General features: G+C 43.3%; 1 protein-coding gene across 2 annotated transcripts; it reads left to right on the top strand.

Moving 5' to 3' along the window:
• Positions 1-10,691: 10,691 nt before the first annotated feature.
• fam20ca (FAM20C golgi associated secretory pathway kinase a) lies at positions 10,692-59,732 on the top strand. 2 transcript variants are annotated; one of them, XR_003979200.1, is made up of 10 exons: positions 10,692-12,158; positions 13,060-13,253; positions 17,189-17,267; positions 51,996-52,088; positions 54,951-55,066; positions 55,875-56,055; positions 56,317-56,426; positions 56,660-56,843; positions 57,011-57,070; positions 57,363-57,442. XR_003979200.1 is itself a non-coding variant. In XM_030375422.1 (10 exons), the coding sequence occupies exons 1-10, from the start codon at positions 11,581-11,583 to the stop codon at positions 57,619-57,621; spliced, it is 1,752 nt and encodes a 583-aa protein (XP_030231282.1). In that variant the 5' UTR covers positions 10,694-11,580; the 3' UTR covers positions 57,622-59,732. The 2 variants fall into 2 exon arrangements, 1 of the variants encoding a protein (XP_030231282.1); XM_030375422.1 differs by having other exon boundaries at positions 10,694-12,158; positions 56,660-56,741; positions 57,363-59,732.
• Positions 59,733-60,999: the final 1,267 nt, after the last annotated feature.

A 60,999-nucleotide genomic window follows, 5' to 3' on the forward strand; every position in this document is an offset into this window, starting at 1 on the left:
CTTTCTCCTGCATGGCTTGGTTCAGTCTACTTCAGATTGATGTGGACGTGGAAGAACTGGAGATGTTGGAGAACCCGACGCAGTCGTTTGAGATTCATAATATTGTCTGGAGGCTCACACAGCTTTTGGCTGTGATAATATATACGTATTACATGATATAGCTATCTATGTATAATATGATGCTATTTAGATATAGAGCTCCAGGACTCCCGCCGGAGCACCCAGAGTGTTCTAGAACATTTACAGATCATGGCCAAAGGCTGTGTGAGCCTAGCCATTGCGATACATCCACTGTATGTATCGAAAGGGTGACCCGCCTCTCTCCTCCTCATTTGCATTAAAGCTACAGACACCAAAACGGTGCGTTTGGGGTAAGCTCAATGTGCGACGTCTTCAAATAATGTGTTAGTGGCCCACTAATATCTATATATCTATATATTAAGCATCCATAAAGTAGCATGCCATGGGACCTTTAAAGTTAACCTTACTTATATGTATCCTTATTATCTAAGTGAACTGAGAAATAGACTGATGTCATTAACTACAGAGGGATGTCTGTCTGAGTGTTTGGAGCATGCCCCTCCCCCCCTGCTGATGCGTGTCTTTCTCTACCAATTTTCCATCAGTTTGGCTGAGACGCCTCCAATATTTTCCACCATAGTAAACCGAGTTTGGAGAGGTTTTTCCAGAGCAATTCACGGTCTTTGTAATGTTCTCGGCTCTTCTCCAGCAGCTGCCTCAAGACAAAAAACATGTCTGTCGTGGATCTGGTCTTCCGGAAATCACAGTGTGTTTCCAGAAGCACAGATTCTGAGATTTGCTCAAACAATCTGTCGAGCCTGATCTTGGCCAGGACTTTCCCTGCAAAGGAGAGGAGAGATATTCCGCGTAGGGCTGTACGATATGGACTATAATGTATTTCACGGTCTGATTCGAGGCATAGACGGTAACGGTATTATATCACTGTATGTTAATTTTATCTTCTAATGCTTCTGAAGGGGTACAATACTGGTTAGGCAGAAAAACTGCATAGAAAAAATGCTAAATCTTTTCTCAAGTCACTTACATCTCTGAAAAACACAAATATTTAATAGTCTGGATTTATTTCTTCACTTGCTCACGGACCTTGCTGTATAATTTTGGCATCTCAATTTGGCTGAAATGTGTGCGGGCAGGAAACGCGTACCTTGGATCGAGTGTTTTCACCATCTCTCTTTGCATCCACCAAGTGTCCTCAATAGTCCGTAGGGGTCGCTAGGTTGCTGTATTTGCAGTAGTAAAGGTGGCTTTAAGGGTGGAAGATCCATGGCAGGACAGGACAGCTTTGTGGTCCTAATGCTTGGTTTTTAGGAGTGACTGTATCTCAGCTGAGTTACAGTCAAACTGGTCCTGGTGACGTTTCCTTAACAAACCGAGCGCCTCTGAGGCTGCGCTTTGAATAGCCTGGCGCAGAGCTGGTGAGTCGGCTGATTCCTCCGGTATCTTATCGAGATTTCAGCAAGGAGCCTTCGAAGGTTGTCTTTGGTGGTGGGGCTGTTCGGATGAGCTTCTTGTTTGGAGCTGGCCACAGGGTTGAATGCTCAAGGGTAGTTTGGATGTGACCATGAGGTGGTCAGTCCAGTCCTCAGCTCCACGCATGACACGGGTGGTGAGGACATCTTTTCTGTCCTTTTGACGGGCATTGACGTAGTCAAGGAGATGCCAATGTTTTGAGCGGGGTGCCGCCAAGTGGTCTTAAGCCAGTTCTTCTTCATTGAAGATGGTGTAGGTAATGTCCAGCTGGTTCTCTGCACAGAGGGAGAGGAGTGTGAACCTGTTGTGATTCATTTTCCACACTCCATGTTGGCCAATGACTTTACACCATACCAGGTGCTCCGTGCCCACGCTAGCAGTGGAATCTTCCATGAGTATGAGCCTGTCCGTCCCGGGGGCTTTCTGTAAGATGGCATCAAGAGCTCTGTAGGAATCCTCTTTGATGTCATGCTCGCCATAAAGAATTGGTGCATATGCACTGATGAGGGTGGCAAAGTGTTCCTTTGCCAGGTGAATGCACCATGTCATCAGTCTTTCATTGATGCCGATGGGGGATTCCAGAATGCGCTGTAGCAGTTTAGACATCACAGCAAAGCCCCCTTCCATAAGAAGGTGTACCTAGCACCAACCTCTGACAAGGACTATGTCCTCTCCATTTAGTCTGGTCTCGCTGAGAGCTGCTATGTCAACGTTATATCTTGCGAGCTCCAGGGCCACCAGTAGTGTCCTGCGGTGGGGCCTGTCAGGAGTTTCGGCCAGGTCCTGCAGTGTGCGACCGTTCCACGAAGCAAACATAGCTTATTTTCACTTCGATTTTTCGACCGCAAGGGGGTATGCTCCGACGGTTGCAGCTTACCGTCCGGAGTATGGGGAGCAGACAATTTTTGGACCACCTTTTCTAGGTCCTTTCCCATCTCAGGGGTGAGCAGCCTTGGGCTGCTCAGTCGCAATGGAAGACACACACATACACAAATTACACAGACATACGCAAAGTACATATTATCGCGCGCACGCACACACACACGTCACACACACACAAACTCAAAAACAAACAAACAAAAAAAGTACACTAACTCAAAAGCCCACACATGCACACAAAAATCGAATACACACACACATACAACAATACTCATATGATACACACCCACACACAGACCCACACACGGTCACACATGGTCTCTAACACACACACACACACACACACACACACACACACACACACACACACACACACACACACACACACACACACACACACACACTAGTACAACCACCACCAGCCTGGACCTGGCCTACTTCCAATGCCCTGAGCCGTACTCTAAACTAGAAGCAGTTGATTACCCCGCGGTGCCATGCCGCTCTCCAGACCACAGTGACCCAGGGGCAGGGCAACATAGAGGGGCCGGTCCCGTCTCGCGGCTTATGTCCCTGGCTAGAGATTAGGGTTGTGTGGGCCACCGAGAAAACAGACAGCTAGGGACAGGGAGTCATCATGAGTAAGGACATGGAGGAAGGGTGGAAGGGTGCCATGGCTGATAGTAAGGGCGCTGGACTGGTATAGTCTTGCAGAACTATACAACGTTGATAAACTGTGTTAGGGACCGGCTATTTAACAGGAAGAAATCTTGATACAACATGCAGGTTCGACCAATCCCGGACCGTATGCCAGGAAATGCATACGGATATGCTTTGATATAAAAGGTGAATAATTGCTTAGCGGTCTACTGAAGCACAGACTGTGTGAAAAGGCTGACAGCCCATGGGAATCTTGTCTTGAGTTCCTTCAAGAAGATTCATGGCTTATCTTGCTGCATGTATCAGACTTTCTGGACTTGTCACATTGTGACAATGTGCTACTGGACAGAAGAGGCTAGCTTGCTAGTAAAGAGACTGGCCACAGTGAGGAACAGGGGCAGAAAAAGCCTCTGACAGTAAAAATATGGCATGATTACTCATGAATGACACACATGGGTTATTTAAAGGTTGTCCTATATGGAACGGTGCCTTTTAATGTGTACATCATTTTTCATTGTTTTCTTATTTTCTGTTTTTTAAATTCTGTTCAAGGTGAGATTCAGTGGGTCACAGCTCAACTGATCTGAGCTGTGGAGTGATTTATAAGGTATACTGTTGATTATTTGCTGATTCAGCAGGGACAGCTATATATGAATACTAGTCTGTGTGTGTGTGTGTGTGTGTGTGTGTGTGTGTGTGTGTGTGTGTGTGTGTGTGTGTGTGTGTGTGAGATGGTCAATCAATGGGCCAGTGGTGCATGGGGGGAAAGTGCAGAGCCGATCGCTGGCTCTGACATCACAAACCACAAATGCTCATTGGCAGTTGCCCAGTGACCCAGAGGTCATCAGGAAGCACATCGATCAGCCCACACTCCTGTGCCTAATTGGGCACTATTGGAAATCCCCAAGGAGCTGGACTCTGACTACGGTCACAGTAAAAAGACAAGGAAAGAGAGGATGCAAGAGGACGAATACAAGACATGGTTGAGATAAAAAATGTAGTCTGACGAATTAGTTAATCAGCACTTGCTGAGCAGGAGCAAAAACAGCTCTGGATTGGCTGTTGCTGTTATACATATAATTTATAATTATATATGTTTGCCTGTCATTGCCCACACTGGTTACTTTGTTCCCTGAGGGTTGGTTACCTCACTGGTCAGAATAGGGGGAAGGTTATAGATCATAGGTCAAAGTCATTAAAGAGGTCATACACCCTCAGCATGTTCCATACACACATGCAGTTTTCACCACCTAGCCCTCCTAGCATTCCTATAGCCTTATCCTTCCTTGGTGGGGCTATCTAATGATAGCAATTCAAGAGTGGACATGCCAAGCTAAACTCAACATATACCATAAAAAAAGAGCCACTGCTGGGTAAGAGGAGCTGTGCATGTCACTGCTCCACAACTGTGCTCCACAGCACAGTTGTTTATTCTGCAGACTGATAGGTTAGCAGAATGTATATGTGTGTCTACGTGCATGCCTGTAGGTGTGTGTGTGTGCATCCATGTCTGCTGCGCCCACTTGCCTACAACTAAACATGTGGCCGTGGCTGTGTTTATGCGTTCATGTTTGTGTGGGTGTGTTTTGACCGGGTTCTGTGATCACATGCCATTTCCACAAACCTTCCAACCACTGCTAGTCCCTCTGCTCCGTCACCACCACCACCGCCGCCCCCTGTCCTGCCCTTCCCTGACGCAACCGCCTGCTGGGTCTAAGCAGGGGACAGTGCTGGCTGCACTTGCTTACCCTGCCCCAGGAAGTGGGACCAGCAGGAAGGAGAGGGTGGGAGAGGACGTGGACCAGACACAACAGCATCACCGCCATGGTTTCTGTCTGGAGGTGTAACAAGAACTCAATGCCAGCAACGAGAAGAGGAGGAAGAGTGTGGAAAAACAACAGCATCAACGGCGGAACAGGCATAGACATGAGGGAGAGGGAGGAAGTCGTCTGCCCAAATGACTACATGTAAACAGAAGAATAGGAAGATGAAGAAATAAGAGAATGACAGAAATACGAAAATGATTTATGTTCTTAGTAATAGGGTTAGGGTTAGTTAAATGGTAACTATATAGCAAACCCTGACTCTAGAGTCTAGACTATTTCAACAGAGTGAACCTGGGAAATCATATATCTGATTTGAATGAGAAATACATAAACACACACACACACACACACACACACACACACACACACACACACACACACACACACACACAAAGACACACACACACACACACACACACACACACACACACACACACACACACACACACACACACACACACACACACACACAGACCCTTGAATATAATCCTTGGACCAGGCAGAACATCTAAACGGGATCTGAACCATGCCACAAAAAAATCCCTCAAAGGGTATCCAACAGAAACCCACTTTCACGAATTCATAGGGCTCACACACACCGAGACACTCACGCACAAACACACACCCTGCACACAAACACCGACCTATCTCAACCATCCCTTGCACCCTTGTCATGACTGTAAGATTTGAAGGGAACAAATCCTGCTGTGTCAAAACGATCACAGTCGCTAAGACCCCCTTCCCCGTCGACTGACAATACCCTTTGATAAATCAAGACCCCAGCCCCCCTCCCCCTGCCCTCTTCCATCTTTCCCCCATGCCGACATGTTTGCGTCGTGGTGGCTGGCTTTAGAGGGGATGGAGGGCAGCAGCTTGGTTATGTTCTGGCCAGGATTGTTAGGAGCACTATTGAAGGAGCACCTGCTCCCTGGCAGGTGTCAGGTGGAGAATCAGGAGCTCTGGAGTACAGAGACTGAAGATGAATACGGAGAGGAGAAGAAGGAGAAGAAGAAATAGAAAAAGAATGGAACAGAAGAAGAAGAAAAACACCTCATTCCTGACAGAGGTCTCCAACGCGTTAGACCTTTTAATGATCTTTTGGAGTTATGAGCGTTAAGGTTGTTGTTGTTATTGTTCAACTACAGCCCCTTCGGGTAAAGTGTAGTATTGCATATTTATTACACAAGTCTAATTACGAATGAAATAGGATTTATTAACGTTAAAAACAGGAAAGGTACCACAGTATTGCACATTATCTGAATGCATTTTATCCTTACCTCCTCTTTGATACCGTGGCCAGGCGGAGGGGTAGATGGGTGGTGGGAGGATGAAGGAAGGACCTTGGGGTATGTCAGCTGAAACGGAAGTGTCAGGGGTATTAACATCTGATAAATCAGCCCTTATGACAGACTCGAGGCCAATAGGTGATGTATCGCCACCATTTTGTTTAGCATGTGTCTCTTTGAGGAGGGCAACGCATGTCCCCTCTCTCTCTCTCTCTCTCTCTCTCTCTCTCTCTCTCTCTCTCTCTCTCTCTCTCTCTCTCTCTCTCTCTCTCTCTCTCTCTCTCTGAGAAATGTGAATAAAGAATTACACACACACACATACCTCATTCTGGAATCCCAAGGACAATATGTCCCTGTCATTTTCTGTGCGGCAGGGGGGGGGGGTTGTGTTGTATGTGTATGAAAAGATTGTGGTAGTCGCCTCACAATTACTCTCTACCTTCTTGGCAAGAGAGTTCAAATGCAAATGTTTATTTTTCTGACATAACAGAACCATGATCAACCGACAGATTATGGGACTTTCATATTGGACATGAATAGCATTGTTAATACATTTCAGGTGGAAGGGTTGTTACTCACGGACGCATAGAGGTAGATTGCCTCCAGTCTACTTGTAGTCATCCTGATTGACCTACTTAGCTGCTTCTAAAATTGCAATGTATATGAATTCCCTGTTGGTTCTATTGAATCAAAGCATCTGCTAAATTAGGAAATTGTATTCACATTCTGCAATGAATGTGCTACATTGTAACACGATGCTGTTCGGTGAGTAATCAAAGCTTCAAGAAGATGACAAATAGAAAATATAGAAATTTATTTCGAAAATGGAAAATATAAGATTTGTAATTTGTTAGAAATGTTGTTTACTTGACTAAAGTGAAGCATGTGCCAGATTTGTCGACCATGATGGTGAGAGAATGTCCCTACGACGTCCATTCTCAGCTTTAGGGGCTGGATGTGACATGTTTCAACACCCTGGACCTCGGCCCTCAAATCTGGTGCTCTGCTCTGAGTTGCTTTCTGACTAACACACACCTACGTTACACACTATGGTGGAGTGTTGAGTACTATTGTCTACGGAACAGCTAATAGGTTTTCCGGTTATAGATTCAAAAGGTTTTCTCAATGTCTGACAAGTATCTGTGTAGTGGCAGTTTGAATTTATACATACATATATTATTATTTGGTTTGGCTGCGTCTGCTCCAGTCAGTGAACCAGTCAACCCTCAGGTCAAACATCCAGACACTCTGCCAGACACATGCTCCTCTGTGGGTTCCAGCGGGTTGGGCTAGGCCAGAACCTTTGCTGTGGATTGATTTTCATAACCACTGTTCTGGCTGCTGAGATTTTCTGATCCCATCTCTCTCTCAAACCCTTTTAAATTTACTCTTCTTCACGTGGATACACTTCATACTGATCCATGTTTATTATTTCCTATCTTTTTTTGTTATCTGCCTTTGGTACAGGTTTAGTTATTTTCTCTTTGTAAAACATGAAGATTAGATTAGATTCAACTTTATTGTCATTGCACAGAAAGAAGCTATTTACAACGAATGATAGTTATTGTCCAACAGAATGCAAAGTGAAGCCTCAGTTATGGTTGGACGTCGACGCAACCCAAGGGGGTTTACGGACCCATTACATCCTTGCGGACCCTACTTGCGTCCACCGCAAAGGTTGGACGTGTGTCTCTTGAAAAATTGTAATCTTGCATCGAGGCAACGGAGCAGCAAGGTCTTTGATTGTTCCGCTAATTACATCATTTCCGGCAATCCGCTTCGTCTGTAAATAATCGAAGGCAAAAAGTGATGCCTCACTTTCTACTGCCTACAAGGTTTTTATATTCAATGTTTGAAAGAGAACTGATTGATTGGAATGACCACTAAGGTTGTCGATGCATAAACTATTAGTCTTAGGTTTACGGCTAGAATGTGCTGAAGCTCTGAACAAGCATAAAATAGCTGCCAGGACTTTAAGCTGTCTGAAGCTCGCTCTCTCTGTTTTATTTTCAACAAAAGTGAAATGAAATTGAAAACACAATATAATGAATCGTATGCAAATGCAACAATCATCCTCCAAGGTATATATGTAAACACAAATTGGATATGAAATACCTTACATTGTTGCCTACTTGAAATTGATTGTGATTTGACACAATAGCATAATTGCACACTCAGGGTATCGGACTCTTTACCCCATACGCTGTACGCTGTACGCTACAATTTCCATACAATTTGCGTTCAATTGTAGAAGCTATTTTCTCCTGAAGCAGGCTACATTGTCAAAGGCCAGAAAAACATTTGTTTTGCTTCCAGAAAACAACAGAAATGCCTAAACCTTTCAGATTCGGGCAGCCAGTGAGGAAAATTGCCTAATCAGACCTCATTGCTCTCAGAACTTCTGTCTCTCTCCTCATTTGTATTGCAGGCAGATAAGGAGTGTAAAACGTATTGTTCCATCTTGGCAGAATCTGAGCTCCGAGAAACTGTTACTATGACAAACGTAATTTGTTAAGACAACTGTGCCTTTTAAAACTTTAAAGTATGGTTGATTTTGTGTTTCCATACAAACTTTCTAATTTAGAGAGCGATGAATTGGTATGTTTGTTTTGTTAGCGATGAGACGCTGTTCTATTTAGATGCACAAATCTGGCAGTGTGAACGTCAAGTCAAAGCCTCTGGGAGAAGGGACCCGCAGCCAATGGGAGCTGCATCTTGGCCCACTTGGAAACACAGACTCACACACATACATACTCACATGCATGCTTACACACACACACATACTCACACGCATGCATGCATGCATGTTATTATATACACACACACACATGCATACATACACACCCAGACAAACACACACATACATACACATAGATGCGCGCTCACACACACACACACACACACACACACACACACACACACACACACACACACACACACACACACACACACACACACACACACACACACACACACAAACAAACACAAAAGCATGCATACACACACTCAAACACACATGTAAACATATACTAGGGCTGAACGATTAATCAAATTCAAACCGACATCACATGTAATAGAAAGTCATTTTCAAGTCGAAAAGTCTGCGATCAAAAAGAAAAAAAAAATTGGTGAATTGTTAATGTTACTGACTGGAGTTCAGTAAGATGCGTATTTCTTTTTCTTTTTAAATTCAATAGTTAAATATAGATGTTATAATATCAATTCATCCATTAATTTATCTCAACACATAGGCCTGGCCTAAAGGAAAGAGCATTTTATACGTTGACTACTTCCAATGTTGTGTTGGTCATACTAAAGAATGATTTATTGCTTGTTTAGTGAATAATACAGAACATAAGGAACTATAAAAAAAACAAAAAATGCCTGCTCAGCCCTACATATACATGCAAACACAGAGATACACACACACACGCACACATACATTCAAACAGATGTATACACACACACACACAAGCGCACACACCGAGACACACGCACGCATACATTCTCACGGATGAACACAATGCACACACACACACGCACGCACACACACACACACACACACACACACACACACACACACACACACACACACACACACACACACACACACACACACACTAAACAGATCCATACATAAATGGACGGGACACACTTATTAAATGAACAGCACATAGATTTGGGATATATCGTTGCATTATACACCGAACACACTAAAAGCACATGGAATTCATGTCATGAAATAAGTGAAGACATTTCATCTATATGTGCATGGTGCCCCCCACTCGCTACACTGCAAGTTGTCTCCTTCTGACACATGGACTAAAGATATCTGATGCATGAGGGAAATATTTGTATATTTGTATATTGGAACCGTTTAAGGCCAGTTCTTTGCCTTGAGAGCAATCAAAACCAGAATTTGCTTAATCATGAATGATGGGATGTTTCATGGATTTCATGTATTATTTTCAGATTTGACAGTTGTAATTGATTGGGGTTGGCCTGGCCTTGTTTGCTGTAAATTAAAGTTTGACATGCTTCATCACCAAACCGAGAGTAAATGGCCTCTGACAAGGCCCATACATAGTTATATAGTGTTGTTTTTACTGCAACACATCAGCCAATAATTAAATGCTATTATGGTTTTAATTAATTACATTTGGCAAGTCAAATGTGAACAACAGCTCAAATACATGCAATAAATCAAAAAACATTTTACTTTAACATAGGCCTCCATTGGAGGTGCCATAGAAGGTGCCAGGTGATTTAGACTTTTCCTGTCAGGTAGTCGTTTCAGCGTTGATTAAATGACCAGTAAATTGTAAGTGCCTACATTGAATCAAGGTCTAGGTCGATTAAGCACTTTAATTTTGGCAATATTCCGGGAAGTGCACCTTGCCTACTATCGCACCTGCGCTGCCCACCAGCATGCCTCGTCACAGCACCCTCTGCCTGTGCACCGGTTAGTTGCAGGCGTGTTAGGGGTGAATCATTTCAAAGCTGCTCTCTCGCTGGTGCTCGCCTTTTTCTCATATCACTTCTGCGACTTGTCTGCTCTGTGTAGCCTACACGCAGCCAATCTCTGTCGGATGACGCCGGAACAAGGCTGGGCTCACGAGGGGTTTGATCAAAATATTGAACACGCCCACCCCTGGAAATAGCACTTCGAGGGAAAGTGAAGTATTTGGGAAAGCAAGGCGATCGCGGGACGACTGATACCGGGAATCCGTGCACCTGTCAATCAGTCTCTTGTGATTTTTCGTGTACCTCGGCCGAATGAAGGTGGTGGACAGGGACGACATCCAGGAATATTGTGTGTTTCTTTGTTATTAAACTACGAAGTCGCATACTTTTTGGGGGGATATGATTGACAAAACAAATCTTTGAAAGACTGTGGTTAGCACACTGGGTTAAAATGTGTGCGCTTTTTGTATCGAGATTCTTATCTTGCCCATGATTCGTCACATCGTGTCTCAAGTTATGGCAGTTTTTTTTAAACAGATTATCAAGGATAACCACATTTTTTAGATATTATTCGCCGCATGCTCCATGGCTATTGGGTTTATATTCAATAGCGCATTGAATGAAGAGCGTACCATCTCGCCTGCGAAGGGACCACTGATCGCAATGTGTCGTGTTATTGTCTACCTCGTCGCAAGAGATGAGGATTCCGTGCGAATATAACTGTTTCGTTGTGTTTTGTGCGGACGGAGTGGCCGACATACCATGGATTACGTGTGGAAGGATAACAGACAATAATAATAAATCGAGCAACGTCGTTGCCTATTGCCTAGCGTAACAGTATTAAGAAATCGATAGCGTTGATGTAAAGCGTGTGTCTCTGTGTTCTTGTGTGTGAACAGGCTCGGTTGAAGAGGGAACAATACCTATGCATTGTTGTGTGTAAAAAGCACAAAACAATGATCAAAATGATATTGTTTCGTAAATTCCGGGTGTTTATACTGATGGTCTTTCTGGTGGCGTGCACCATGCACATCATGATAGACCTGCTGCCCAAGCTGGAGAAGCGTGCGGTTGGAGCTGGGAGCGCTGACGGCGGCTGCCAATGCCCACACAGCGGCAACCCAAGCGAGGACACGCAGAACTGGGCAAAGCAGCGCGCCCGGTCGATGGCCGAGGCGGGCTGGCCTAACAAGCACACGCTGAGGATCCTGCAAGACTTCAGCAGCGAGCCCAACTCCAACCTCTCCTCACGCTCCCTCGAGAAGGCGACGGCGGCCGCGGAGAGAGCGGAACATGCTCATCAGCGGAAGAAACCTTTGAACATACGAGGCGACACCGCGGGAGACCGCAAGTCTCTCATTGGCAGCGGGAGCCGGACGATAGTCCCTGTGACCGTTGTGTCGTCTCGTCTCCTTGCGCTGTTCGAGCACCCTTTGTATCGGATTGACCTTCCACCACTCACGGAGGATGACACCCTGTTCAACGTCAACAAGGACATACGGTTCTACCCCCGAGCCGCCGGGAACCAAGGGTGGTAAGCCACACCACCCCACATAATATAAGGACCTAAAGTTAAATGTGATAGATGCACAAGCGCCATTGTGCGGTATTTATATAGACTACAGATACCACCCGGACGCTATTTGTTTTGTATCACTCCCTGCACTAGACAATCGAAAAATCGAATGTTGTTATTATTATTGTTATTATTATTATAACATTATTATAATAATATTAATTATTATATAATAGGCGCTTGGAGTATTAGTACTATCAGAAGATAGTGAAAGTGGTAGTATTTGTTGGTTAATGATGACAATGATGATAATTCTATTTTTAAGTTTTTCTTAGGAACAAACTCCATCTCCTTCCTAATAGCCAATCACAGGAATGGCGTTCAGTTTAGTCCAACGCTATCTATCCCACTGGAATCACTCTCTTAATATCTGTCATTCATCTTTATCTCATCCCTTTTTTTCTTTATCAGCCGCTACTGTGATATAGGATTCCCTTAGGCCTTCTCTCTGTCAATTCAGGTCAATGTCTCTTGTCAATGTTGTCGACGGTTCATGTATAATGAGGTACATCCATATTTTAATGAATGAAGTATCCTCATCCGTTTGTTACTTTGTTCTTCTGCTTCCTGAGGAAGTTTATTGTGTACTCGTGTTGTCTTTTAATCCACGTTCTAATTGGATTTCCGTATATTTCCCTAATGTTATAGTCACAATAGTTCTTGTTAGGCTGTTCGACAATGAACTGACTATTTAATGCAACAGTCCTATCGAGTGAACATATGGTTCTGACTTCACGGACCCAGACAGAATCAGCCGAGCCACTGAAACAGCAGAAGGTACCAACCGACATGACGAGACACACCCAGTAACCGACCCTAGAACTGACCACGACCACCTTTACCCCCGCCCCCCTGCCAGGCACAACGACGGCAACGAGGAGGGTGTGGCGGAGGAGGATGAGTACCGGCCGACGGGGGAGGGGGCTGCCGAGTCCTACCCCAACTGGCTGCGCTTTCACATCGGGATCAACCGCTACCAGCTGTTCCCCAGGCACAGCCTTGCGCTGGACGCCCTGCTCAGAGACCTGGCCAGTCTCAAGATCACCAGCGTGGGTGAGTCAAGTCAGCCAGTCAGTCACATAAGCCGGTCTAGTCAGTCAGTCACTCAGACTGTGTGATGATGGTGTTTTTTATGAGAACATATGTTGTGGATTGTGTGTGTGTGTGTGTGTGTGTGTGTGTGTGTGTGTGTGTGTGTGTGTGTGTGTGTGTGTGTGTGTGCACGTGTGAGTGCATGCATGCATAAGTGTGTGTTCATGTGTGTGTTTGTGTGTTTCTTCAATGAGATGAAAGGAATTGGCCTGTGTATGATACCTTAGCGGTGTGTTTGTGGATGGCTAACCATTCGGAATTGAATCAACCTTGACAGGATTGTCTGCCTTGTTAGACTGTAAGTCTTGATTTTGTTTCGTCATTTTTGTTGGAGTAGCACAGCTTCTCTTTTATGTTCACAACCCTGTGTAGTTACATTTGTTTTGGTCACCAGAAGGTATTTCTTGATATTGGGACTGGATGGTATGAATACACATCCAAAGGAATTTGAAATGAATGCGCCTTGTTCTAAAATCGACCGTGTTCTGAAATATAAGAGTACTGACTTTGTCTCCACACAAATTAACCATCTTTAACATATGTATCATGTTCCATTACAGGAGAAATCAGGACCTTGATAACAAATTGACGTTATCACCATGGACTGTGTACTCCATACACATTATAGTGTGTGTATGTAGAGGTGCTTGTGTGTTTTCGTTCAAATTGTACATCCAGCATTTCCCATTAGCTTTGCATTTACTTAAGAAATGTAAGTTAATTTGTAACCAGAGTTGTGTGAGTTTTTTTGCATTGGAGTGTGTGTGTGGGTAATGAGTGTGCATGTGTGTGTGTTTGCGTGCATGTGTGTGTGTGTGTGTGTGTGTGTGTGTGTGTGTGTGTGTGTCTGCTGGTGTGAGTTCCTCGTATATGCTCCACCACATCACCACATCCGCCCGCTTACTGCTGCCTCATCGCTAATTCGCCGCCGTGTTCCCGATCTGAAGGAGGGTTAGCAGGTCCCATCCATTAGCCCTTCCTTTCCAAGCTAGTACCCCCTTCATCACCACTCCCTGGCTACTCACGCCTGTAGCTCCGCCAGTCCCCAGGTGTGGTGGATAGGCTGCTCAGGACCTGTCTAGCAATGTGCCGTCTATCAATCAGCCATCCGTCTTTGTGCAGGGAGAGCCTTTTAAGCGCTGTCAACCTGCACAGGCAAATTGAAACCCAGGTGGAATCCGTAAGGGGGAATGGATGTTGTACAAAATGTGGTACGAATCGTATTTTTTTTACCGCCGTCATCAATCTCACCATTTATTACTTATTCGCTATATATCCATCCAAATGTCTGTCTGTCTGTCTGTCTGTCTGTCTGTCTGTCTGTCTGTCTGTCTGTCTGTCTGTCTGTCACGTTAATTATTGACCTTGAACACTCCGGAAAACGCTCTGAGATGTTATCTTTTAATGCAAGTATAAAAATATGCATTCAGCAGAACAAAACAAGAGCCTTATCTAAACAATGCTGCATCATTCTTCCTGAGCAACTCAATCCATCCTATCTATCTATCCATCCATCCATGCATCCATACCCCACCCATACATATATCTATCTCTCTGTCTTTCTTTATTTTTATGTTTTATGTCCATCAGTTTTCTTCCTCTGTGTCTGTCTGTCTGCATGCATTTTTGTGTTGCTCTAGATCTGTCTGTCAGTCTGTTTATTTTTCTCTGCTCTGGTTTCTCTGTCTGTTCAGTTTTCAAGCTTGGTGTTTGCTGAGACTCATAAATAATGAATCATAAGTCATACGTATGGTAGAGCAAAGCAGTACAGGTGAAGGGAGGGGTGTAGGAGGAGCGTAAGTAGGGAGGGGTGTCCATCCATAAGGAGAGCTGGGTGGTGACGCTGAAGATGACGAAGAAAAAGCCTGGAGCTTTTTCAAACCCAATGAAGTCGAAAAATGTAAAATTACATTCATTCAATCATTTATCGAGGTATGTTAGTCTTTTGCCCCATGTGAAATCGTAGACAGGCAAACAGACAGACAATTTGATTGAATTGATGACTGCTGATTCGAAATGATGATGCCAGCCAACTGAGAGGTTTTGAATGCCTCGTACTAATCTGTTGTTACTAACCCGAACCATTTGTGCATGTTATTAGAGAGATAGATAAATACATAGATGCATTGATGGACAGAAATAGCAGGATATTGTAACAAAACTAATGTCCATACGAGCAAAACAAGTGGCTTTATCTGCTCCTAGGTTTAAGATACTTTTTCTTGTGCCATTTTTTGTGTATTGATACTTTTTTTGGTCATCTTGTTTGTATTGATGACAATCTATTAAGTCCAGAAACAAAATGGAGTATTCTGCATGAAGTTTTGAGAAGCTTACCAAAAGCTTACATTCAGGAGCACCCCCCCCCTCCCCCTTCACACACACACACACACACACACACACACACACACACACGCACACACACACACACACACACACACACACACACACGTTACTCACAAACACGCCTGTACACACACACACACACACACACACACACACACGCCTGTACACACACACGCACACACACACACACACGCGCACACACACACACACACACACACACACACACACAAAGGCTTTCATTACCATAAGTGCATCTCTCTCATAACCAACTGTGTGTATCAAATGGAATCTTGATCCGTGTAATTATGTACATAGAAGCTTTGAGACAAGCAAAAACAGGCAGACAAGCGGCCTGCTTGCCAGTTGGCTAGAAAATCTAGCCAATCAGCCAGCCTAGCCTCCAGTCAGTCAGTCAATTAGAAAGTCAGTTAGCCAAACAGTATGTCAGTCAGTTAGTTTGGTCCAGCCGGTCAGTCAGTCAAACAGTAGGCCAGTCAGACTCAGTCAGCCAAACAGTCAGTCAGCCAAACAGTCATCTTTTGAGCCAGTCAGTAAGTGAGTAAGTGTGCTACAGGGGAGGCTTATGTTGATATTTGGGTTAGGCAGCAGAGCAGTGCTGTGTAATCTGTCCAAGTTAATGCGCTGTAATAAAGGGGAAAATCCCCTGAAAGCCTGTCCATGATGACAGGAACACTAGGCATTGAGACAGGGACCGCCGGCCCTATTGTCTGAGTGGTAGGCAAGCTGGACCGCTAGGCTTGTCGCCACAGAGATAATAATAATAATTCATTGAATTTATTTAGCGCTTTTCTAGACACTCAAAGACGCCTACAGTGAAGGTGGGGGGGAGATGAGTGATGGAATCACATGAGCCCTGTAGATATGATGAACCAGGCGGCAGAATCAGAGGCCCTCCTGGGGGGGAAGGGGAGTTCAATACAGACTACAGCGTGTGTGGGGGGGGGGGGGGGGGGGGGGGGGGGCATTGGTCATCTTGTGCCATGTGACATGGATGTGGTTCCTGTAAGTTCTTAGTCAGTTTGATCTACATTGAGACCCAAACAGACAAACAAACATGATGATTATTCAAGCTCTGAGCAGATGCTACAGTTTCACATCTCCGGTGAACATTATTTAATCATGATGAATGATTTGGTACAACCGGAAGGTTAACTCAAAATCAAAAAAAAGTCATTATTGTTAGTATTTTATCCGAACAAAAGGACCCTCCCTGTTTCCAACCCTCTCTCAGTACAGGTATGCCAGGAGGCGCTTTTTCTGACCCATTTCCCTCTGATTACACCAAATGGTGGTCAAATTGGTCTGCATTTTAGATCACGCTACCAATCTGTCTGTGTAAAACAATGGTCATATTGCCAAAGAAAGGATTTGAGCTGGCGTGCAAGTGTGTGGGCTTGTGATTTGTGTGCGTGTGTGTGTGTGTGTGTGTGTGTGTGTGTGTGTTTGTTTGGCTATTGGGCTTTGTGTGCTCTTGCCTTAATTTACGTTTGTCATTTTCCTGTGTTTTTTATCTTATGAATTTTCGTCAGCCATGAAGTCGGGAGGCACTCAGCTGAAGTTGATAATGACCTTTCAGAACTACGGACAAGCCCTGTTCAAGCCCATGAAGTAAGTCGAACCACCATCTGATATTTTGACCATTCATTGTTTTGACACCTAGCTCTACGCCTCGGTACAACTCTCCCGATTACTACATGATGTATCGTGGGGGTTATCTCAGCCATGGTTGAGAAGGAATTGGGGGAAATTAACTTTGGCTTTGACTCCCTGAAGAACATGAATCGCGACATGGAGGAGAAAGGGATTGTTGCCCGCGATTGTCCCCCGCGGTGGTCCCTCGGCAGCGGGCAGCGAGGCTCCGGCGGGAGACAATCGCGGGCAACAATCACTTTCTCCTCCATGTCACGGTTCAGTCCATTTCAGATTGATGAGGAAGTGGAAGAACCAGAGTTGTCAGAGAACCCGACGCAGTCGTTTGAGATTCATAATATCATCTTTTGGTCGTGTTAATATGTATTATATGATATTAGGGCTGTAACGATACACAAACTCACGATTCGGTTTGTATCACGATTTTTGACCCACGGTTCGATACATCCCACAATTTTTTTAAAATTTAAAAAGCATTTTATTTAAAAAACACTTATATACCAATTAACTTAATGTAACATTTAATAACAAATAATTTGGAACACTGAACAGATTTGAACAGAAAGAATACTATTAAAGTATAGCTAAATGAATAAAGAAATAACGTGTGGGAGGATGCTTTTTTCAACTGTTTGGTTGGTTTAGTCAAATATCCTTATAAGCACTACTTATTAGGCTATGTAGCTTAAATAATGACATAATCAGGCCGTATAGAATGCAACATGTTTAATAGCCTAACTTTCAATAGATGGAGAAAAACCTGAAGGTCATGAACGTCGCAATAACGAGGCGTTACGAGTAGCATATGTGTGTGCGCCAGAATGGCAATGTGCGTATGCGTGTGTGAGTGACGTCAGCGAGTGAGTGGACGAGCGAGGAGAGCGAGCGGTAGCGCGTGTGTCTAGTGAAGAAGCGAACGAGTCCGGTAGAATAAAGTACCCATCCTGTCAATGATCGGTGGCCGCTTCATTCCGACCTATAAGCAGACAAACTGCCAGTCAAATCACACAAAACACTAGAGACAGGATCACACAGGCCCCCTCTGGATAAATGTCGTTCATATCGCATATGAGCACTTCGACGGCTGTGGAGAAATGCGATCCTCCGTAGCCACGGAGGATTGCAGTCGCATACTTACGGCATCGATAGGAGGGGGCGCTGTCAGCAGACTATTATCTAGACAAATTATTAGCAAATTTCAATCGGACAATTTGACCGCAGAGTTAGAAAGGGCGTATCGCGCTTATGCCTTCTCACACCGCGAGACAGGATCGTGGCTTTGAGTATCGCGATTTTCGGTTTGATACGCGTATCGTTACAGCCCTATATGATGTAGATATCGATGTATAAGATATAGAGCTCCAGGACTCCCGCCGGAGCACCTGGAGTGTTCTAGAATATTTACAGATTACGGAGGCTGCGCCTGTGTGCACCTCTCCATTGCGATACGTCCACTGTAAAGAGAGCGCATGGTACCGTGGCCGCAAGCTGCTCAGGGCCACACCCCCACCCTCCCCCGTGACCCGCCTCTCTCCTCCTCGTTTTCATTAAAGCTATAGACACCGAAACAGCGTGTTTGGGGAAAGTTCAATGTGCGACTGGCAGTGGTAGTGGCTGTAATTCTGCACCACGGCTGATTTCGGGAACGTCTTCAAATACTGTTATAGGGCCCACTAATATCTGTATTAGAGATTCCATAAAGTAGCATGTTATGGGACCTTTAATTAACATGAAGAGGCTGATGTACTAATTAAAAACGAAGTCTAGCAGGTTTTCTGTCGTACGCTCGTTTGATAAATGAGGGCCCTTGTCTCATGGGACTGTATTGGAGAAAGAAAAGGTGTGTGTGTGCGTATTTGTTTCAGAGAGAGTGTGTGGATTTGTGTGTGTGTGAAAAGTATGTGTGTGTGTGTGTGTGTGTGTGTGTCTGTGTGTTTCACATGTGCATATGTGTCTATGCATTTTTGTGTACATCCCAATGTACCATGTGTGTATAGGTGGGCAATTACGTGCACATACATGCATGCTTGTGCATGTTGATGTACCTGAATAACCGGCCGATGAAGGCCGCTTGTTGCCGTTGTCCTGGCCTGCAGTGGCATTCAACAAGAAACCACTTAACGTATTACTGTATCCTTCTAAACGCACATTATCATAACCTTCCTATAAAGCGTCATTATGAGCCTGGGGGCAGAGAATGCTTGATGTTGGAGCACTTTTACTTTGAAAATGATTGATGACTCATCGTAGCTTGTCATCAATCACTTTCAATTTAATTACACTTTCATTACACATCCAAGGCTATCTTTTGCGCTTGCAGCTTTTAAGCAGCTCCATCCAAAGGTTGGACTTACATTTTAGTAGAGCTATGGTTTGTTTTGTTTGTTTGATGGTGAATCACTGACTTAACTTCTTGAAGATAAAGCAGATAATTACTCATTATGTCACATGAAAAACACACACTGGTGCTTCTGTGTGTGTGTGTCTGTGCGTGTCCGTGTATGCAAGGATTTCTTACATGGATTTTTATATTTCAGTATGAGGCTATAATTCTCTGCACTTTTTTGTTCTTTTTTTACCCTGCACTATGATGTGAATATGCAACTATTAAAGGTTGGGTATGGGTTTTGCGAAACGCCAGCAGATTTTGAAAATACAGAACTCAAATGGTCCTACCCCCTCTCCTTCAACGCTGACTCTGACTCCACCCATTCCAAGTACATGGACGCGCAATCATGCACGAGCGCGAACACAGATGCGCGAGAGCGAGCCAGGCTAGCTAGGTTGGAGTTTAGGGTTGTCTTCTAATGCTAGGTCCAAATGTGGATTAGCTAGTTAGCTAGCTCCAGTAGCTACCGCAGGATAACAAACAGAAGCTTGCTCTGGGTCACGAGTACGTGCACGAAGGGGTCACGCGCGGGGAGCGGGGGAGGGGGAGTGCAGTATGACCGTTTGATTGACGTACTTACTGTCCAATGCCACTCGGTGGTTCTAGAAATCATTGGCTGGAGTTTTTCGAGCCCTGCCCGTTCCACAGATGATTGACTTGTTTAATTTTCATGTCAGTACTTCTAACTCAGTGGCCGTAAGTGGGATATGATGCAAAAATGGCCAAAAAAGAGAATTCCATCCCCAACCTTTAAATCAAATATATGAACAAATAATAAAAAATGCAGATTGTAGTTTGATGTCATCTGCACATAATAATCCATAGATTCAACCTGCAGTCCACATTCTAATAATAAAGGGAGAATTTGGGATATGTAGATCCATTAGGATGAGATTATTATATTACCTTTAGTACAGTAGGAGATTTGATTTAAATTGCATTGAAGCAAATGTGAAACTAACATGGTAATGTCATAAAAACTCCCCTGCAAGGTATAATTTCACTGCGTTTCAAGCAGAAAGAATGTTATCCCTTAAAGCCATCCGAAATCTGCTATGACTTTAATTATGCGGCAGCTTCCAAATTACATGTTAGCCATTGCCACAGTACCACATTTAGCCTGTCAAAATCCTTTTTAACTTATTATTTGGTCCATATTATTTGGTCTGTCGCGATCTCCTCTCATTAGTGCTTACAGACTCTGTGCTAAAGTCCTTGATTTGGCGATGACAACCAACCATAATCTCAATGTTTTCAGTGAGAGTACAGTGTATGAACAAAAAACATGCTTTATATGTCAGAGTGCAAGACACAGGCCTGCCATTCCAATCATTGAACAAATGTTCTCTACCACTCTGGTTGTTGTAGTTCTGCTCTTTTCAGATTTTTGGGGTTATTCCACAGATTCTATTGAAAATGTTAGATAATTGTGCAGACAACTCTACTTCATAAGCTAACAGTTTACCAGAACCATGACTTTCTCTGTTTTTCCAGGTGTGACGGACAAGTGTCTGACAAGATTTTGTTTGTTTGACTGACTTTCTGTAGTTTTCAGGACTCCAAACTCACCTCAGACTGCTTGATACTTTTGACTCATTGTTTATTAGTACAATTTGTGTTGCAACCACAACAATGCAACAAAAAAACAAGTCTATTTTTGATAAACCAGCAATGGTGAAAACATTTAAGTAGTAGCTCTACTACTTTCCCTGCAGATTGCTCATTCTTATAATTTGAACATGCAATGGTTGGTATTAATAAATGTCACTTCCCTGAAAAAGTAGGGCCAATGATAATGGTGCTTAAAATGAGAGACAGGGAGACAGAGAGTGAGAGTCAGAGAAAGAGAGACAGAGACAGAGACAGAGGATTAGGATTAACAAGCACAGGCAGAATAAAGACGGAGTAGGATTTTGATCACAAGAGAGAGAGAGAGCTGGTTAAGAAGATAATATGAACTAGAGTGAGAAGTCAAAGGGCAGGGGGTGGGTGGTCATGCCAACCTGAATAGCTGCCAGCGACCAACCTGGCTTGGTCTTAATCTTGCCAAGCATCTGACGGCGTCAGTTGGAACCAACATGAACGCCTCACTAATTACATTCCCCAAGTCGGGGTATGAAAAGAGAAGTGAATGATAAGAAAGGTCCCTATATTTGCACAGAAAGAAATATGATTCCCTTCCAGTACTGGTAAATCTTTCGAATTTGTAATACTAATATATTTGATATTTCACATATCAACTAGATAAAAATATATAGTTTTTAAATTCGTAAATTAATTATTAATGACATTTTTTTAACCAAACTAGTGGTCTTGCACAGTGTATGGCAATGTTATATAGGCTTCTGCTTTCGTGCGGGGATTGGACTGTGTGTGTGTATGTCTGTGTGTGTGTGTCTGTGTGTGTGTGTGTGTGTGTGTGTATGTGTGTATGTGAATTGTCTGTGTGTGAATTGTGTGTGTAGATGCCGTGGGTATAACCAGGAGAAGCGGGGCCCGCCTCACATCTTATCTGCATGAACTGAATCAGATCTGACAGGGCTATGCAGCGCTAGCTAGCGAGCGCTTGGTGTGCTACGTTTCCCTGTGTTTGAAGGCTACACCCGGGAGGCCTGTAGGTTCATTGGCTAGGCTGAAGGCTGTTTCATAACCACAAATACAATACATTTCAGGGGATGGGTTAGGGTGGTAGATGGCTATATACTTTTTGGTTAGGGAACAGATGCTAACTAATGGTTGATAATTAGTGTGATTTGAGCAAAGAAATAAATCTAAAGCGGTGGTTCTCAACTGGGCTGGCCTTGGGACCCATATTCGCCCATTGTCATTAAGTCGCCACCCGCTTTGATACAAAAGCGGGTGGGTCAAATCAAGCAATTTATTTCTCAAAAATGGGAGAAATAAATAAAAGTGAACACACATATGCAGGCCAGTGTCATAAAATAAACAAATATTTTCATCCCTGCATTCAAATCACAGTACTCTAGCAATAATGAAAAAAGTATTTGACCACACTCCGTGACCAATTAAGAACAAGATCAGGACCTTCTTTTGGGTCGTAACCCACCATTTGAGAAACACTGCTCTAGAACACTTTATCTCTCTCTATCAGCATGGGTTTTTGCAGAGCCATAGAGAAAGAGAGTTGCGTCATCTATCAGGCCTATTATTTTTGAGAAATATCTGACAATGGAGACCCTGACAAGTCCAAACCGAAAAGCAGGAGAAGGGTTTTTACAGCTCGATAGTAAGTTAAATGAAAGCAATGGCAGATTAATGGGCATAAACCAAGATATTGAAACACTATAGATGAATGAGTTTATTGAGGCCTCAATCTTAAAGTCAGTTGGTCTACTTATTTGCTTACAGACTAAGAATATCAAAGGATTTACTGAATGTTTAATACCTAAAAACCCACAGTTAACTTGTGTATGGTTATGCTATGTCCTATTGTGTGCATTACAATCCGATACAAGCCAAATTTGACATAATGTTGTTTTAAAATAGAATGGGATAGATTAACATGAGTGGTCAGAACCCCTATTTGAATCAGAGCATTGATTGCATGCGTGATCATTTTTAATGCTTGATTTCTGAATGTAGTTAGGGATAGGCAGTATATAAAGAAATATTAGGGCAACATTGTCTTTGTTATGTAAATTGTGTATAGGCTAAAGAATTAATTTTGTCAACAGAAGGTGGCAGAAGGGTCTCTGTCACCTTTTGTTTGCCAAATAGATAGCTATTTTTACACGCACTTCTTTTGCCATTGAGTTAACTCAGCCTTTAGATAGTTTGAGTGACACTGCTTCTATATGTTAGGAATTTGTCTTTTACTATAATAAAGAGTTACTTCCATAGTCAATATAATGTATCTGCAGGCCAGTAAGTAGTAGGAAGTAACTTACTTAATGCTTACTTTAAGCGATCAAAACAATAGTAATCTGCCCAACAGAAGCGGTTAACAATCTACTGATGCACAGGCTTTGACACATCATCAGTGTTGTTTCCTGGAGTCACTGGGTGTTTCGGGTCTTACAACAGACACCCTCCTCCAGGCGACCCGACCGAGGCTGATCAGACCCCGGCCTGTGTCCAAGCGGCATTCTACTGCCCCCACTGCTCTCTCCTCTTCAACCAGAGCCATCTGGAGGCTTTTTCCGCTGCCTCCACGTTGTTTCCTATGGCTCTTCTTCGGTTTGGACCTGTTATTCCCATTGTGCCGTAGGCTTTGCTCAGGGAGTGACTGGCGAACCCCCGACTGCCCACCTCCACTGGCATACACCTGGTCTTCCACCCGTTCCTCCGACAATCCTCGGCCAGCTCCTGTTACTTTTCCCTCTTTCTTTCTTGAGCCTGCTCCATCCTCTCCTCCCATGGAACTGTCAGCTCCAGCAAGACTAGTTGTTTTATGGCCTCTGAGACCAAGATTATGTCAGGTCTCAGTCTGTTCTGGGTGTGGTGGAATTTTCAGCTGCCTCTCCAGGTCAACTGACATCCCCCAGTCTCGGGCCGTGGGGAGCAAATCAGAAGAGCGGTTTCTTGGGGTTTTCTCCGGCCTTTGTCCTTCCTTAACAAAGTGAATGGTCTTAGCTGTGGCTTTGGTGTGTCGACTGCCCTTGATCCCCTTGCTGATTGCTTCAGCGATTGACTTGAGGACCTGATCGTGCCTCCATCGATACCGGCCCTCACCCAGCGCCTTGGAGCAGCTGCTCAGGATGTGTTCCAGTGTCCCTATCTTTGAACACAGGGGGCATGCAGGTGTTTCTATTTTGCCCCATATGCACAGGTTCGATGGGCTCGGGAGGATATCATTGACCCCCTGAATCAAGAACTTGATCCTCTGGGGGTTCCACTGCAATATATCCTTCCAGGTGACATTCCGCTCCATCGCCTGCTCCTACTTCATCCGGGCCCCCTGCTGCCGCATGGCCACTGCTCTGCTGGTTCGCTCTTCCTCCACTGAAGCTCACACCTGCTCCTGCACCAACATCTGCCTCTCCCTTCCGTTGGCAGAGTCATATCGGGCCGCTGCTCGGCACCCAAGTCTGGCTCTGCCTTGCGCCAGTCAAGTGGCCTTGTGCTTCAGTCAAGTTTCTGCCTGCTGGACTGCATCAGCTGCCCTCCACTTCCTCCCTGTCCTCACAACAATCCCTGCCCCGGACACTTTGGCGTCTCTGGATCCTGAGTACTCCCGTGCCCATGCCACGAGGAACTCCTCCCTGACTGAGCTAAAGGGGAGCGTGAGCTTATTTGTGTTCCCGTACAGCCCAATGTTACTTAGGCTGGGTGGCAATCCTAGCCATCTGCGTAGATAGCTGCTTACCCTTTGCTCAAATCCTTCCACCACAGTCATGGGGACCTCATAGATAAGCAGGGGCCAGAGGATTCTTGGGAAGATCCATGCTGGTAGACCCAGGCCTTGAATCTGTTCTTAACCAGCCCTCCAACTCAGCACTGGTTGCCTTGATGGAATCTCTGTCATTCAGACTGCAGTTGAAGACCTTTCCAAGGCTCTTCATCGGCTTCTCAGTGACAGACGGGACCTGGTGTTCTCCCAGCCTGCAGCAGATTTTGACTGTGACCTTCCCCTTCTTAAGAACCAAGGACCTGGACTTTGCAGGTTTAAAACTCATGCGAGCCCACGCCATGATGTTCTCCAACCCCTGGAGGATCCACCTGGCTCCTGGTACAGCTGTTGTTGTCAATGTGAGATCGTCCATGAAAGCTCTGATGGGAGGTTGCATACTCCAGACTTGCTGAGCGGACCTCTGCATTTTGGTTGCGCTGCCTTGACCAGCATGTTCATTGCTAGTGCGAAGAGGATCACTGAGATTGTACAGCCAGTGATTATGCCCACTTCCAGCTGGTGCCAGTCAGATGTCATCTGGCCAGAGGACACTCTCAAGCTGAACTTGCTGTAGTAGTCCAGGATGCGGTCTTACACCATCTGGGGTACATTGTTTTTCTCTAGTGCAACCTCTACCAGCTTGTGGGGTATCGAGCCATAGGCGTTGGTGAGATCCAGCCATAGCACCGCCAGATCCCCTCCGCCTTCTCTTGCCTCCCTGATGAGCTGGGTTACCACGCCTGTGTGTTCGAGGCAACCAGTAATCCCTGGTAGTCCTCTCTTCTGCACTGACGTGTCGATGTACTTATTGCTCAACAGGAAGTTGGAGATTCTCTTGGCTACAATACTGCCAAAGATTTTGCTCTCCACACTGAGCAAGGAGATGACACGAAACTGGTCGATGTTCTCAGACTTTTCATCTTTCGGTATGTGCCCATGACTGGGCAATCTTTCCCCTCCTCAAGATCACCTTCAGCGCCCTCCAAAGCCGATGTAATAGCTTTGGGCAGTTTTTATACACCTTATAAAGCACTCCGCTTGGGCCTGGTGCCGAGCTTGATCTTGCTCTCCGCACCACTTCCTCCACTTGACTAAGGCAGGTATCTTTCAAGTTGAAGTCTGATGTAGGATCTATTGGTATTGTCAGTGCATTGCATGGGCCCAGCGGTTGTTCACTGGTAGGGTCACTGTACGTGGCCTTAAGGTGGTTGTTAATGACATCCTTGGAGGAGGTGAGGCGGCCAGTCCTCTTTTGACCAAGAAGCTGCTTGGTCAACTTGAAGCGATTGGCCAGGAAAGCTGTTCTCTTCCTGGCTCTGTCTTGCCTCATCCTCCTGTGGAACTCTGCCCTCCGCAGGGTCAAGAGTTGTTTCCTTATGATTGCTCTCAGGTCTGCTAGGCCAGCTCTCTCAATTTCCCCTGCTGTCTTGTTCGGCCTCTTTAGCAGCTTGAGCTGAGGCTCTGGGTCTTCCTTGCTCCATGGTTTGGAGCATAGGCCGATGGCGTAGGCTTGGGTGCTGCGGTTCCAAATCGCTCAGCCGAAGTGTTTACTATGAAGATGGTCATCGTTTTCAACCGACGGTCCGCATCCCCCTTGGCTGTCACTTTAGACATCATGACATTTAACCAAATAAATAGGCTGTGTAGAATATATAAAATACATTAACACCATTCATATCTCCAATCCAAGCTGGCACCACCCTAGGTTGCATGTGTGTTTGTCTCTCTGTCTGTCTCAGTTTTTTGCTTCTATGTCTGATTGGTCGTAATTTTTTTTCTGCATCAACTACTACTGAGCACACTGGACTTTAGATGAAACAATTTTGAATCGAGTACGGACTTCTTGGATACTGAAAAGCCCGACCTGCTAGCATCCAGCCACCTGCCTGGCCCGCTAGCATCGAGCCACCTGCCTGGCCTGCTAGCATCCAGTTACCTGCATGACCTGCTAGCATCCAGCCTCCAGCCACCTGCTTGGTCTGCTAGCATCCAGCCTCCAGCCCCCTACCTGGCCTGCTAGCATCCAGCTACCTGCCTGGCCTGCTAGCATCCAGCTACCTGCATGACCTGCTAGCATCCAGCATCCAGCCACCTGGCTGACCTGCTAGCATCCAGCCTCCAGCCACCTGCATGACCTGCTAGCATCCAGCCTACTATTATCTCAAGACCCCAATGCAGCACTGCTAAAATATCCAGGCCTACAATCTGCAACCCATCTCAAGTACTGTGACATATATTAATCATGTCAGGTAAAATGTTTGCCTTCCTGGCCTTGTTCTTTATACCTGTGTGTGAACATGAAAGAATTGGGAAAAGTTATGGGAGTGTGTCTTTGCAGTGTACTTGCTAAATAAATCAAAGGTGACCAGTGCACAGGAGCTGACAGGCTCCCAGGGGTGCTTGGTATCCTGTGTATGCCCTATCCTTAAACAGGCAAACTTTAAGCATCTGTTAAGCCTCCTCCTGTTAAATGACTATTTCATCCCATCCGAAAACTCTTGGCCTGTTTTCAGGTCTGATATTACAAAAAACACAAAAAATGTGATGACACACACCTAGGTGTGTCATCACGCTTCTGTTACTATCAGGGAATGTGCAGCCTAATCCAGGGCCTGGCACTACCACAATGTGTTTACAGACCCCTGCAGACTTTTTAGATAGAACTGATATTGGTTTTATCCATATGAACGTGAGAAGCCTATTGCCAAAAATGGACATGGGTAAAATTTGGGCAAATTCTACAAATGCTGACATTATGGTTGCATCAGAGACATGGCTGAGTAAATCTATTCCAGACAGTCATGTAAATTTGGATGGGTATAACCTCTTTCGTGTAGATCGCCGCACTAAAGGTGGAGGGGTGGCAATCTATACAAAGAATACATTTCAGACAACAGTTCTTGTGTCAAAGTCAGTTCCTAAACAATATGAATTACTTGTGTTGAAAGTTGAATTTACTAAAGGTTGTGTTATGAAAAATAGTGGGATGTTATAGACCTCTGTCGGCATTAAAAGATACATTATCCTCAATATCAGAGTCCTTGGCTAATGTTAAACACAATGAAATGTTTTTCATAGGAGATCTGAACTGGGACTGGTTGTCTCCGGTCTCTATGATCCTTTTAAATGTTTTTGTGATGATGCACACTTGACACAAATGATAGAATCTGCGACAAGGCCTGATCCTAAACACCCTGAAAAGTCATCGCTTATTGACCTGTTTCTGACAAACTGTCCTCTCAAATACAAAGCCACTGCTGTATTTTTACAAATTACATCAGTGACCACTGTGTATTTGCTGCAGCGAGAGACATGAAGCTTCCAAAAGTAAAACCACGGATCATAACCAAAATGTATTTTTAATCTTTTTGTGAGCAAGCCTTTTTGCATGATCTTTATTTATGTGACTGGGTAAAAGTTGGTCTGATGCCCAACCCTGATATGGCCTTGTCTTACTTTAAATCCCATTTCCTAGATATTACAAATAAGCACGCTCCTCTTAGAAAATACAAGGTTAAAGGCCGTGTCGATCCATGGTTCACTGATCACCTTTCTGATAAAATTCATGAGTCAAATCTAGCTGGGGCAACTGCAAGAAAATCCAAAAGTCAGTATGATTGGATTCATTTTCGGCATCTGAGGAATAAATGTATGTCCTTGATACCTAAAGCTAAATCAGACTACTATATTAAAGAAATGTCTGACATGAAAAATACTAATCTAATCTAAATTCTGGAAGGCTTTTAAGTCCATGTCATCAAGTGACATTGTGTTACCAAAGGAAATTCGGGTGGAAAATGACATCATTACAGACAAAACAAAGATGTTATCTATTCTAAATCAGCATTTTATCGCCTCAGGTAAGCTGTTTGAGAAGGAAATGGCACTTAAAACGGCACAAAACTCCTCTTACTCCGAGCAAAAGCTCCTTTTTGACTTTAATGTTACTCCCATTACAATTAATGAAGTACGTGATGCTCTGAAAAAGATAAACACTAAAAATGGCAGCTGGCCCTGATGGATTGGATCCACATTTGTTGCAGATTGCTGCTGAGATTACTGCTGAACCATTAACCCACATTTTTAACCTGACTATAGAAAATGGTCAAATTACAAAAAGATTTGGAAGGCAGCCTATGTTGTTCCACTGCTGAAGGGTGGTGATCCAAAAAACCCTAATAATTATAGGCCTATATCCAAACTCTGTGCTTGGCAAGATTTTGGAAGGACTTATTAGTAATCAGTTAAAGGAGTTTCTATCGAAAAATTGCATTCTAAACGATCTGCAATCCGGGTTTAGAAAGAAACATGGTACTGTCACTGCTACAATGAAGGTTCTAAATGAAATAATAACAGCAATTGATGAGAAAGAACACTGTGCTGCACTATTCTTAGACTTATCAAAGGCTTTTGACACAGTCGACCACTCTGTTTTAGTGAACGTAGGATTTTCCTCAAAATCAGTTAAATGGTACGAGAACTATCTGAGCGATAGAACACAAAGTGTCCAAGCTGACAGTTTATCGTCTAGCTGTAAGAATTTACAATATGGTGTCCCGCAAGGATCCATTTTGGGTCCTATTTTATTTACAGTTTATATTAATAATTTGTGTTGCAATGTTACAAATACAAAATTTTTACGCAGATGACACCATTATGTTTAGCTCTGCTTCATCCTTAGCAAGTGCAACTAAGGACCTCCAATCGGCTTTTAATGTTGTTCAGCAAAACCTACATGGATTAAGGCTTGCACTAAATATTGACAAAACCAAAATGATCTGCTTTACAAGAAGCAAGAAAACATCTGATCTGACAACCAGATTGTTACTCTAAACAACAAAGTGATCGAAAGAGTCGCAACCTACAAATACCTGGGTTTTTTTCTAGAAGAAAATCTCTCTTTCAAACATCACATTCTAACTAAAGAGCTAAGAATGAAACTGGGTTTATTGTATAGAAATAAAAAAAAAAATTCTTTTGGTGCCAGGAAGAAAATTGTAAATTCATCATCTCTGAAAATGCTAGATTCTGTGTACCATGCAGCATTACGGTTTGTCTCAAACTCTGGCTTCCGAACGCACTAGGGCTGTAACGATACACAAACTCACGATTCGGTTTGTATCACGATTTTTGACCCACGGTTCGATACATCCCACGATTTTTTGAAATTTAAAAAGCATTTTATTTAAACAACACTTATATACCAATTAACTTAATGTAACATTTAATAACAAATAATTTGGAACACTAAACAGATTTGAACAGAAAGAATACTATTAAAGTATAGCTAAATGAATAAAGAAATAACGTGTGGGAGGATGCTTTTTTCAACTGTTTGGTTGGTTTAGTGAAATATCCTTATTAGCACTTCTTATTAGGCTATGTAGCTTAAATAATGACATAATCAGGCCGTATAGAATGCAACATGTTTAATAGCCTAACTTTCAATAGATGGAGAAAAACCTGAATGTCATGAACGTCGCAATAACGAGGCGTTACGAGTAGCATATGTGTGCGCCAGAATGGCAATGTGCGTATGCGTGTGTGAGTGACGTCAGCGAGTGAGTGGACGAGCGAGGAGAGCGAGCGGTAGCGCGTGTGTCTAGTGAAGAAGCGAACGAGTCCGGTAGAATAAAGTACCCATCCTGTCAATAATCGGTGGCCGCTTCATTCCGACCTATAAGCAGACAAACTGCCAGTCAAATCACACAAAACACTAGAGACAGGATCACTCAGGCCCCTCTGGATAAATGTCGTTCATATCGCATATGAGCACTTCGACGGCTGTGGAGAAATGCGATCCTCCGTAGCCACGGAGGATTGCAGTCGCATACTTACGGCATCGATAGGAGGGGGCGCTGTCAGCAGACTATTATTTAGACAAATTATTAGCAAATTTCAATCTGACAATTTGACAGCAGAGTTAGAAAGGGCGTATCGCGCTTCTGCCTTCTCACACCGCGAGACAGGATCGTGGCTTTGAGTATCGCGATTTTCGGTTTGATACGCGTATCGTTACAGCCCTAGAACGCACCATTGTAAATTGTATGAGAAAGTTGGTCTGTCTTCCTTATACACCCATAGGATGGAACACTGGTTTATGTTTCTTTATAAGGCAATTTTGCACGATCTGCCTCTGTATTTGTGTTCTATAATGGTTCCTAGAACAAACAGTGCTCGTGTCACTCGGTCTAGCAGTTTGATTATGTATGACGTTCGTCGGACTCGCACAGCGTTTGGTGTAAGTGCCTTTAAATCTTTTGCCCCCTCATCATGGTGTAAGCTACAGGAACACCTTAAACTGGAATCCCTAATCACCATGAACAATTACAAAAGCAGGATCAAGGACTATTTAGACACAAACTGTACATGCCCGGTTGCTGAACACTGACTTACTGCCAATGAGATTGATGCTTGTGACTTTTTTAAATTTTTTATTGTGTTTTGTGTTTTGTTTTTAGTGTGAAATTTAGTTTTTTAATGTGAAACTTTTAATGTTTGTATGCTGCCTTCTTGGCCAGGACTCTCTTGAAAAAGAGATTGGGACTATTTTGAGCCATCAATCATGTGACCGTCAAGATTTTTCACCATCCACCTTCTGTCTATCGTTCCCACTCAGTCGTATGCCTTGTTTCCACCGAGCGGTGCGCTACTGTCGTTGCGGTACAGTGCGGCTTTGTTCGCTTATATTGGCGTTTCTGCCGCGCGGTGCGGCTCGGTTCGCTTATATTGGCGTTTCCACCGCCAAAAGTTGGGCAAGGTCCTAAAATAAACGCGCTGCGTTGGGTTACCAAGCCATCTAAAAGGGTGACGAAAATGTGGAGCTACACACGCCGTTATTCAGAATCACTTAAAAAATATCCTGTTTGGTATGACCAGGTCACAGATATCTTTGCAACAAAAACAGGAGGATTTACTTGATCTATAAATGAAGTCCCTCAATCTTAATTGTCTTAACACCATGACCAACATTCTGAAACATCCATTAACATCAACATTTGCCTCAAACAATGTTAGGCTTACAGCCAATGTAAATAGTTTTGAAATAATGTTCTTGTTGTTCTTTTAATTGTTTGATACTCTGACCGTTCTGTTTGATATTGTTAAAAGGATGTTAGTGAAGGAATCAGAGCATGATGCATTTTAAATGGCATCACTTTTGGTCTTGTGTCGTCATTTTTCTTAAAACAATTGTAGCTGAAAATAAACATAGCCAAATTACAACCAATAGCTTCAGTCATCAAGAGTAGGCCTCATTTGACTAATTGGCTTTGCATCCTTTCCTTCTGACCTTGTAGTCAAAGACATGCTGCCCACCAGCTTTCAAAGAAGAATGCTGCCACTGGTGGATTTGTATCAATTTTATTAACATAATTATCCCTTATGCTATTTTGTAGTTCACCAAAACACCCTGAAACAACTTGAGTCTCACATATTTATGCCACCATATGCCACTAACGGTGCAAGCAGGACAATGGCAACCAAGCGCGCAGTCCTTCCTCCCTCCCTTTTAAAACCACCAGCCGTCCCTGGTACGCATACATAAAAAACATAGGACACAAAGGATTAGGACTGAAAACATCATGTTTACTCATCATACGATACAGAGATCAGGGGGCTGATGACTTTGTACGTATGTGCTTGTGGTGGTGTAGTTCTCTAAGCCTCATGGTTGCTGTGCTAATTGAGTAACTAAGAGCCTCGAACTGCCTTCTATTTCAAAGGGTCCAAATCTTATATTTCTCCATTTTGGCGAGTGACTGAATCAGTTCAAGCCTTGACATTTTATTGTGACTGATATGTCCCACATAAAAGCCTTCCCCTGCATCACGCTGGACTATTACTGTCTTTCACACTTCAGTGCTTTGTGTGTGACCATTTCATCCCCTCGCAATTTTGTTAATTCATCAAGCGAGACACTTCCTGAATGGGTCACCTGACAGGACTGTTGTCTGTTGAGGTTCACTCGCTCGTACCCTGAAGACAAACTCACTTGCACCAGCTACCCCTACCCTGCCCACAAACCCTGGAGAGACAGGGAAGCGATTCAACCAGAGGCAGCCAGAGCCTAGGGATCATCAAGCATCGATTAGTCAGGCCTGGCTCTGAAACCCATTGGCATTGAACCTCCTGAAGAGCCCTCATTGTTTTAACCGATGCAGATAGAGAACAAAGCAGCGAAAAGAAAAATGGAATAGAAACAGGATGAGAGAGAGCAGTTGCAGACTCACAAAGGGATCAAACTCAGGAAAACTTAAAAATGAATGCTTGGTTCTTTTTATAGAAGTATACGCACAAATAAGTAAATGCAAGAGACTTCCTTGGCGCCTTATGAGTGTGGCACTGGCCGTGCTTTATTGCACATTCACCCCACAGAGACGACCGTGTTGCGCGAGTTGTTGATTGTGTATTTCATTTATTCCAAGCTCTCGACAGCATAACAATCCAGCATCGCCACAATGGCTGGAAACAACGTGGCGCTCCCGCGTAAATAATATAATGAGGCGCCACATTTTTTACCTCTCTTGATACTTGGCTGTTTGTGACAAAATCTAGCGAGTGTTGACACGGAAATAAAAGGAGTTGCATATGTAAGTTACAGAAAATATATTTGAGTTAAATTTGTTGGCGCCTCTATTATGTTATTTACGGTAGCAGTTTACGCAGGAGCGCGCAGTGTTTAGTTATTTCCAGCCGGCGATGCTGGATTGTTATGCTGTCGAGAGCTCGGAATAAATGGAATAAACAAGTTGTGTTAGAACAATTATTGGAGTTTAACATGCATTTCCATGGAACGATACATTCCAAAACGTTCCTCCTTGAAAGGAACTCCGGTGCATTCGGTAATCGACTTGCATGGACTTCCTGTAAAAATAAACCTACCAGTAAGGCAAAGACTTGTAAAGCAGTCTTTTTTAATGCCGGTACGCTAACTAAGTTGTTGTTGCTTTGTTTTATGCGTAGGGTCCCTAGTCATGCTGCTGCAGAGAATTGGTGCTATTTTGAGCAATATTAAAATGCAGTTTTTGAAGCGTTCGCACTGCCCCTAGCCAATGCAATGTAAGCCATTTGGGCCGTGAGCATTGCTCCGGGCAAGCTCTATAATGGATGATCAACGAAAGAAATTGTTCGGAGGGCTTATTTTCTCATCTCATCTCATCTTCGTCCGCTTATCCGGGGTCGGGTTGCGGGGGGAGCAGCTCAAGCAGGGGGCCCCAGACTTCCCTTTCCCGGGCCACATTGACCAGCTCTGACGGGGGGATCCCGAGGCGTTCCCAGGCCAGTGTTGAGATATAATCTCTCCCCCTAGTCCTGGGTCTTCCCCGAGGTCTCCTCCCCACTGGACGGGCCTGAAACACCTCCCAAGGGAGGCGCCCACTGGGCATCCTTGCCAGATGCCCGAACCACCTCAGCTGACTCCTTTCTAAGTAAAGGAGCAGCGGCTCTAATCCGAGTTCCTCACGGATGGCTGAGCTTCTCACCCTATCCCTAAGGGAGACGCCAGCCACCCTTCTGAGAAAACTCATCTTGGCCGCTTGTACCCACGATCTCGTCCTTTCGGTCATCACCCAACCCTCATGACCATAGGTGAGGATAGGAACGAAGATCGACCGGTATATCGAGAGCTTTGCCTTGCGGCTCAGCTCTCTTTTCGTAACAACGGTGCGGTAAAGCGAACGCAATACCGCTCCCGCTGCTCCGATTCTACGGCCAATCTCACGCTTCATAGTACCCTCACTCGCGAACAAGACCCCGAGGTACTTGAACTCCTTCACTTGGGCTAAGGCTTATTTTATCTTGCTGAACACTGACTTACTTCCGTTATCGCCGGAATTACACGGAATTACAAATTACCGCCGGAATTACACTTTAACCTTGATCTCGGTCTGTTGGGTAGTGTTAGACGGAAGACTGACGAGGGAGGCACTATTTTCTACCTCCCCTACTCTGTCCTTTCTCCTGCTATCTCGTTGTTCCCTTCCTCCCCTAATTTGTCCTTTCTCCCCCTAGCTCAATTGGTCTCTTCCTTCCACTCTAGTCTCTTTTGCTGTCAGTCTTTCTCTTGTTCTCTCTGTACAGAATGAGAACAGCTCTGTGTTCCCCATGTCATGTCATGTGCTTCTGAAGTCAGCAGACAGTCAACAGACAGACAGACAGGCAAAATGACAGGTCATGCAGAACGACAAAAAGACAGACAGACAGAACAGTGGACCGGAGGACAGGCAGATAGACAGAAAGGCATACAGACAGAAGGACGAGGTCACCGGCTCAAAGTTTCTGGGACCTTTTCACCAGAACACACTTTAGTTGGATTTGGATCCTAAGCTGATTTCTAATGCAGTCAAGGATTTCACTTCTAAAGCTGCTTCTTCTTCATCTCTCTCTCTCTCTCTCTCGCTCTCTCTCTCTCTCTCGCTCTCGCTGTCTCTCTCTCTCTCTCTCTCTCTAAGGCGTAGCAGTCTCATCAGCTTGTATTTATGCTTAGTATTTAGTTGCCCCGCTAAGCTTGTTTCCTCGTCAGCTCCACTTTGATGTTGCATATCAAACAAGTCGTCTAGTGATTTTGGAGTTTGTTTATGTGTATGTTTATTTATTGTTGTGTGTGTTATATTTCTATTTAGTATAGCTTTTAAGGGAAAGGGCTTAATTTGAACACATAGTCAACTGTACTCAATACATACAAACTTTAAACCTAAGAGGCTACTAACCAGTGTTGGGCAAGCTACTTGGAAGGTGTAGTGAGCTAAGCTACCAATTCCCCTATATTAAATTAAGCTTCACTACGCTGAAGCTACCCCCCAAAGACATGTAGCAAGCTCTGCTACAGCAACATGGCAATAGTGGTTAGCAAAATCCAAGCTATATCTTTATGTGCCTCGATATGAATTCATCTTTACGTGTGTGTGTGTGTGTGTGTGTGTGTGTGTGTGTGTGTGTGTGTTTGTGACACACAGGAAAATCCTATGCTCTCGTTTCTGCGACAAGTCACCGGATTGATGGGTGATGTTGCCCTCATAAGGCCGTCATACGGCCCAATACACAGGTCCTTGTTTGGCGGTGGCGTCACCTAAGCATTACACTTGTTCAATAAAGAGCTAGGCTACCGAAAAACGTTTTTTCAGTGGCAACCTGCTACCTTGTTACAATTGCAAACACTGCAACTCAACTGGGCTAATCTATGCATATTGAAATATATGTATGTATATAGATAACTATACATAGATATAGTTCAGTCTCAATCAAAGCAGCTTTCACTTTTGTCTAGCTTGTGTTTGCTCTAGTTTAGTGTCTTGCTGTCAACAGTGCAGCATACTGTAGTAGCCAAATCTTTCTTGTAGGAGTTGTGTGAGCTTCCTCTTCTATCTCTGAGAATTATGAAAAGCAGTCAAACACACACACACACACACACACACACACACACACACACACACACACACACACACACACCTGGAGACAGTCTCTTGTGTATATGTTATTAGGTCGTTTCAAACGGGTCATACTTATCAATCTCTCTGTCATTCACACTGTATCCCACTCGCCCCTTTCTCTGCCATCAATTCCCTGTATTCCCTGTATGTATGTCTCCCTGTATCTTTCTTTCTCTTTCTTTCTCAAGCGCCATCACCCCACAACTAACACTATAGCACCTCTTTCCTTATTTCCATGCTCGTTTGTTGGATGCAGTGAGCCCGTAATAATCAGAAGCTTGTCCCTCTGTTTGGTCAGAGCCGTCGCTGTGCTTCTGTATTTTTAGATCCTCTCTCTCGCCACCCTCACTGCAAAGTCTTAACCCGCCCTCAGAAGACGGTGGCTGAGCCACGGGTATCCCGCAACCCACAGGATGCACACATACCAAAGGTCCCCTACACACATTGTCCTCACATTGCACAAGTCCCCACATCGCACGGGTACCCATTTTACAAGAGTCCCTGCATTGCCCAAGTCCCCAAATCTCACGTGTCCCTACAATGCAAAAAGTGTTTCTGAAGGAAGAAAAAGATTGTTTGGCCCATGTTAATATTATGCGTTAATAATGCACCATATACACATTAGTTATTCAGAAAGACATTTGGCGGGTTGTAATAGAGATGTCGGTTTGTGTGTGTGTGTGTGTGTGTGTGTGCGTGTGTGTGTGTGTGTGTGTGTTTTTGTGCGTGCATGTGTGTGTTTGTTCATGTGTGTGTATGAGTGTTTTTGTGTATTTGTGTGTGCACAATTGTGTGTTAATGCTTGTGTGTATCTGTTTGAGAGGGTTTGCTTGCATTTGTTATGTAACTCAGATATGAGAGGTCACTAGTGTGCATCAGTCTTGAGCGCCCGGTGGGATTTGGAGTCTGAACTGAGCGGAAAATAACAGAAAAAAATTATAACAATCAAAGTGAACTACAGTGTTCTACGTCTGCAGATTTTCTATGTTCCTTTCCCTTTAACTTTGTAAAGTAAAAAGAAAATGCAGCTCTCGAAATCCTGTGTGTCTCTCACTCTTTTCTCTCCGTCTTAATTTGATCATTTTGTCTGGTATGTGGTTTAGGTGTACTATCCAACCACTTGAGTACATCCTCTCATGGGGAATTCCCCTACTTTCCGTGCGTGTCTGATGCATGTGTCTCGCGATGAGACAAAAATGTAGACATTCCAAGGGAGCAATTTATTTTTTCACAGCCCTACCAGGCTGTGCTGAAGTGCCGTGGAGCGCTATGTGTGTGGTCACAGGTGGTTTATCTCCAACTCAGAGTGTTCTCTTAATCACAGCATTTGAACAGGGGGGAGGATCCTAAATGTTGATGCCAACCGCTTCATTTAATATCTGTGATAACGGCTTATAGTACTTAGCAACAATAACTCAAGCTCTGTACGATGGAGGAAAGGAACTAAATACTATATTATCTTTGTTGGAACATAATAATGTTGACTAGTTTTAATAAGGGAACGACAAAAGCAGAACCAACAATAGAGGCTCTCGTAATTAGTTTGACAAGCAAACCAAAACCAGGAGAATTAACAGGTTGAGTAAACAAACTCCTGCATCCCATAATAATACATTCATAGAACGTACTTGTGATTCTATGTGGCCTGGATGTTCTTGTTGTGTTCTGTTTTTTGTAAGATGTTGGGAGAGATGGCTCATTGAACGGTCAATGTTGCATCGTTAAGGAGGGGAATGGGAGATTACACTGACAGATGACGTTTCAGGCTACTCCTCTGGGCTAAGCTGGGTTCTTTAGAAAATACCAAACAAATTCAAATAAATAATTCGGACTGAGACCACTATACTGCTAAGTGCTTTGGGGTATTCAAACGTTGCAGGTTATCACTTTACCCACCACGTCAAGGTCCTTTAAACACAAGACATGCGAGTGCAATTTGCTGCCCTTCATGGCTGTTCTGGTGTCATTAAATATGACCTTTCCCAGGTAGATTAATCACAGTTCGCCCGGGGGACCCCTCGCAAGCCGAATAAAGACACAACAGTTCTTGGCATCGAACACGAAAAGAAAGAGAGAGAGACCCCTTTGTAAGGGTACACGCCAGGGGTGATTACGATCCCTGTGGTCCCCCAGACCTTCGCCTGACCAAGCCTCTCCCCGGCAGGGTGGCAATTAGGCTTCCTGTGACCCCCTCCTTACTCCTCAGCCGCCCGCCATAAATCCCTTCAGCCTGCTTCCCACCTCAGCTGTGGGCAGGTAGACATGGACGGGCGAGGAAGGATGGGAGAATCAGAGGCGCTGCATGAGGAGAATGTAACCATTGTGTATCGATAGAGACTGAATAACCTTAGCTTATTGTCAGGGGGCGGTAGGGTGGAGACGGGGCTGAAAGTAGCCAGGTCATGTATCTTGAAACCCGATCAAGGGAGACCACTACCTCGCTCACACCCACCACTCCCCACCTCCCAGGCTATGGTGCCGGGACGGTAACGGAGGTGCAAGACAGAGGAGCTACTGTACTGAACCATGCACTGAGGCCCCTTCCTTGTGGTCCAATGATAAACAAGTGAATGATTGAATGTGATGGAGTGGATGTGAATCTGGTTAAGCTGGCCCAGGTTCTAATTAATCGGTTAGTTCCCAATGTGTTTAAAATATGCCCCATTGTCTTGGGGAAAAATAATAAACCTGTGGAGAATTTCAGGTCTCTCAGTATACGCTAAGCCTTGTGTCTTTTTGAAAGGAGAGGAAACAGAAGCAACCAAACATCTCGAGCAGATTTTTTCCCTTTGCCACCACTTTCCTCTGTATTGTTGGCACTTATTCACGGACCTCAATGACATATCTGAGTCAACATTTAGCTCCTTGATGTATGGCTATCTATTTAGGACATGGGCCACCTAACCACAAAGCTCTGAGCACAACAAGGCCATTGACGGAGCTAAATAGGAAAGCTCAACCCCGGTGGAAAACAATCCTTCTGCTATTGTTGTTTTTGTTTTTTTCTCTTTAATTTAAGTTGATTTTTTCCCCTTGATATCCGCTTCAATTTGACGTGGAAACCGTACACTGGTAGTCAAAACCAATTCGGTTTGCAGTTGTAATTGAGCTCTTTGGTTCGGACCTAGCAAAATGTTGTGCGGAATGACATTGATGCTTTCATGTAACGTGTCCCTCTGAATCCTCAGCAACGAAGAAGGTTGAGAAAACATCATTAAACCAAAACACCTGCACAATCAGACAATCTTTTTAGGGTAATTAATTAACAAATTAAAAAATAAAAGACAATCAAGTACTCTTCGCCATCAGTCAGGCACCCACATGTGGCATATTAATGAGCCTTGTGTTCTACTAATTAAGAGGAACAGGAAAAATATATACAGTACCAAGCCACTTGTAGTTAAGCACATGTGGCCAGATTGTATGTTTTATTTTAAGTTGTTCAAGCCAAAAATAGAGTCTGCCATATTTGATCACTTTGTACATGTGACATTTTAAAATAATAATGACACTGTAGCAGAGGCTGAGTTCTTGGTGCTTATGAGTCAGAGCAGACTTAGCAAGCTGAAATTGCCTTGCCTGTTAACAACGCAAACAATACAGTGTGATTTGTTAGAAAAGCAAGGCAGTCACGATTTTTTATTTTATATTTCTGCAATTGATTTCCTGTCTCCTTGGATACCCAACTGGTCCTCACAAATGGAACATTCAGTGACCAAACTAAAAACACATTCAGTATAGAGTTTGTCTGCAAAGAACTTCTTCAGTCTAGGCCAGCCGAAATTATCCAATTATTTTGAGGTGTGCTGCCCGCTTGAGACACAAAGTAAGAACACACACACATAGACACATAAAGAATTATTGGTTTGTCTGATCCATCATTTTCATCCATCTTGTCAATAGCTGTAGGACTCAGGGCATTTTACTGAAAATGTTTCCATTTTTTGTAGTGTAGGTTGGAGGGCTCTTAAAAAGATTTTCCTCTAAGGCTATTTCTTGTGGAACCTGTCAGCAAAGACATTTTTCAAATAAAGCTCTGTGAGAATCGTTTTTTAAGCATGTTTCACAACCCTCTCTGCTGCCAATTTGTGCTGATGCTGCCAGCAGAGCTGAACTATTACCCTGTAAAAAGGAATAGTATATTTTTCTCTCATCGTTCATTTTAACTGAACTCTGTTCAACCGTTATTCCTGGATCTGATGCATGCTTTGAGAGACAAAAATGAACAAAGACCCAGACTGAATTAAAACAATTATCAATTTAAGAGTGAGCTTATGCTGTAGCCCAAGGAATATTTGGTCATTTTTTCTGTCTTTGCAATTAATCTGTTTATGGCGCATTTCCACCAGAGGGTGCGGGTCGGTTCAGTCTCCAAATGTGCGCGTTTCCACCTCCAAAAGAGGGCGTGACCGGACTGCGCTGTATTGACCCGGGGATTCCACCGGACGCGTTACGGCAGCGTTACGGCTGCGGCACGGAACGGCTGTGACTCTGCCCTGCTTGCATTTCCACCAGGCGCGTTACGGCAGCGCAACGTGCGTTGCGAGTAGAGCTGTCCCAAACGATTATTTTTCAAACGATGAATCTAGTGATTATTTTTCGATTAGTCGACTAATCTAACGACTAATTTTACGATTAATCTAACGATTATTTTTTCAGTTACCGATTATTTCACATTACTTCATCGATGTAACTTTTCACACTATATGGATATCAAAACATTTGTTGTTAAAATATCAACATTTATTAAACATTTCTTTAACATGCCACTTTTTTGTGCAATAACATTGTGCAAAAACAGCACTTAAATTGTGCAAACTGCAAAATAGTGAATTTTCATGCCATGTAGTATCTAACAAATGAACAAAATAAGTCAATCAGGAGGAATATACCAGTGCTCCCGCTACTGCTTGCTGCTGCCATTGTTATGAATTTAAACGATTGGCGACTAGCGTTCTGGTGCATATTTACCGCCACGACTGGAGTGAGAGTGGGGGGGGGGGAGGCGACGCGTCGACGCAAACTATTCATGTCGAAGAATTTTTGAAGTCGACTATGTCGACGAGTCGTCCCAGCTCTAGTTGCGAGCCAGCCGTATTCACGCGAAATCACGAGATCACGAGATCACGCGATAATCCTAAACCTAATGTACTCAACTTCCACTCCCAAAACGACTGCAATTAAATGCCACGCTTTGTCCTTCCGGCCATTGCCCTTATAAAAAAGAATGATTTGGTACATAAATGACGTTGTGATAGGCTACATGAGCTGAGTATTGTGTTTTATTTTGAAAATTGAACGGATGTTCTATGGCTTTTACTTTTTCACTTCCTGCCCTGCTCGATCTGCTCTGTTGAAATTGACGCGGTTCAGCAACGGCTTGCGGCAAAAATAGAAATGCTACGGAATGATAGCGGTGCGGCACGGCGAGCCGCTCCTGGGACGCTGCTGAGACGTTCCGCAGCCGCGCCCGGTGGAAATGGTCTCATTGATTAGAGTGGAACCTATCTGCTGCGGTGACCGCGGAAAAGACGTGCCGCAGCCGTAACGTTGCCATAACGCGTCCGGTGGAATCAGGCCTTGAGCCGTACTCGTCTCGCAGTACTCCTCCTTTGGGGTGCTGAGACACCTGAAAGGGTGCCGGCAAGTTCGAACGACACACGCCGTCCGTTGATTGGTCAACAGAATCGCACTTCCGTGCGACAGGGGGATAATAGCAAACAAAGAAATTACCCGCAAGGTATTTCTGGACAACGGCGAAAGCTTCGTTTATTGAAGAAAATGTTGCGCAAAAGTTTGCCGTCCTTCTTGGACATACTTCATTGTTGCTCTTTGTTCATTGTGCACGTTCTTCTTTTTCCTTGGATTTATTAGCAGGCTACACTGTGTGGGGCTGCTATGAGGTCACAATGTTTACGTAGCTGCCGCGGCTATCGCCATATGGCTTTACGCCTCGTTTCCACATACGTATATTCTCGTATGCGATCCAACCGTCTCCGACCGAAAGTCCATTCATTCCTATTTGATTCTCCGTAATGTCCGTTTTTCCTCCGAGACTCTTCCACTCCGTAAAATTTCTGTCCGGTATGTCCGTAATATAAGTTCAATTTTTTTTACTTTCACCGTAGTTTTACGGAGATACCGTATGAAAGTTAAGTATCAACGGTCACCCACTCTTTTTAATTAAAGATATATTTCACAAAACATTTAAGTACCTGGCAGGCCAAACTCCTCGCCGATTTCTTTCCAAGCCTGGTTGGTTTTGTTTTTATCTCTGTATATGTCGATCCTCATGTTCCAAAGTACCGGTCTCCTAAAAACGGCCATTATCATACGTTTAGGCTGTTCGTAAAGAAATTCATGTCCGTACGTAAAACACTAGCGACCCCTTCCGTAAATTTACGGAAGCACGGATACGAAAAACATACGTATGTGGAACAGAGGCGTTAACCCTGCCCCACCATAAAGGTACTGTAGGCTGTGGAAACGCGAGCCGTAACTGACCTGTGCTATACCGCACCCTCACTACTGGGCTGAGGCGTGCTGGGTCCGAAGCGTACCCACCGGTGGAAAAGGGACATTATTAGTCATCATCTTTCATGTGGTTCTGAATAATGGGGGTAGGTGTGGGGTAGATGGTGGTGTTAAGTGAGACAGTGGGGGCTCGGTGGGAGGATTTGTGTATGTGAGAGAGGGACGGAGAGACACAAAAAGTGAGTGAGAGACTCTGTACTTAATACCCATCGATTTTCTGTATGGACACAAAGACAGGTTCGACATAGCACAAGACTATTAACACACATAGTGTTAGGATTAGTCATATAGGAAACAACGATGGGGGGGAAGTGTTTCAGATCCTTATTAAAGGTAAAGAGTTGAAAGCTACCAAGACTTTTTCAGGGCTGGTCGACACAGTTCTCTGCAGACAAACTGCAGATTTAGGCCCCGTCCACACGAAGTCGAAACGGGCGAAACTGTTATGGTTTCGATCTATCCGGTTTCGAAGTATCTCCATAAAGACGAAGCCAAGCGAAACCGGATAGATCTGTAGAAACGCTGTAGTAAACATTCCAGGCCCATAAGGGGCGCTGCTTCTGGTACACAAATCCAGAAGAAGAAGAGGCGAGCATGCGCATAAAGGCTGCCCCCCGAACCACTAACAACACAAACAAACAGCTCTTCTACGATGGCGAACTAGATTCTCAATAAATAATGGCTTAGCAACCCAACAAGGGACATGATATGCTGCAGAACGATTACAAGCTTGTAGTCCGCCATCATCTTTTTTGTTGTGATTTCTGAGACCCTGCGGGCTTAAGAGCCATTGGCTAGGAGGTCGAGGGGTGGGGCGATGACGTCATGGTTTGCGGTTTCAGTCGGTTTCAGGCGTCCACACGAAACCAAAACGAAACCGGATAGATTTGAAACCACCTCCGAGGGTGGTTTCAGAAGTTTGCGGTTTCGGTCAGCGGATTCGCCGGCTTCGTGTGGACGGAAGGCCGAACCGTACAAGACCTTTGCGGTTTCGCCATGAAATCGGCTTCGTGTGGACGGGGCCTTATACTCAAAGCTGTTTGGATTTGTAAACAGAACTTTCCTTTAGTTAAGACCAGTGCAATTTGCAATGCATAAGTCATTGCATTATGCAATTGACAATTCATTATGCAATTTAATAATCCCATTTGAAAATTAAAAAGTTATTCAAAGTGTATTTTAATATGCAAAGTGACAATGAAATCCTCAATTCAAATTGAAGACGTTATAACAATGAAAAAACAGAATTATTTTTGGTCACATTTTTAGAGTGCCTTTAATCCAATAGAAACGCTATAGCGCCCCTGTGATTGAAATGCACTTCGCCACGCTCCGTGTGTTGCAAAATTCAAATGACATTTCAATCCACAAAACACTTAGCAAAAGATTTAGCAAAACGTTTTGCAAAGGATTTTGCAAAGCCAATCGCATCAGGGCGGGACCTACGTCTCTTCCTTGTTATTTCCTTGTTTATGTTTGTATGTGTCAGCAATGGAGGAGATTGTCGCTATGCGCCAAAGTTTGACCCCTCGAGGGGGGCAATTCGTCGCCCGATCGATCTTATAAGATGACCACTAACCATACATAGTAGTGTTGTAAATAAACTTCAAAAACTTTTCTAATCTTATTTGGTGTTTTATGTGCAAAGTAAACAAGGTGCAAGTTAAAAAAGATGCAAAGTATGTATATAAGGTGCAAAGTGATTCAAGAAATGATTTTGTTAGGACCAATCAAATCCCTTGCAGTCTCCGTTGCGTCGAAGGATAGTTAAAAAATATTGGACACGCATGTAGAGCTACGAGAGGGCTCTCCGTGTCTACGTACAGCACTTTACGGAGGAGTATAAGGCTTTAGGCCGTTTTATAGTATTCCGTAAAGTGCTTCACGTAAACACGGGGAGCCCTCTCCGTAGCCGGAGAGCCTGTTGGAGACCCTCTCCGTAGCGCATCCAATATTTTTGAACCATCCGTCGACGCAACGGAGACTGCAAGGGCTGTGATTGGTCCTACAACAAAAACATTTCTGGAATCACTTTCCCGGTTTGACTTGAACCTTATTTACTTTGTACATTGTCTACTTCGCACATTAAGGATGAATAGAACACCAAATAAGATTTGAAAAGCTTTGGAAGTTTATTTACAACACTATTTACATGGTTTGTCGTCTATCCTATCTCCCAGAGAACGCACTCTATCAAGTCCATCTGTGTCTTCAAAACGATTGTTCTCCACATCATCTGCCAAGCTTCGCCACGTAGCGAAAATCTCCTCCATTGCTGACACATACAAACATAAATAAGGAAATTACGAGAGTTTGACGTAGATACGCCCAGACACGATTGGCTGATACGCTTTGCAGAATCTTTTGCAAAACGTTTTGCAAAATCTTTTGCAAAGTGTTTTAAAGCAGATTGAAATGTAATTTGAATTTTGCAACACAGAGCGTGGTTAAGTGCATTGCAATCACGAGGGCGGTATAGCTTTTCCATTTGAGTAAAGGCACTGCAAAATTGTGACAAAATGCAATTCTATTTTTATTGTGATAACTTTTTCAAATTGAATTGAGGATTTCATTGTCACTTTGCATATTAAAATACACTTTGAATAACATATTTTTAAATGACATTATTAAATTGCAAAAATGAATTGTCAATTGCATAATGCAATGACTTATTGAATTGCAAATTGCATTACCATTTGATTTTTGCTACATTTATGCTTCCATAAGGAAGTGCCAGAAAAATAATTAAAGAGCTTAAACAGCTAGACATATGCTGCCTGCTTAAGCCTGGTGCCATGGCATACAACATAGAAATGCAATGCAGCAACATTAAACAATTTCACTTACGACAATGACAGGAAAGGGATTTGTGATTATAGTTGTTATTAACATTTCAACTAATATAATCCAAGTGGTCAACTAGCAACCATAAACGTTTCATCACTTTTGCAGGAATCTAATTATATCGTAAAAGATATAATTAGATTCCTTCAACTGACTTAAGCTCTGTGTTAATATAATTGTTTTCTTACTAGTGTCAGTACTTCATATAGCATATCTCGGAATACAATGCAATGGGAATTCCATTTGCTTCCATCTTTCAGTTTTCAGTGTGTGTGTAAGCATGACGGACAGGGACAGCTGGTCAGGGAAGAAATCCTGGGAATCCTCATTCCTGTTGGTGTACAGAATATGTATTTCTTCTGAATAATATGTTTTTCTTCTGAATATTCACTCAGGTATTTTGATCTTGAAAATGGATACATAGGACATATAGGATTCCCATATTTCCCATGAAAAACTCAAATTGTGTATTATTGCCACAAATATTGTTGAAGGAGGTTGAAGAAATTGAAATGTTTCCATGTACTAGCTATACAATGGTAAGACAAATTAAAAAATTGAATAAATATCGGTTATCGTCTTTAATCACCCTCACGGTTGTGGCGTGTTCATTGACATACATATTGACTGAACTGTAAGATGCTTTGATTTAGATTAGATCGTTAAAAAAAAACAGATAAATCCCATACCGCTTCTCCAACTGTGCCATCTGTTTTAGTCAGTCACTAAACCATCATTAACTGTGGTGATCTGAGCATAGTGAGACACATACTGTTCAACGAGGCCAACTCTGGCGAGTTCCTTAGGACATCTAATACCTCTTGACTGAAAATGAATAGGAATCAAAACACAACACTTAAAAGTGTTGAACGAGACATTATTGACTCGCAATACCACTACGACGGTGTGGGTATCTGTACTGCTCTATATATGTCAGAGCCGTACAGATATAGGTACAGGACAGAGTAAAATACAGAGTGCTTCTTATAAATACATGACTACTTCTTCCCGGTCAAGACCCTATTTTCCACTAGCAGACAGCTAATCAGAGCCCATTTAGTCATGTCATCACTTTATGATTTTTGCATTGAGAATATCAAGCAACTGTATTAGGGATGGGCGTGAGGAATCGATTACTCGAGTACTACTCGTTACAAATGAACTCGGTTGGTGGACAGGCAAACTCGAGTTTGCATATACACACACAAACAAAGTTTTCTGAAGCAAATGTATCAATTTTCTGTCGGCGCCACTAACGCATGACGTGGGCACAAAGAAAATTAAATGCATCCATTTCCATGGCGCGTTCCGTGCCGTGTGCAGGCACGCCAGAATTCAAAAAGTTAAGAGATGGCGGTTAAAGCAAATCGCAGCGAAGAATTTAAATACTTTAAAGAAATAGGAGATCATAAGGTGAAATGTAAAATATGCCAAGCGAAATCGAGCTACCAGAAAGTACTATGCGGCAACATATGCTCCTGAAACACAACGGTGAGTTCGGGAAAGCAGACCCGCAGCAACGGTGAAAGTGAAAGTGTGTCGGCTATTTTCACCGCCGCTGCGTCCCGGGCGTGTAGAGAAGATCACAACTCTGAGTATTTCCATAGTCCATTTGCTGCCGTTTTATTTGCAGCTTTAAGCATTTATTTGCAATGGTTAGGCTACTTGTTTCGTTTTTTTTAAACTGTTACAGGCCTTGGTTCGACGTGATTTAAATTGTGAGACGCTGCGCATATTTATTTTTGTAAGGAAAATGTGTTTTGAACGTTTGCAAAAATAAATAATGAATACTCTGATAACTGACTGTTTTGATGGAGAATAAGCATTACATGTTTGGTTGGTAATATTGCCGTTTATCATCGGGCCTGCCGCCTATTCCTGCTGCAGATGCGTTGCATTCTAAAAATAGATTCGATTTAACGAGTACTCGATTGATCCTCGAGGAATTCCTTCGATCACTCGAGTTTGGAATTTACTACTCATGCCCATCCCTAAACTGTATACAATTCAGCAAAAGTGGAGGAAAAAGAACCCGGGTGGAAAAAGATACAGGTAGAAACATGACTGACTGAATAAAGAGCAGCAAATACTTGCTGACATTCACAATCAACACAATTTCTCCACATGTGTATATAACACTGGGGTCACACGTTATTTCTGCCAAATCCCATTGAGTTTTCCGCCGCATATGTTTGCTGCATAAATCATCCCACACTGACGGAGTGTTTCCACCTGGGTAGGATTGTAGCCTGCGATCACATGGAAGGTTTAATCCACCATGAGATGGACACAAAAATGTAAATGTGGCGGAGAAGCTTGGCTAGAGGAAGAGCTGTTGTCAATGATGAAAGGGGACAAGAGAGAGAGACGACAATAGGAGGATAGCAAGTGAGGAGGGGCAGAAGAATGGCTGGAGAGGGAGGAAGGTGAATGGGGAAACAGTATTGGAGATGAAGGATTACAACAGATTTAAGAAGTTGGTATTATGCATTGTCATGCTGTGTTTTTTAGTCTCACGCAAAACACCAGTGCATTGATGCTATAGCTTAAAATAGTGTAAAATAATTCTGAAAATCACTATCCATCAGGATGATAGATTTTGAACCATGTATAGATAGAGTGTTGAGCTAACCATACCTTGAAGTCTGCTTCTACTGTTTAGTCGTTTACTTTTATCCTGCTTTTCCAAAGCACCGTTCAGTGAATTCAGATACATGTAATTTAAGAACAGGTGTAGGGGTTAAGGCGTCTTGCCGGAGGACGCAGGTACACTGGTTACGCTGGGGTTTGAACCCAGAACCTTTCATCAGGGAGTCAGGCTCCCTAACCACTACCATTGCCCAGGACACATCCAGTGTATTACACCAAAATATAATCAATGTAACCTCCACCTAAAAACCTTTCAGCTGGTACCCTGTCCCTAGACTGCCTGTCTCTCTAGCAGTCAGCATAGTACTTATCAGACCATCAAAGCGTTTATTTACAAAGCACAGTAGACCAGAGGGAATTTTTTTCCACTCAGGCTTATTCTATTACATATGAATTGTGCAGATTATTATTTTTTCCATGTTATTGTTTAATTGAGTAATTATTCTGTTTTGTTATTATTTAATTAATTAATGATGCACAAAGTGGAAGGACAGCAGGATGGACTGCAATCATTTGCGTGTTGGATTTATCAGAGATTACACAATCAATATGTAAAAATGTCCCCCCGCAGAGTAAATTTGACATCTGTCATTAATGGGGTTTTTTAAGCCTTTATTCAGTTTGATGTATTTAACCTAATCAAATTATGCGGTTTGACTGTGAGAATATTGCTGTGGGGAACTGCAAAACATGCGGCATGTAATGTAATGCAATGAAATGCAATGTAGTGTAACATAGTGCTCTTTCAAACACAGACTTGGTCCTTCTCTCACACAGAGATTGACCATTGTCAACGAAGAGCAAGAATCCACTAACATGATTCATGATACCTTTCTCATACGTATGCTGAGAGCGAGCAGGTGAGCCACGGTTCACTCACACAAGATTGTGTGTGGAAAAACGCACCCACAACGCCGGCTGTAATTCCATTGCTCCTCTATGGTACTTTCTGTGACTTTCAGGTGCTACAATGGAAGTAGAGGCCCAGCCGACAACCCCTCCAAGCAGTAGCCCAAGGGCTTCATCAACCAGTATAATTGCCAGTCAATTATGGAGGAGGAGCAGGAAAATCAGGGACGAGGCACTTGGGGGAAGAAATAACACCACCTGTGGGTAAATATCAAGAAGGGAAAATTGCAGAGTAGAATAGAGTAGAGTTAGACAGCCATTCACTCCGAAGTAGTAGCGACGTCATCTTGCGATGCAGAAACAATGTCCATATGTATAAACATATGAGCAATCTTACGTGCACTTTGGCCCACCGACGGGGGAGGTGAGGAAGTGATTTATTTTTTCTGAAAATTTTAAGCCACTGTTAGGTTTGTTGGCCGCTTCGCACATAATCAACACTGTCATTACTCATCGCACATGCCCGGCTTTTGCAATGGAAAGCACACATTTCTCTCTCTCTCTCTCTCTCTCTCTCTCTCTCTCTCTCTCTCTCTCTCTAGTCTGTCTTTTGACTGAAGTGTGTCAGTTATACCATAGTAGCATCCCCATGCAGATATGGATCCATTGTTAGCAACACTGTTAAAAACAAGGATAGACTGCTTTGGCAGAAGAGCCTTAACCCAAGGGAAGTACAAAACTGTACAAACATGTATTTACAGATAGCTCTTGTTTTTGCTACACTATGTGCGCATGTGTGAATGTTTGTGTGTGGGTGTATTTGTGTGTGTATGTTGATGTTATGCGTGTTTGTGTGTGTGTGTGTGTGTGTGTGTGTGTGTGTGTGTGTGTGTGTGTGTGTGTGTGTGTGTGTGTGTGTGTGGATGTTTGTGTGTGGTTGTGTGGGTGTGTTTGTGTGCATGTGTGTGTGTGTATTATACTGCATGTATTATACTGCATGGCCTATGTATTTGTTTGTGTGTTTGTCAGTGTGGGAGTTACCTTGCCCTCCATTGTCACATCGGTAGATGGTGACGAATATCAAAGTCAATACTCTTTTTAGGGTATTTTCAATGCATCTCCTTGGCATCAAAGTAGTTTTTAGAAGAACTAAATCTATAGAAAAGATAAAACATAGCAGTTGGCAGTTGAAAAGGAGACGATAAGGTGGAAAAAAGAGTTGGAGACAGAGAAAGAAAGAGTGCGAGAAGAAAGGAATGTGCTAATGGTTATTGACCATTGAAACTGAGTTTAGCTTGCCTCTACTGCCCCCTCCCTGTCATCAGTATATATGAAAACAACCATGCCCTATCCGTTTATGTTTGTGTGCGTGTGTGTGTGTCTCTGAATGTATGTGTATGTGTGTGTGCTCTGGAGTGTGTGCAGGTATGTCCCTGCAAGTGTCTGTGTCCCTGCATTCATGTGTGCGTGTTTGTGGAGATCCTGAAGAGAACTTGAAGCCTTTAATTCCACTCTTTACCATCTTCAAAGTACTTTTTACTCACCCACATGCCTACAACTCAAAGCAGATCTTCGGCAGTTGTGAAACAAACTGTTGTGGTTGCTATCTTGGGATTGATTGTGTTGCTATGTAACAGGGATCACCACCACCTCGCCAAACTGTAAAATGATCCCTCCAGCGTTTGTCTGGTTGGTTGGGAACAACTGAATGGTTCTTAGTCGCAGAAGCACCCGACAGCCTGCCAAAGAAAAAGAGACGAGAGAGGAAAGAGAAGAAAATGAGATCTCACATATTCTGTTTGTGTGTTTGTGTTTGTGTAAAAGCAATACATTTAGTTCGAAAAATCTCTTTATAGTCAGATCCTATACAGAAAATGAGAGAGAGAGAGAGAGAGAGAGAGAGAGAGAGAGAGAGAGAGAGGGGTAGAGAGAGATAGAGAGTGAGAGAGAGAGTAGACACAGGCAGACAGCGAGACACAAAGACATGTCTAGTCTTTTAGATAGCTAACCCAGGTCTTTGGCCAACTTGGCAGACTGTCAGTGTCCGTGTGTGTGTGTGTGTGTGTGTGTGTGTGCGTGTGCGTGTGCGTGTGCGTGTGTGCGATGCATCAACCTGCCCATGCTTGGACGCAGGGCTCCCAGGGGTGACATGGGATAGCTTGCTCAGCAGCCTAAGCGCGGCCATAGCAGTGACTATCACACATCTCCATCTTGTGCTCAGAGAGACTCATAAAGGGCCTTGAGAAACCTCCCATAGACTACGGGATGAAAGGGTCCCAAACCAATCAAATAACATCACTAACACACTCCAAAAGAAAAGCTTTTGGAGTATGTGGGAAAAGTCGAAGGGAGGAGATTCTGTTCGCAGGACAGAAACTGACTTTAAGTGATATTCTATATCACTGTTGTTTGACAATAACTCATAAATTATTATTCATTAATTTAATAATCGTATACTGCAAGGGATTGGCAACATTTAGCAATTTTTTGCATGTTTTGCAAATCAATGATTCAATCATTATATTCCATTACTTTCCTATCATCAAAAAATCTGTGAATGAAGTCATCATGTGTTCTGCAAACCCTATCTCTGCTCCTGCAGACATTGGCTCACCAACTGTGTTTGTGTGCTCTTGTTCCAGGCAGACTCGGGAACAGGAAACTCCTCCAGACTTCTTCTACTTCTCCGACTTTGAGAGACACAACGCAGAGATTGCTGCCTTCCATCTGGACAGGTATGCTATTACCGTGACGACCGTTTACTCAATCTCCATCCTCAACCTTCTTTGTAAGAAATAACCCAAGAATGGCTGTCCCGTTTCTTCAGTATTGGTAGGAAACCTTGGATTTGCCTTGGCGTATGCCCCATGTCGTGTGTCATGTTCTATAATTCAGAACTGTTAAAAGGCAGTCCCGTTGTTGAAAATGAACGCACACCCTTACAATATTGAACAATCAGACTCAAGAATCAATAACGCCGTGGTATTATCCAATTTATTGACCAGCCACTCAACCAAATATTCATCCATGACGTTATTTTCTTGATGTTATGAACACGAAACGTCGCCACAAAGTCAGACGGATGAAGTTTTATTAAGCTGCCCGGTGTTGAAGGTTAACAGGGGGTGACATTTTTGTTTTTAATTTTTACTAAGAAGGGGGTTAGCCTTGTAAGGGCATTAAGCAGAGGAGGAGAATGAATGAGGGATGCATCGCATCAAGGATTAGACAACAAGCCTAGCAGGTGAACATTATCCTACTGGCTTCCACTTCTAATACATTGTGTACGAAACAGATTTACACATCCTTTTCTCTGGATTTGACCTCCTCCTCCAAATAATAATTTCACACCTATTGCTGCCAACACACGTTGCTGAGGACACAGTCGCATCCCCTCTTGGAATTTGGAATTCTAAAATGAAGCTCCTTCATGCAGTGTGGCAGACACGCCCGCGGTTGCTTGTTGCTGCTGGCAAGGTTGAGGCATAACTTTGTCATGTTGCCCAAGCAAAACTTACGTATTGACATACCCAGGGCCCATGCCCACATTCCTACAGAGCTCCCTGAAAACATTACACATGGCCCAGCAGAGGCCACATGTCTGGTGTGTGTTTGTATATGTATGTATATTGCCTATATTGTGTGAGTATGTGTGCATGATTGTGTGTGCGTGTGTGTGTGTGTGTGTTTGTTTGTGTGTATGAATGTGTGTTTTCTTTTCTCCCTGACACCTAAACTTGGTCAGAGCCAAGCAGGCAAGCGCAGGCGAGACGTTGCCAACCACACAACCAGACAAATCCCAGAGGCGTGGCCCCTGGTTTGTTTTCTCCAGGCTGTACCAAAAGGCCTGTGATTTAAGGGCCCCTTGTCGGCCACATCGCCGGCCTTCCGGATGCGGTTGCGAGCTCTCGTCTGGAGCACAGGTTACGACTTCATGGCTGCCTGCTCCGGAATGTGGAATGAGGATAAGGAGGCGGAGGAGGAGGAGGGGTGTTAGGTGCAATCATCCTTTCAATGTGTTTTCTCTGGTGTCCTGGCACTCCGCAAGCATTCGTAGTTTCCCAGAGGGGGATAAACTAAAATGAAATGAGGAAAACATATCTTTAGTCACCAGGGCGGTACCAATTTTGGTTCCCCTGGTATTTTTTTTTTTGTTGAGGTTAGTTTGTTCATGTGAATGTATTGACAAAGCAACAAACTCTAGGACTGTACGTTTCTGAATTTCATTATCGGAAATCAAGTGATTAGGAATGAGAAATATTCACGTTTGTTAGTTAGTTTGTTAGTGAGTTAGCTAGTTAGTTGGATAGCTAAATAACTTGCTTACTGACGTTCTGACCTGTATAAAGTTCCGGAGCGGGTACGATACCAAATGCATCCCACACGCACACACACACACCTTCACACACGCTATCACCGATCCACACGCAAACACATACAGATAACCCTTTGTAATTCGGAACACTACATGACAGTGCTGTTTTCTTTAGCAGCTCTTGAATGCCTTCCTCTTTGGTCTTGGGTTTCAGCAATCTGAAACAACTCTGTCCGTCTTTCCGTCCGTCTGTCCACCCCCCGGCTCCCAGGATGCTTAGCCTGAGACGGTACAGGGACCCGGGTCGCTGGGCCACTGATATTCTAGTCGGAATGAGAGTGGGTGTCCCTGAATGGAGCCGGTGTTGGGTTAGGGGCCGTGTTGGGGTGCTTTCAATTGGCAGGTGTTGGTCTGAGAAGGTACAGCAAACAAAAGAGAGGAGGAAATTGATAGAGAAATCAAGAGGGGATCCCGATTAACTTAAGACGGAGGGAATGTTCGCTTGTATGTGAGGGTGTGTGCGTGTGTGTATTTGTGTATTTGTGTGTGTGAGTGTGTGTTTACCTGTGTGTGTGTGTGTGTGTGTGTGTGTGTGTGTGTGTGTGTGTGTGTGTGTGTGTGTGTGTGTGTGTGTGTGTGTGTGTGTAGTGTGTGTTTGTTGCAATGGTTGAAATGGTTTTCCCAACTGAAATTTTGACGTGGTTGGCAAAACAGAAATGAGATCAAATGTGTCTTTGTGTTTGTCTTGTCAATGCTAACTAACTAAATGAAAAGGGATTTCTCTCTTGTTTGTGTAAAAAAAAAAAGGATTAAGATGTCAATAATCCAAACATGTTATCAATGGATGAATACTAAATACGCCTGACTAAAAGTAGCCTTGCTACTTCAGCGCCGTTTTCAGCTTTTCTGGCCTTTTTAAACCTTATATTAGCGTTAGCAAACCTCTTCGCTTGCCTGGTAGACACAGTACTAATGAGAACAACTTGTGCAGTTACAGTGGCCAAGAAAATACTGAGGTCATGGCGATACATAGCTCAAAAATATATCATCTGCCTTTCTTTAGTCATGCAACGTTGTGTTATTATTATACAGAAAGCCAAGTAATAAATAATAATCCATGTGAAATTTGCCTAATGCTTTCTCCAATCTAATGTTCGCTTCTTATGTTCTTCATTTCTTACTTTATTTATTTATATAGGTCTCTCTCTCCCTACCTCTCTCAAAATCACTCTATCCCTCTCTCTATATCTCTCTCTGACACACTCTCTCTGTGTCCCTACAGGATCCTGGACTTCCGTAGAGTGCCCCCAGTGGCTGGGAGGCTGGTCAATATGACGCGGGAGATCAGAGACGTGACGAGGGACAAGAAGCTCTGGAGAACCTTCTTCATCTCGCCAGGTAGGTCCCACAATAAGGAAGGAGCCAAAATGCAATTCTGGGTGTAACTACCTGTTGCTGGGAGAGTTTTTTTAGACAGTAAAAGCATTCATTTGTACTATCAGTGTAACGATGGCAGGAAAATGTTGCTTTTGGCATATTATATTAAATGCAGCTTCCATGGTTTGCCACTGGGTGGCAGTATAGCACCGTGTATCCCACTGTGGTTCTGTGGGAAGGGTCAGGGCATGTAGACCTGAATCCCATTCAAATATATTCTTCATGAAACTGACATTTTTGTGTTTCTGGATGCAGTTTATTTTTCACAGATTCTACCTTCTCCTTGTTTTCAGATATACATTTCAACCACTTGCCCATTTACTGTCCAGCTTTCAGAATTGAAACTTGCTCAGGGTGAAAAAAAGATGACTGTTTGTTGTTTTTATTACCCCCTGGGGTACCCCCTGCATTACTCCAAAATACCCCTACGGGTACTCCACTACTTTAGAGGCCTTAGAGTTAGCAAACCAAAGAAACAATCCGAGCATACATAAACCCGTAACTGGGTAGGATTGAACTCAATATCACTTATTCCACTTAAGTAAAGCCCCTCACCTAAATGTCACGAACGCACACATTGGTTAAAATTTTTCAATTGAGACAATGGCTAAATGCACTACACCATTATGTGCAAAATATCTTTGAAGAACCTAACAAACCCTATTTTTGTCAAGTTAAGTAGGGAATATTTGATTGTGTACTAATGTGATATCATACTAGATGATATCTAATTATGATACCTTCCTCCTTCCACCCATCCCACATACAGCCAACAACATCTGTTTCTATGGCGAGTGCTCCTACTACTGCTCCACAGAGCACGCTCTGTGCGGAAAGCCTGACCAGATAGAGGGCTCTCTGGCCGCCTTCCTGCCCGACCTGGCCCTGGCCAAGAGGAAGACCTGGAGGAACCCCTGGCGGAGGTCCTACCACAAGCGCAAGAAAGCAGAGTGAGTTCTGATACAACACAAACACAACGGATCGCAGGGATCTCTACCTCTTATTCAATTTTACTTTTCAAGATTTTTTTGTATTTGAATGTTGAATCTTAGCTAGCATTTCATGTGTGTGTGTGTGTGTGTGTGTGTGTGTGTGTGTGTGTGTGTGTGTGTGTGTGTGTGTGTCCTTGTGTGTGTGTGTGTGCGTGTGTGCCCGTGTGTGTGTTTGTTTGTGTGTGTGTCCGTGTGTGTCTGTGTTTGTGTGTGTGGCAGGTGGGAGGTGGACCCAGACTACTGTGACGTGGTGAAGCAGACACCTCCTTACGACCGGGGAACACGACTCCTGGATGTGATGGACATGACCGTCTTTGACTTCCTCATGGGTGAGCAGAGAAGGACACCATCAACTGTCTCTCTCAACGCACAATATTTGAACTTAGAACTAATGATCAAATCAAAATTCAACTCATAGGCAATCTAATTAAGGCTCTGACTTCAAGGGAAATGGTATCAGTTTAATAAAAGATGGTGGTTTAGATGATAATAATAGACAATGAAGGCGGAATCGTACACAAATGTGTTACTTTCTCAATCCATCCAATCTTTGTCGAAACAGGTAACATGGATCGTCACCACTATGAAACGTTTGAGAAGTTTGGCAACGACACCTTTATAATTCACCTGGACAATGGGAGAGGGTAAGGAAAAGGGTAACAGAAATAGAGCTGTTCCTAACATTAGAGTTTGTTCTCTCTTGGATCATAGGTCTCTATGGTTAGAGACAGCTTTCCGGTTTAATGGTAAGCAGTGTGTAGCTTAGTGTCTCTTTGTGGCTTGTAAATGTTCAAAGCTTGTACTTAGCTTTTATGATGGATTTTGGATGAATTTAGTGAATTTGTCAACGCAGGCATAGATATTAAAAGGAGGTTGTTAAATGCCTGTGTGATCTGTCGGATTTCCCCAATAGGTTTGGAAAGCACTCCCACGATGAAGTGTCCATACTTGTACCTCTCAGCCAGTGCTGCAGGTAAGTCTTGATTTACATTTCAACATTCTGCTGCGCCCTCCAGCATACATGTGTACTGTAAATATGAACAATAGAACGATTTTATGTATGATATAACCCAATAAGTTGTTACAATTACTGACTTAAAACAGTTTCTGTTTCTTTTAAAGAACAATACTGTTCTTGGTTATCAAACCAGCTCATTGTCTCCATGGTCTTTGAACAGATGTTACATTGCTACGCTCATTTTAACATGATAGTAGACCATACAATACAGGCAACCAACAAACTCAACCTTTCTTTTTGGTCGCAGGTTGAGGAAGTCCACCTACCTGCGCCTCCAGCTGCTAGCCAAGGAGGAGTACAAGCTGAGCTCCCTGATGGAGGAGTCCCTGCTCCGCGACCGCCTGGTTCCCGTCCTCATCCGGCCCCACCTGAGGGCCATGGACCGCAGGCTGCGTCTGGTGCTGCAGGTCCTAGCCAGCTGCGTGGAGAAGGAGGGCTACGGCAACGTGGTGGAGGATGACCTGACAGGGGACACGACAACCCTCCGGAGCCCAGGCCACAGGTAGTGAGGTCTCGGGATAGGAAGAGGAGTTAGCCCAGCCCCCTCCTACCTCGGATATATGGACTTTCAAAATTGGAAGGTGAACCACGGATGGGTTTTGGGTTTTGGCTGCCATGGATGAAGCCAAAATATTGCCCCCTACCCCCCACCCCATCCCCCCATGACATTCAAACTGAATTCAGTGAATTCTGAGGCTGAACTAGCAAGGCCTCTAGTGACCATGGGTTGATGTGGAGCATATATATGGATTATATGTATCGTCCAGGGAGCACAATGGAAGACTGGGAGATGGAAATAGAGGATGCTTTTGGTTGAAGTTGGTTGTTTTATTAGACTGTGCAGCATACACATAGGTACAGCTAAATTGTGTTATGGCTTTATCCTTTATCATGTTTGTTATGACCACTGAAATTATCATTATTATTAATATGATTGATTAAGCTTTTCAATTGCTGTGTATGTATTCTGTATTTTACTACTGGACCAAAGGAATTAATAAGGGAAGCCTACGGTAATGCCGTATCAATGTACTGCAAAACAAGGGAAAGATGGAACAGATATGATTGAGTTATGGAAATAATTAAGCTTTATCACTTTGACCAGTATTCATAGATAGGGCTGGAGGTACTGAGATGTCATTATGATGTTTTGTTTCAAATCGTAATTGCAAAATTACTTGTGTAGTCTTAATGACAAACATACACAAATCCTCAAACTTTTTCACAAAAGGAGAAAGCATATTTCCAGATGAATCCAACATGTTAAAGACCATTGTGGGAATTTTAATTTTTTCCATTACGGTACATTCAAATATATGCTGGTGTCTGATTAATTCACAACATATTGTAGAAAGCAGATGTTGTATTTAACGTCACATAGGAAATACATATTCAGTATGTGTTTTATTAGAAAATTGTCCATAACTCGTTTACAATTGTGCCCACCTGGAAACATTGCCGGCAATGTTACTAGCTCTGGTTCTCGAAAATAACCAGATAGTTATCTGATTTTAGCTCCAGCTTGTATTCAGTACCCAATATATGAGGTTAATTTACTGTTATTCAACTTTATTTCCTTCTTAATCCATAACAGTCAAACCAGGAACATCCTGGTGCCTTACTATACATTTTATGACACTATACACTTCAGCTTATTCCCAAAAGGTCTGTACTATAGCAAATGCAGTTTGACATAGGTACCAAATAGAAACAAACGTTGTGGAAGAAAAAATGTATAGAAGAATAGAAATAGTTAGTATATAAAAACAACATTCAAGAAAAAATTATATATATTTTTTAATCTTTTTTTGCCTTACCAAACTCAATGAAGTACAATTTAAAAGAAAGTTATGTAAAGATGACCTGACAAATTATATACCGGTACAATTGGAAAATGTACTAGCCTACTTTTATTGTCATGCATACAAATAATCATCCATAGATTATAATAGACAAAATATATATTTTTGTTAGTTAGTTTATTTTTAGCCACAGTTACTCTACAAGCTCGGTAACTGTTTGGGCAACCTCAAACAACTCTTCACTATTTCAAATACGTTTTCGTTGCTTCATCCTGAGGAGATACAAAGGTACAAACGTATGAAAGTATAAAGACATTTCAAGTTTTAGCAGTGCTAATCCTGCAATCCTAATCCTACATGACAAAACACCTGTGTATTGGCTCTATTTGTGCCTGTGCAATGTCAAAAGATACTTGAATGTTTTCTTTGTTTTGGTTTATTGGTTGGGTCTGGGGGGGGTAAAAAGTTGACAGGATTTCCCAGAGCCGAGGGTCTAGGCTCCGCACCTGAGAAGTGTTCGGTGGGAGGGTTGTAGAGTTGAGTGTCCCTCCTTCTCCCCCTACTATCTTCATAACGGGGATAGTCTCACTCAGGCCGTGTCCTCTAGATTCTCATACTCTACGTGTAAATATCTTTAAATACTCGAAGACAGGGGGTCGAGTTGCCAGGGAGTCGGGTGGCCGGGGAGCAGTTGTTCAGCGTCCGTGTTTAGCGGCCGTGTTTAGCTTTGCTTTTTTTTTTCTCGCCGATTTGAATTGTTACTGTGAAAACTTGTTTACTCCATGATTAAGGTGTGCAATAAATCCAAAAGTGAGTCAAGTGTCTTATGACTGTGCCCTTCCCAAAAAAAAATATTCTCCGTAAGAATTCAAATATACACGAAAACAAAAAATAAATCCATTGCGCCAACGGTGTAACTATATTATCAGCCACTTCTGTTTGGGCAGTCCATACGAGGAAGGTAACAAGTCAGCAGCACATTACACATAGCCTAATAATTAAACACCGAAAATGATGCCAATATATCTGTGTATTATCTGTATGCTTGTAGGCAAACTTGTGTTGTTACTGGCACTCTTTTGGGATAAGCAACTATTCTGAACCAATCTTTGGAAAGAAATTAAAAGATTACAGCCCTCACATTTGTAAAATCTAGGCTACTGTAACTTTATAAGTCAATGGAATAAATAATAAAGAGGCAACAAAACACACCAATAGCCCCCTGCCTATTTCCTATTTACAGCCAATCCTAACCCAGTGACTCCCGTTCTGGACTCACAAGGTTGAATTTGGAATTGAGTCGTCTGAATCTAGATAAGACAGGCTAAAGCCAAATAATAGATATCATCTCAGAGTATCCCTTTAAGTTAAGATCAGAAGGAGGGACAAGCCGCAAGAGAATGCCTGGTTGCTTGGGATTGTGATAATTGAACATTATGGTTTTATCAGGGACCTCCAGTCCTCCCCAGGTTCAATAGTATTAAGCTGAAGGTGAACACACAACAAAGACACTTAACACTCAGGTGTCTCTGTTGAAGGTAAAAAACAAATTCTGGTCAGTGGCAAGTGGAAATGAAAAACATATAAAAAGAGAAAAACAGCCATTTCAATTGTCTCTTCACTTCATCCAAACTCCGTTCTTAGTCATAGTGTTTTCCAATTACAATGCAATAATAAAATTCAATAAGGAGAAGGGATGTCTTCAGCTCAACTATGGAACCCTTTTGACTGAGAGTCGAGCACCCTAAACTATCCAATAGTATAATAGTTATTTATTATCCCAAAGAGTCTGCAGAAATCATGTAGGATTTTAACAGGGTTATATTGTCAACTCAAAATCACTCAATATCACGACAGGAGTAAAAGTGAAAACGTAAATATCAACCCCTCGGAGAAAAGTGTAACTTCTATATTTTTGGGCTTGACTGTCCTCTGAGACCATTAAAAGTTTGTAACATTTAAATTTGTCATGGAATTTGTATATTTGTAAGTTGTTGGGGGATCGTTTTACTTATAATAATTTCTATAAAAATTGTGTGCATATACTGTCCACACTCCAACTTATGAATCCTCACACTATGA

Source organism: Gadus morhua, chromosome 2 (genome assembly GCF_902167405.1).
Source record: "Gadus morhua chromosome 2, gadMor3.0, whole genome shotgun sequence".
Taxonomy (NCBI): domain Eukaryota; kingdom Metazoa; phylum Chordata; class Actinopteri; order Gadiformes; family Gadidae; genus Gadus; species Gadus morhua.

What these genes read in the sequence shown, in the direction of transcription:
- fam20ca (XM_030375422.1), top strand. Translation starts at nt 11,581, where the DNA reads ATGATCAAAATGATATTGTTTCGTAAATTCCGGGTGTTTATACTGATG. An exon ending in GCTGCCTTCCATCTGGACAG is followed by an intron (nt 52,089 to 54,950) that starts GTATGCTATTAC and finishes GTGTCCCTACAG; the next exon opens with GATCCTGGACTTCCGTAGAG. An exon ending in CACCTGGACAATGGGAGAGG is followed by an intron (nt 56,742 to 57,010) that starts GTAAGGAAAAGG and finishes TTTCCCCAATAG; the next exon opens with GTTTGGAAAGCACTCCCACG.